A 65,000-nucleotide genomic window follows, 5' to 3' on the forward strand; every position below is an offset into this window, starting at 1 on the left:
ATTTCCATATCACAGGGTGGGTAGTCAAACATGGAATCACAGACAAAACATGAGATGGGAATTATTGAGGCGGGATGATCGAGGCAGTCGGCGTGGACTCGGCAGATAACCGACCTGTTGAGAGGTGGGTGCGGGATACACGTGGGCGAACACCACCAGCTACGGAACACCTGTCACATTCCCACCGCCACTAGCCGGCTAACTTTCCTCTCTCCCGCACGCGCTCTGTTCTACGTGGCACGGCGTCCACACACACCTGTTGTTGTAGGTGATACCACACTCGGCGCCTCGACTCTAGCCTTGGGGGGCGAATAGAGTTCCAAGCAGCGATTTCTCTCGTCGCATTCAGGCACCAGGAACAAGTGTATTTAATCCTTATATAGGAGGTTACTAGCTTTACCCAATGATATCACAATAACATGATGTATCTATCTAGCCGTCATGCTCCAAAAGCTGCGCTGCTTAGAATAAACAGCTTTACTATAAAACTGCTTTACTTTACGGTTTGCTGCTGAGTTTGTCTCTCATTTTTGCCAGATTTATCAGTTGTGCTGTATTAGGCTTTGTGAAAGTGACTACTGTGGAGCCTATTATGTTACTGATACTCTTGATAGGCGCAAGATAACGCGTCCTCACATGCCGGTGATATTTGCGATAACTTTTTTATTTCATTTGCGATAACTTTTCAATATTGATGTTACTACAGATTTTTGTTTCTGATAATAATTGTACATATAGTGCCTAGTTCAGGTGTTGTTTACTTTCACTAGAGAGTTGAGCCACCCCCACCGTACACCACCTCGATACTGCCCTCAGCAGCTCCCCTAGTTCAAGTACGTTTATGGAGACAATAAAATACATCTCAAAGATATAGAGTAACTTAGGCTATTTCTAACCCCTGTTTCAGGAGACAAGGAGTAGAATGTTGCTTTACTTCATTTATTATATACATTTATTATATACCCATGCTCCAATGGGAACTAGGATGCTAGTAGGCTAGTAGGCATCCTACTAGATAGGATGACCTATCTATCCTACTGGATAGATCTATCCTACTGGATAGATCTATCCTACTGGATAGATACTATCCTACTGGATAGTAACGGAACAAATAGCGCATAATGAGGGTGAGGAACTAAACCACAATTCATTGAAATAATTTTCTCTAATGACCCGTGATTTACCTAGTAAAAATGTCAAATATTTACTTCCTCTTTACAAACTAATTCCGCGTTGTTTTACTTCCCGTTGTTGGGGACAGGAAGCCGGCATACTTAGGCTTTTATCAATCCCCTCCCCCTCTCACCCTCCTAGGTCAATAAGTCAACTTCAAGAGGGTGCAACCCACAACAGTTGCCTTACTCCAGGGTACCTATTTACTACTAAGTGAACAGAGGCATCTGGTGAAGAGAAACGTGTCCAACCATTTCTGTCCTGAACTGAGATCGAACCCGGGATCCCTGATTGTGAGCTCAAAACGTATACTATTGAACTACAGGACCCTTTATTCCCTTCTCGTGCGCTGTTCACTCTATTCCCCCCCCCCACTCACACACACACACACACACACAACTTATTTAAACAATTCGACTTCACCTCTTTATTATGATCATCTTCCATGTGTCCAGTTTGACTGCACCATCTCACTATATTCCCTAACCTCATCCTTTACCAAGCTGTACGCCTCAAATTCTTCATCACATTTCACTCCATGCCCTACCTGTCCCTCTACCATCCACCTGGACTAGTCAGTACAGCAAAAGCCTCGCTTCTTTCACGGCCGGCGTTCGATCCCTGATGGTCCAAGTGGCTGGAACCCGTTCCTTCATTCCTTATCTTCCCCCTTCTACGTCATAATGACATATAGCTCTTTCACCTAATTGCCCAATCATTGTACGAATCCACTTCTCCAACTCTTAATTATTCACGTTCATGTCATATTTTAGTTTTATTTAATTATATTTTACCTTAAGAAATGTAATCATAATTCATAATTCTTGCTCCGATTAGTATCACATTGCTGCTCGTCAGTGCAATGATTTATTTCATCTACGATAAGACGCCATGAAGAAGTGAAAATACCTTACTACAGATTTCTTCAAGAGAGAGAGAGAGAGAGAGAGAGAGAGAGAGAGAGAGAGAGAGAGAGAGAGAGAGAGAGAGAGAGAGAGAGAGAGAGAGAGAGAGAGAGAGAGAGAGGGAGGGGGGGGGGAGTAGCAGAGAAAAGGAAGAACAAAACAGTACAGTAATTCATTCGGAAGAAAACGGGATTGCGAGACAAGAAGGAACACATCTTGACAAGTGAGAGGGAGGAGTCACCGGCCAGACCACCACCGCCTGCTTGCTCAACTTTCAATGGGAATTAAAGTCATCGGCTCAGTGGGATACCTCATACCTGCCACTTTCAACGGAACTCTTAACTCGCTTTCCAAGGCACTATCAGCTGGTTTATATATATATATATATATATATATATATATATATATATATATATATATATATATATATATATATATATATATTTATTTTGTTGTTATAGATTCAGCTACTCGGAACAAGTTCCAAGTAGCACGGGCTATGGCGAGCCCGTAACTTACCTGGCACAGGAGCGGGGCAAGTAGCACGGGCTATGGTGAGCCCGAAATGAACTTACCTGGCACAGGAGCGGTGCTGTTCTACTGTGCTTAGCACCTTGTTATATCCTCTTATGGTGAGGTAGTTAGGTGACATATGGATGAATGGCATTACATGGGGGATATTAGTAAGGTATCAAATGTATCAATATAGAGTGTGACATGTTGACAGTTTATGTTCTTTTGGCTGTTTCCGTTCCTGTTGCAGGGTCATTTGGTCAAGCTTCTGGGTTGGCCCGGGGTCTTGAAGTGGGTAGAGTGTAACTGTGTGTGTTAGCTGGTTATTGATGGCTGGTCTAGATTTCTTTGATATGCAGCGCTTCACTGATATCTAATCTTCTATTTCATTGTATCTATCAGTTATTTCGGTGTTGCTCGTCAAAATATCTCTGGTGATCGTTTCGTTTTGTGTAGCGATTATATGTTCCTAGATGGAACCCTGTTGTTTGTGCGTTGTTAATCGCCTAGGGTCGTTATTGTCTTACCTATATACTGAGTTCATTGGCGCTGACAATCCCCAAGTGGGCACGTGAAGGCGTAAACAACGTTGGTCTTTTTGCTTGAGGTCGATCTCGAATCCATTGTTGATGTGACGACTTATATTGAATTTTGTAACTAGCTCATCAAGATTGTAACTTGCTTAGCTAAATGAATTGTGGGGTTCAGTCCCTGAGCCCATTATGTGCCTCTGTAACCCTTTCCACCACCGCCCACAAGATGGGTATGGGGTGCATAATAAATGAACTAAACTAAACTAACAAGGCGTTTTTCTTGGTGTCGGGAGAATTTTTCATAAGCAGGTTGGCGGTTTTCTTACTCTTATAATATATTGTTAGTTTTATGTCTTGGTTGTCGTCAGTTGGGGTAACGTTCCTCTCAATCTCTTTTAGGGCTCTTTCCTCCTAAACTATAAACGATAAAACTACCATTATAAAAGTAAGAAAAGCTGACCGCAAGACTGGAGGCCGAGTGAGAGGATGAACGATGTGTTTAGTGGTATAAATAGAACAGACCAAGCTGCACCTGAAGCCACGAGGCTATTACACGTGTACTCAAGGGGGAGCGGGGATGTCCAGTTAAGTGTTTCCCAGGCAGGTACACTCGCTTTACTGTACTTAATTGCTTACCTCTTATGGTCTAGGCACACCTGCGGTAATGTATTTAATTAGCTTCTCAACGCTAGGTACACCTGTGATGTACCTTTTAGGCCGGCCCCACGGCAATTGACTTACTGCAGGCTTAGTGTACTCATCAATTTGTGCCTACAGGGTCGAGCTTTAGCTCTTGGACCACGTCTTTCTATCCGCCGGTTGTCTACTGTAATGACTTCTGACCTCTTTCCCTATCATACCTACTTTTAAAATTATGTATAGAGTTTGCTCCTACAACCTTCTCCTTGAGAAGGTTGTAGAAAAAGAAAAATGAAATGATGGGTTCGAGTCACTTCTGGGGTGTGAGTTTTCAGTTGCATGTATGCCTGGGGACCATTCAGGTTTGTTCGCATATTATATATATATTATCCTTAATCCTAATTTTTCCCCGGAATACGACACGCCAAATTGTTTAACAACCAGGTACCCATTCACTGCTGGGTGAACAGAGACTACAGTTAATGACTGTAAAGTCAAGTCAATCCTCCCCAGCCAGGATACGAACCTATCATCAACAGGGCAAATGGGAGAACCTTAGACTAGCCGCCGGCTTCCTGTTCTCATCGAGGCCACTAGAGTGTTAGTGGCCCCTCAGGTAAATTCAGGTAAACAGCCAGACGTCACTTTGTCGTAGGCAATGTTTTGATGGCACTGCTAGGTGAGGATCACTGCTGAAGAGTATGGAAGGAGGATATTAGCCAAGCAAACGAGAGTGAAGTCAGCATGATCACAAGGGTGGAAGATCTGGTGCCGTCAGCGCTGTGCTGATCAGTGCTGTGTGCTGAGCAACGCTGTGGTGAGCAATACTGTGTGCTGAGCCATTTTGTGTTGAGCAATACTGTGTGCTGAGCAACGCTGTGGTGAGCAATACTGTGTGCTGAGCCATTTTGTGTTGAGCAATACTGTGTGCCGAGTCATTTTGTGTTGAGCAATACTGTGTGCTGAGCCATTTTGTGTTGAGCAATACTGTGTGCTGAGCCATTTTGTGTTGAGCAATGTGTGCTGAGTCATTTTGTGTTGAGCACCATCTTGACTGTGCTGAGCACTAATGTGTGTGGATCCATGGTGCGTACAGAGCTTTGCTGAATCCATGATGTGTACTGAGTAATGCTATGTGATGAGCACTGATGCTTGTACCGATTTTAGTGAATGCTGTTGTTAAAAACTGTGCATAATAAAACTGTCTGACGATATCTGCTGAGCAGACGACCGACGCATTGAGCGAGGAACAGATCCACAGCACTGTGGAGAAATGCCCGACAGACCATGGGAACATCATCAAACACAGTGCACAGTTCCAACAAAAATAAGATTTCAACTAAGATTCAACCGAGCAGAAGAAACAAGTAACACTTAGTGGCCAGTCAGAGGCTACGGGCCCGCGTTGGAATATCCCTGAAAACAAAAAACAGATCGACGACAAAAAATTATTGTCCCATATGGTCGCTTTGATTTCAAAATATACTTCCACTTGAGCACTGGAGCCGACGCGGTCTGCAGGTACAGGGTGGTGAGAACATTCTGCGGGTTTTTGACATTAAGAATCCTGAAAGATGACGTAGCTTTCACATGCTTATCATGCTGGGGAGTGTGAGCGGCACGTCTAGACGACATCACTGCTGGGAGCCATGTTACATGATAATTCTCACTGTCTAGGGTAGGAAGCCTAGGTTAATTGAGATCCCTCTAAGACAACTACTGACCAGCCATAGGATGCAACCCATAACAGTTGTCTAACTCCTGGGTACTTATTTACTGCTAGGTGAAGAGAGGCATCAAATGAAAGGAAGCGTGCCTAACCGTTTCTGTCCCGCCTAGGTCCTTCGCTTGTGAGCTAAGTTATGTCTCATAACGTCTACTAAATACCTTGATCAAGTTCAAGTACGTTTATTGAGACAATAAAATACATCTCAAAGGAATGGAGTAGCTTAGGCTATTTCTACCCTCTCCTAAATACCTTGTGTGTATCAATGACACTATGTAAAAGACACATCGAACACTTTATGTAGCATACATAAATCTGTGTATCTATGTATTTACGTATGTAGCTTAGCCTAGCATTTTAAAAGCACTACAATCACCTTCTATGGTTGATTGTTCAATAAATCCCTGAACTATATGTTTGCAAATCTCTCACCCTGTCCATAGAGGACAGAAGAAAATGTATATTTGCTGATTAGCATTGTAAATGTGTGGCCACGTCTGTGGTAGAAAATAATAATAATAATAATAATAATAATAATAATAATAATAATAATAATAAAATACCTTGTGTTACCCCACGCAAGACCCAGCCATATTCACGCTTAACAAGCTACAATACACAACTAATAACAATTATACTCCTCCTAACAAGTAATACACTATGGCAACACTATACCATAGGACGTACTCATGGAAGCTAGGATTGGGAGACTGTTCAAAATATACCTGGGAAACTTTATCAGATAAAATGGCGGCTTCCTGTCGTAGTATCACCCACCAGAGGCTGACTGGTCAACAGGTGCCCGGCACTCAGGTACAGTAATGGTGCCATGTCTCTTTAACATTTTGAAGATTTGAGAATTTGAGAGTTGAAGATTTTCTATGAGATTTCAACAATGCTTATATTATCCCTATAAGCACGCGTGAAAACTTTTAAGTGAGGGGTAAGTCACGTGTTACCACAAGTATGGCAAAGTGCCACACAAGTATGACAAAGTGCCACACAAGTATGACAAAGTGCCACACAAGCATGACAAAGTGCCACACAAGTATGACAAAGTGCCACACAAGTATGACAAAGTGCCACACAAGTATGACAAAGTGCCACACAAGTATGACAGTGCCACACAAGCATGGCAAAGTGCCACACAAGCATGGCAAAGTGCCACACAAGTATGACAAAGTGCCACACAAGCATGGCAAAGTGCCACACAAGTATGACAAAGTGCCACACAAGTATGGCAAAGTGCCACACAAGTATATGTCACACTACACACGTTCCCACAAACACTACACAACACACACATACTATAAGAGTAATTCCATTCCAAACAAAATTGTCATCAAACGAAATGTTAAAAATAATTTGTGATGTTGAAAATAATGGGTGATTCTAAAAATAATTTGTTAAACATAATGGGTTATGTTATAGATGATATTAAAATAACGAATGATAGAAATAATGGGTGATGTTAAGATAGTGGATGATTTTAAAAATTATGAGTGATAAAATAATGACTTTGAAATAATGGACGTAAAAAATGTTGAAATAATGGGTGATATTAAAAATTATACATGTTAAAATAATGGATGATAAAATAATGGGTGATGTTAAAGATATGGGGTGATGTTAAAATAATGGATGTTAAAATAATGGCTGATATTAAAATAAGGGGTAATGTTAAAACTAATGGATAATGTTAAAAATTATAGATGTTTAAATAATGGATGTTAAAATAATGGGCGATGTTAAAATAATGGGTGATGTTAAAATAATGGGTGATGTTAAAATAATGGGTGATGTTAAAAAAAATGGGTGATGTTAAAATAATGGGTGATGTTAAATACAGGAGTGATATTAAAAAAAATGGGTGATGGTATTATGACTTTAAAGCATTTAATATTCGTTGCCAGAGTCTAGCGCAGGTGTGACTTACACCAGATGTGCACAGGTGTCCCGCACCCCTCTCCCCCTGGACCTACCTGCCCAGGTGTGTAGGGATGGGTGGCCGCCGTGCCCCTTGTACACAGGCTAGGCTAGGGAGGCCTCGGAGATACTAGGAAAACTTGCTAGATTCGTCCTAGATGACCTGCGAAGGGCAGCTGGACTTCCTTGTTAACTGTTTAAATAAAAATAATTTGTTAAAATGTGCCCCCCAAAAAATCTTGATTTAAAAAGGGTTTTGAAGTAGTATTGAAATAAGTGTATGATTTCTTTGAGCAAGCGAATGGGAAGGGGTTGCATGCATGGGGAGGGGGGTCGGTGGGGGTGGCGGGGAGGAGAGGAGGTTGATGGGGTTGCGGGGTCGGAGGGGAGGGGGGGCGATGGGGTGAAAGGGAGGGGCCACAAGCACTCCCGATGGTTGCTGTAACTTTTTAACCACAGGACTGGTTCTTGAAGCCTTGTTACACCCGGTCTCACAATCATCCACACGCCCACTCCTGTATCCACACACTCATCCACACACCCTCTCCTGTACCCACACACTCATCCACACACCCTCTCCTGTATCCACACACCCTCTCCTGTATCCACACACTCTCTCCTGTATCCACACACCCACTCCTGTACCCACTGTTGCGATACCACACTCCGTAACATTATTCATTCTACTTTCAGTCGTACAACCAATATGATGGACTCTCAGGGAATATATTTATATTAGTTTAAGATCATAAGAATAATGAAAACAGCAAAAGTTCTATACGAGGTAGCTCTGATATCCTCATACTCATTCGTAACAAACGTATCATTCATGTCTAACCTACGCTTGAAACAATCCTACCTCTATTGCGTTACCCAGTGAGTCGATGACTCCATGAACCAACAACCTCGTTACTCACCCCATACCCATCGTGTGAGTGGTAGTGGAAAAGATTACAGCAGCACATAATGGGTTCAGGAGGTGAAGCCCCAAAATTCATTTAGCTAAGCAAGTTACAGCACTAATGAGCTAATTACATATACGTAAATGCAAAGCATGTTCACTCACATTTAGTCAACTAAAACATCATCATGACTTGTGAGGATGTATCAATTTGTGCAATGAAATTGATAATATAGGTTGTGTCTGTAATTATGTGTATTAGTTCGGTCAAACATTGCTCTGTGGTCCTCTCAGTTTTCGCTTATTTGAGAATTTGTAAGCAAGACGGACCCAGGTTTTGAGCAAAAGCGTAGACATTTTGAGGCAGAAGTTACTTAAGGATCCCCCCTTACCATATATGCTGACTGCCGAAATGTTGTGAAAAAAACTGACGCACTGCATTATTACAGTTATGAAATCAGCAGTGATGCGAGACAGTCGTTCCCGGGAAAAGCCATACCCGTCCTGTGAGGCCCCAACACCCATGAGGACCTCATACCCATCTTCCGTTGCTCAATTGTTCCTTCTAACCCGAATCGTCAAGGTACGAGATGCTTGCTGTAGGCTGTATGGGGGATCTCGGGTCAATAACGAGGCTGCCAGCACGGTCACCCATAAAGATACTAGCTAGACCCAAAAGCCTCAACCTGACTGACCGAGTGACGCATAGATATATGCATGTACCACAATGTAGGATAAAACAAGTGATGATTTTTCCACCCATAAGGTTATACTACCCACCAAAGCCATAAATCTCAAGACAATTGAAAAAATCCTCAGGAACCAATTGGGGGACCTTTTGACAAGCCGCCGGATTTCTGTCCTAGTCGAGGCCACTATATTTATTGGCCGGGTAAATTCGGGTAAATGTGTGCTCGGTCTGCATTAGTCGGTCACCGTGTTTCAAACCCTATTACATACCTTCCCATGACCAAAGAGCTAGAGCTCAACCCCCGCAAGCACAACTAGGCGAGTACCCTGGTTGCTCTGGTCTCCTAGGTGGAGCGAGCAGCTGCCTGTCAATGTGTATCTCCAGTGACGTGACATTTAACACTAACAGAAGAGCAACAGCAAGTCACAAGTATGGGTTGTTAAGCTTCCCATCGCCACTCGTCATCAGTGGGCGGTGGCTAGCGTGCACAACCACCTCCCTTATGGCTTGCTAACTCATCGAAGCAAACCTTGGCTTTCTTCCTTCCTGAAGAAGCCTCGATCATGCATGTATGATGTATGTATGAATCGATCATCTTCATTATCATCATCGTATGTTTGAAACAGTGACCGACTAGTGGAGACCGCAGATGCATATTGCATCATCCACATATTGGTCTGTCGTCACGGTGTTTATTTACAAATAGTGACTAGACCCCTAATTTCGTCATGCTGACATTTTATTTACTTAGCGAAAATTTCCTAAGGCTGCCCATTGTATTTATGAGCACTGCCGCTGCATATATTTAAATACAGTATGTCAAAAACTCTTTCAGTAAATAATAAAACAGGTCAAATGTTTAATTTATCGAAAGAGTGCTATACCGGCCATATTTACTTGTAAATATAAATACGGCAATTAGAAAGTTGACACTTTTTTTAGTACGACAGAAAGAGGTTTCTTTTTTTTCATTTTGTAAGTAAATATCAAGAGGACACCAAGCCGGGATGGCTATATTCATTTTGTAAATTGTTTGGGGAAAACGCTCTTGATTTTTAAGTCTAAACCATTGCAAGTTTTAAACTGAGTATTATATTCCAATTGTTCATATATACAAGGTTTTACGATAGTCAATTTACAGCTGGTCAAATAACAAATTGCTTTTCAAGGTAGCATTGAGCACCATAAAAGGCCGCAGGTTCCCCACCGCCTTAACATAGATGTACACATAACACTGCTGTTAGGTCCTTAATGCTGTAGCTCTCTAGCTTAGCTGCGCCATTATGTTGTACCTCTGTAACCTCTTCCACTATCTACCATTCACACAATTAGTATGGGATGCACAATTGAACTCAACTAAACTGGTATAATTAATTAGCTATGATGATTAAAATGTACTTACTTCCGCAGTATACTTGTCTCAGGGCTCCATTATCCTGCTCTTGTTTAGCCGTCTTCTGTTTTGACAACAGTTTTTTTTCTGTTTGAAACAACACTCATACATCCTTCGGTATCTAAGACCACGCTTGGTTGCTCAGCCATCTCTTGTGTTACAGCAGCTGCTGGAACTGCTCTGCCTGGCTTCCGGTCACCTTCATAACAAATCCGTCCTTTCTGACATCTTGCACACGCGGGATACGAGACTATATCTGGCCTTACTCCATCTCATGTCGGCCTCCGAATGCATGATAGAACTGATGAGTTATCCAAAGAATCTGCCTTTAAGGGAGAAATTGAGTATAACTTTGGATTGTCAATAAGCAGTCAAAGAGCAATAGTACACGAAGAACTTAAAAAATTTTTTTGTAGATCTGAGGCAAGTGGAGCCATACATCTATGGATCATCCAGTAAAATCAGCAGGCTTGAAGATGTTACTACTGCTCGGTTTAGACTCTGTTATAAGTATCTCTGGGAATTATCATTATTTGCTGATGTAGATCTGACCAAATGTAAACTGTGTCAACAAAATTATTCGCACACCCTCCGTCACTATGTGATGGAGTGCGAAAAGATAACTGAATTCAGAGCAATTATATAACAAATGTTTCAAAGATGTGTAAATATTTCATTAAAATTATCTGCTACCAGAAATCTTAGCCAAATATCCCGATTTGCTAACTGTAGGTAGTAACTAAGTGATTGTAGCCTGTCCATCGCTGCCCACTGAATGGAGAGGGGGGGGGGCGGTGTGCAAGACAAGCATATCAATTATCAAAAATCAAAATCAAAATGTTTATTCAGGTTTGTAACTCATCTTCTAATACATAGGAAATGAGTTGCAAACATAATGATAGATTTATAGATATAGCTCTATTTATAAATCCATCAACTTTTTTGTATCTCACCTTGTATGTATGTACTTTTCCTGAATAAATATTTGTATTTGTATTTGTTGATCTCGAATCCATTGTTGATGTGACGATGTGTATTGAATTTTGTAACTAGCTCATCAACATTGTAACTTGCTTAGCTAAATGAATTGTGGGGTTGTCCCTGAGCCCATTATGTGCTGCTAACCCTTTCCACTACCGCCCACAAGATGGATATAGGGTGCATAATAAATTATATTATGAACTAAACTAACCTTCAGGATCCTTAACTAGGTTTAGTTATGGACACAGCCACTATCCACCACCGTCCGAAAGATACAACATAATACTGTACTGAAAGGTACTGTAATGTTAATATGGGAGTTAAGAAAAAGAAAGGGCACATATATACTATCTTACTCTCAACCCGAACATATAAGACTTTGGTATGGAAAGAAACAGGAGTGCTTAAGAGCAGTGTGCAAGCAGCTGGTGTACGTGGGATGGGTAGCTGGTGTACGTGGGATGGGTAGCTGGTGTACGTGGGATGGGTAGCTGGTGTACGTGGGATAGGTGTAGTAATAAGGAAGTGTAGGAGTGAAGTGGTGCGAGGGAATAATCCCGAACGGGCGACAGGACACGTATGTTAAATTAATAATACACTTGAGAATTGTTTAAGGAAATAGTACACAAAGGTTATCACATTATAAGGGCAGATGACCAATATCTTGGAAGATAACAGAACAGTATGCAATTGTGGGAAGGAGTATTTAGAGCTTGAAAAAATAAAGAGGGAAAGGTTCGGGTTACAAGAACCATCTGAAAAAAATTCTGCTTTTGCCACCTCTTCATGGAGGAGCTCCTGAGAGTGAGTACGAAACGGGACTGTAATCTGTTGACTTGTTGGCATTTTCTCCTGTATATTTTGCAATTGATTAGTATTTATCACCATGGACAGGCTTGTGCTAGCTCCTTCAATGAGATCACTGGCAGGGTATGGCAGGTTGCCTGTTGTAGTTTGATACCATCACTAGGTATCCCTTGGAACCTGAGATCTCTCTTCTTTTTTTCCTGAATGAAATTCAGAGAATGTTTGCTCTGATTGGCTCTGACACACTACACTTATTTTGAATGTGTTGCCACACGTCATTTCTAAAGTTTATTATTCTTACTAAATAGCCCCTAGTTATAATGACGGCAGGGTTCATCTTGTCTGTAGTGAGGTAGTCTGTGGCTGTATGCTGCGAGTATTGATCACGGATACTGCAGCACTTATGGTGAAGTGCATACTGTATATATTTTGCAGGCACAGCTCTCACTGTACTTGAATTTACTGGACTGTTCCCAAGCTAAATAAAATATAACTGATTGTATCTGGGCCAAGAGGTCGAGCAGAGAGGGATGCAGTGTATGGATAGTTAATATGTGCTAGTGATGCCAAAGTTATTATCCCATTCTCACGTACAACAACTAAACATTCAAATCTCAAGTGCCCTATTGGACTCATGTGCAAAACTTAATTTCTGAACCTAACTATTTTAGGTACAAATATGCCACTATCAAAACCCACAAGCAAGCAGTTATGAAAATGAAGCACTAAGCCAGAAAGGCTACATAGCACCATTTAGGAAGCAGATTATAAAAGACTTCCTAGCCAAGATGAGAGCAGAAAGACACAAGGTGATTGATGTCAAAGGCATCAGATTCGGTGACGAAATACACAAATCACCTAAAATTTGTAAATGTAAACAGGTAAATAAAAACTAGTATAACTTACTTTTTAATTAACTATACTAATATCATATACAGTGTATTTACAAATGCTGTACACTTGCATTAGCAATATTATTATTATAATTAAATATCAAAATAGATTAGTTATTTCCCACTCTGAAAGTATCAATATTCTGTCAAAATCATAGAGCGCACTGTTGCCAAGCATCAACAGTGATTCTTTCATAATCACAAATACATTTCAGTAATTTTCACATAAAACAATAATATTTTTTGTTCTTTAAATCAATACATGGAGCACCTAATGTTTATTATACATAAACAATAAACATAACTTACAACTTGGAAGTTCATTCATGAATAAATTAATGTATAAATAGTTCTGTACTGAATTGCTACAGTTTGAAAGATTGACCACGGGGAAAATGAATGTCTTTTTTTTTTACCAGACAATGATAAGGAAAGTGTAAGTTGTGTGGAATTCCAGTCATCATAGGGCTTGTGTGGCTACCAAAAGGAAGCAGATTCATCCTGGATGGTTATTTTTTATTTACAAGTGCTGCCAGAAGCATATTAAAATTAAAAATATAGTACTATAATTAACAAAATCTACTTGGGAATTAATACATAGACTTTACTGTCATTTGGTATTTAAACTAATACAGTATTACCATTCATAAAAAACTTCTACAAGCAATCTATTAAAGTTTTGGGAAGATAATGTGACTAAAGAAAGATTTTTGAAGAAACAACTGAAATACTGTGCTGAACAATACAGCATAAAATAAATTAATTCATTTGCATAAATGGTTAAAATTTCTAACTACAGTACTGTAATACTTGCAATTTACTTGCTTATGAACGTTCGAGATGAAACAATTGAAACGCTGCTTATTGAAAAGAAGGAACATGAAACATCCGGAAGCAATGTATCAAACTTTGTTTAGCATTTCTCAATGTAATGTGCTACTGTTTGGATAACCAAACAAATCTTTGACACAGTGAGCCACTGTGTCCTGGTTCACGGAGCCTTGATTCAAGATTTTATAAAACCGAGGCCACGGGTATAAATACTTGAACTTTTAACTAGTCAAAATGTATGAAAAGTGGGAATGATTATTAACTACCAAGTAGAATCCATATAATTCTGCCCGAAATGCTATGCGTGTTAGTGGCTTTGTATGAATGTAAAAATACCAATCTTATGTAATTTCACTAACCCATTGTACCTTCTTGCAAATAAATTATCATTATCATTATTATTATGTAATGACATGGACAATAAGGGTCTAAAAAACAAACAAAAACTGAACTTTCAGTGTGGATATACAGTAATATGCTGCACATTCTTTATTATATCAACCTCTCTTAATCATTCAAATTATTTATCCTTTCCTAACAACTATAGTATCTATTCCCTAAAAATTGTATTTTATTAACAAAGAGTACCAAATGCAAATTGTTTTGGGCTAAATTTCACTAGTCAAAACAGCAACATTTATGCTGGAACGTGTGAAGTTCACAATCTGCACGTTCTGCAGATTGTGAACTGCCCAAGCACAAGAGAGCATTGATAAACAGTTGTTGATAATCATGTCTCACAGGTGGCACAGAAAATCCAACAATACATGGATAAAATTTTTTGTTTATGCTGAATCTTGCTACTGGTTACTAATCTGAGGGCAGAACTGGTTCCTCCTGCCACCCTTAATAATGTCAGATTTAAATGGTTTTCATAAATACTGTACAGTAGTACATTTACACTAATTGACAGGGAAATGGAAAGAAAACATGAAATAAACATTTGAGAGGAGCTGAGGTAACTGGATGATTCTATCAAGAAAAACAGTTACACTTCATATAAAATATTTTTATAACAATAAAATAAAATGTATAACCAGGTAATACAGTATGTATTAATGAATACACATAGCTTTACTGTACTTGTATACAGACATCAGCAAAGCCCAATTTAGATCATTAAAAAATTACCCTGCACCATATACCTTAAAATAATTATAGTGTTCAGAGGCCAGGTCCAGCATTATCAAACCCGAGACATACATGACAAAATACTGTAATCTTTTTACTTTCACTTTCACTGGTGCCAGTCACAGTTTTTCTCATTCAATGACAAGATTACCCAAGGAATACTCTTTTTAAAAAACACAGCAACTCATTTACCTTTAAATCATTCCTACTGTCAGTATTGAAAGGCTGGGAATATCAAAGTTTAGAAACTTACGAGCTACATAATCCCACATACGGCTTCAGTAGTACAGTAGAAAAGGGGCAAGATCTATATTAACAGTAAGTTTAAGCAAATGTTTCATTTGGGGTGTTTCCACATCTGTGTTGAGAGCAGAAAATACTAATATAAATACAGTACTGCAATAAGATGCAGACTGTTGAGTAACAACATTAGTCTCATTAACCTTGGATGTACTGTATTTACTTTCCATCACTGAGAGAGAACAACAGTGTTTACATTTTAACCCACGTGTGGATCTTAACACACAAGCACAAATAAGATTTAGAATTCTGCATAAGATTTCTTAAGACATTTTGAAACTTTTGTTCACAATTTCTTTATACACATCTAACTAATCCCAATGTACTAATCTGCACACTACTGGAAGACTTGTCCTACATGTTCCTTTCTATAATATGAAGTCCATAGGATTCAGTTTTACCTTATATTTTACCTTATATTAGTGGCAATACCTCCTGCATCTCCTTAAAATAAAATAAGGAACTGCAAACTGCTGGTATTGAGGTTTTGATTAGATCATTATTATTAAATCTTGAGCCTGTGGCCCAGTACTGGAGTCAAAGGATAATCAGTACATTGAGCAAGCTATTTCAAAGCTTATTAAAATACCATTTGTCAAATTTAATTTGCTTGCTTCACTTACATTTACAGCTCAGGATTCTAATTGGTGACTATTACCTTTTGTGCTATTCATTTTGTTCAAGTTGTTAAAACCAAATTTTGTTCTACTTGCTTTAATCATATACAGTATTATCAGTAACCTAAAAAAAATACAGCTGTAATACCGAGTAGAACACATACAGTCTACATTTCTTTGATGTATGTTAGTCATGTTCTTACTTCTTTACAATCCTACTTATTCATGTGAAGTCAATCTTCGACTGCTGTAGTCACTGTTAAAGAATGTTACAGTATGCCTTAAAATTTCTTCCATTACCTGCATTTTAATTTTAAACTTATTATCTGTTTAACAGATAATCATTTGTTGACATTTCATTGTCAACAAGCAAGATGAGACAACTCAAAGGAGTGTAGTAAGACTGCCTAAATTTGCATTACAGTACTGTAAATCCAATTCATTAAAGCATTAAACGTTTCCTATCTTAAAGAATCTTATATTTGAATGCAATACTGTATATCCATATACTGTACAGTACTGTAAATACCATGCTACTAAGGCACTACTATGTATGCAGTATATGCAGTGAATGTATGTATATAAAAATATATACAGTACATACACATACACACTGGCCAACATTCGTGCAACCTTTTGGGCCCTATACACAACATATGCAAGACCCACTCCTGAACATGCCACCTCGACATGGAACCCCTCACTTGAAAAGAACAAGTCAAAACTAGAAAAGAACCAAAGGCTTGTTCCTGAGCTGAAGGGCTTGAAAATATAAAGAATGAGGGAGCTGGACCTCACTATACAGGAACTGGAGAAGAGGAAGAATGAGTGGACATAATAATTACATTTAACATACTAAGGGGAATTAACAAGAAGCATCATTAAAAGTTAAGAACACCAGAACAAGGGGGACTTAAATAGAAATTAGACACATAAGAGTCAGATATATCAAAGAACTACTACTGTGTCAGAGCCATCAATAACTAGGTGGGAGCATAAAGTACAAAACCTCACTCCTTTATAGTTTGATAGGTATGCAAGTAATTATCTAAATATTGATACAAGTCAGAATGCAGACGATGAGTCACAATAACGTGGCTGAAGATATGATGACCAAACCACACACTAGAGGACGAGGAGACAACGACGTTTTGGTCCGTTCTGAACCATTATCAATATAACTTTTGGTCTGTCCTGGACAATCGACTTGATAATGGTCCATAACGGACTGTAACGTCATCGTCTCCTCATCTTCTGGTGTGTGGTTTGGTCATCACAAGTCAGAATTGGTTATATGGGCCTTTGCAGTCACAAATGATTTGAAGGTTCCTAGATATTGCACAGGATGCCAGTTCCTATTTATATCCCCCAAACTCATTCGTAAATATGTCTAACTTATGCTCAAAACGATCCAACGATCTTACATCTATTACGTTACCCAGTAATTTGTTCTACAAATCTACAACCCTATTTCCAAACTTGTACTTACCTAGGTCTTTCCTGAATCTATAAACTTACCCAATTTATTCAATTGTTTATGGCAAAGGAGATTCCCTGAGGATTTTATCAAGAGACATTGGGTGAAAAGGGACAGTGTGGAAGCAAAGTTTCCAATCATGAGAACTGGGGCAGTCAACTAGATGTAGGACTAAGTGGAGTAATACAGTTCTGACAGTATGGGGTCAGGTTTCCATTCCATAAATGCATATATGTATTTACTATTTGTGTCTGCAGAATCGAGCTATTAGCTCTCGGACCTTGCCTTTCTAACCAACGTATTTTCCTCTATTATGTTTACTACAGTACATATATATTTCTAACGCATGCACACACATCACCAGAAAGCAGCTGTCTAACTCCCAGTTACCTATTTACTGCTAGGCGAGCAGGGACATCATGTTGAAAGAAACTGCCCATTTGTTTCTGCCTTGGCTGGGAACTGAACCCTGGTCCATTGGGACTACGACCCCAGGGTGATATTCACTGAGCTGCGAGGCCCCCATGTACGTGTATGTGTGTGTTGTTTGTTTTGCATGTGCACTTCACTTTGCTTGTTTGCTTCTCATCACCATTTATATTGTTATACTTCACTGAATTAATTGAAAGCTAATTTCATGTTTGATCACAGCAAATGTAGAGAACCAAAATTAGGCATGTCTTGTGTGCCAAATTCCCTTTTCAAATATATAGTGCCAAAACTCTCTCTTTGAAAATTCATAATTAAATAATAAATGATAGTGAATAAAATAGGCAGGATAACAACACCGTATTTAGCAAGATCTAGGAAACAAATAAAGACACTGCTGCATGACAAGCAAATGCAGGTAAGAATGGGTCATTTGTTGCTTATTTAGACTTGTGGTAATGGTGGTGTTTTACTTGTTAATTTCTTTTGTGTCCGTGGGTCTCTTTTTTATATTTTATCAATCAAATATTGCATGATTTATTATCCTACATATTTGATTAATTAAATACTTACTAAATTATTAATCTTCAAGATAGGACATTTGATTTTAGTGACCAAGTGGCCAACAATACATGAGAGGGTTGTGTTCTGGCAAAATCTATTTAAATCTAAAACCCAGTACAAATCTTATATAAAAGTATAGTACAGTATAGTATATGGGAAAAAGTTACATTCCAGAAATATCCAAAAGTTCAACATGTTTATTCTATTTGTCAATAAAACAGCTGCCTGAACACTTCTAATACTCTCTCCACTTTCCAGCCACAAATACAATACTTTATATAATGAAATGCAGAACTTGGAAGGCACAATGATGTAAGAATATTCGCAATCCAAAATGTTGGTAAAAGGTAAGAATTGTAGCGAGTGGGAGAGCACAACATGCTGACAAAAACTGGCACTCCTCTCACAACAACTAATTATCTGCAGTCCAACCATGAATAAAAAGCAAGAACTGTATACTGTAACACCAAAACTGTTATGTGATAATAAACATAGTCTCCAAGAACGTATTTCTGTGAAGCAACTAGTGTTGACTTCAGTTCTGAGTCCTACCAATTCCTTTAGAGTAAGCATAAAATATCGAAAGTCACTCACCTAGTACTGTACATAAATATGGTGGCTGTATCTAAACAGATGGAATGTGATCATATACCAGTATAATATACAAGTTGTAGTCTATCCTATTTGGGCAGTTAATAGATTAACCCTTAAATGGCTACAATTGCTACATGCGATTTCCTCCTGTGCTCGAATCGCTAAATGCAATTTTTTTTATATTTTAGTTCTGTGAACTATACTTTTGTCATGTTCACAACATAAAACTTTAATTACTCGAGGCATTTAAGGGTTAAGAAAGTGTTCAATGGAAGGTGAAATATTAGCCTTAACTAAGCAGCAGGCAAACTGCTCAAGATCTGATCAAGGTACTGAGAGAAAGTAGGTGACTCTTGGGTGTGCAAGGCCAGCCAGTAGTCCACTTTAGAATAAATTGCATTCAATAAATTCTTAAAACAAAACTACAAATAAGTACAGTACCACATACAGTACAATGATCATAATAAAAATAAGCAAGCACTTACCACATGGAAATTTTTTGTTTATCATAAATGTAAGTAATTATCAAAAAAAGTGCAAAAATCCCTCCATTTGGTAATTTACCATTACACAAGTTTAAGTAAGAAGATAAACATTCCATTCATACCTCGGCCAAATTGGTAGAGAATAAATAGTACATCATGTTGCTTGTTATTTGACATTATGTAAAATACTTAAGATATGCTTGGAAAACATTAATGGCCCCTAAGATACTCCAACCAACAATTCTGGAAAAATTGACAGAATTTATTGGTTTTCAAATGCAATTTCAAATGACTATTAAACCTTGCATAGTAAAATATACAAGTTGATTATGTCAATGTACAGAAGAAAATCATATGAACTTGAAAATCAAAAATGTTCTCTAAGCTGAGTTAATACAGGACACCAAGTGAAATTCGAGTTAAAATATGAAGAAACACAACTAGTGAATCTACTATTAGAAACATCAATACTTGTGTTAAGCAGCTCATACCATCTAATAAGTTGCACCTCTGTATGTTAGCCACACTGCCAGATACATGTCTGCAAGCCTCTAATACCCACAAAGTATCTGTACACATGAATACACAGTAAGTTTGCAGATACAGTATAATTTTACTACAATTCCATAATATAGCCTAGGCAATAAGACCATATGATTTTTATGTTACTTGATCAGGACAGCATATAGTATTTATTATAAACTCTGCTTTAAAGATGAAATACCCAGCTATTGAATGAACATTTTTTTTGTCCTTTTTAGTAGTTTTTCTCAGCTCTACATATTGTTCGCTATATATTTATGGGTATACTAATACACAATTTGTTTTCTCACTCCATTTATATATTCTATTCAATCCCTTTGCATCACAAAGACACAGAAGACCTCCAAAAGTAAATAAGGACAATATAGCTCGCTCATTCTCATACCAAGACATAGGATATATAAACAGTCAAGACAGCTCTAATAAATAGCCACCAGGATAAGAGTACAAGTAGGAGAGCATGAGTGAGTTTACATGAAAATTATACAAAATAAACAAACAAATGGGACAATTTTATTTTGTAAAAATATGTACTTTGAAAATGATAAATCACAAAGTGGTGCTATAGTGTATCAAAATTTTAGAAAATAAACATCAAAGGAGAGAAAGGGTTCTCAGATTAACTGAAACCAGTGTATCTCGTATAAAATCAGAAAGTTTTGGCAATTCTACTATTACAGAATAGCATTCAAGCCATACCACTCTAATTAATAAATCGAGCGGGTCCACACTTGCAATATTGAAGTGTTGCTCCCATTTGAAGTAACATCTACAGTGACCAGGACTTTCAAAAACATCTCTACCATCTCCAAATATTTCAATCATCATGAGCACCTCTTATGGGGTTTCATGGATAGGGTTGGCCATCATACAAATGCTGTGGTCGCCTCTCTCCTGAAGTGAGCAGCAAGAAAGTGGGGCAAAACTGAAGTTTACTTTAGCACGTAAAAGTAAAACAAAATAAAAAAAACCAGGTACAAATATAGGGAAATGATAGCCAAAGAGTTAGAAAGGTATTCATTGACAGATGGGAAAATAGAATTCAGTAACAGGTGCATTTTTACTTTATTCAAGGACACTTGGAGAGAATGTGGCAAGCTGCAAAGTGTCACTGTAGGGCGAGTCAAGATCAGCCGTTCTTAACTCAGGGTCAGTGGAACCCGAAGTTGAGAACCAAACCTAAATTTTTTAGTCTAAAAGGCTAGGTTACCTGGGTATGCATACCCCAGGTTGAAAAACCACTGGTCTATACAATAGAAATTGTTACTGCCAGAAGGAACATCCTTTTGACTTTTCCCACGAAGATTTCCAAAGACGATGGAGGTCAAGCAAAAATCTTAAATGCATGGTTAATATACATTATATGCACCTATATTTGCAAGTAGAAATGTGTGTATATATTACACACAAATATAGTAGGATCAGTTGAATTTTCAACGAACTACAATGGACAGGATTAGCCATACTCTTTATCTTCTAAATTTTCAATTAAAATTTTGTTGATTTTGCAAATGTGTGATCTCGATCCTAAGGTTGTATGGTAATTGGTCATAAATATAAGCACAGCCACAAACAACACGATAATAAATTAAAATTTACATCAACCCATAACAAATATAAACTAATTCATGTAGTATTGAAAAAAATTAAAAAATATAACTTGAAAAAGATATTGTACAATACAATTAGTTCGGTTCGTATTCACTTGAGGTAAGGTGACATAATGCATAATCATTCTAAAGTCCTGATCATGCACATCTTTGAAGACCTTCATCACAGACCCAACAACATTGTCTTTGGCAGGTAAAAGAACAAATAGGATCGGAAAACTTGTAAAACGTAAGATGTGCAAAGCAAAGTAAGTAATCAATTTAGACATCACGAAGAGCTACTGTAATGGAAGCATGGTTCTGACAGTTTGTTGGCTTGGTATATGATATATAAGCACACACATATGGCATCATGAAAGAATGAAGGGTTATTGTAGAGAAAAATGCATTTTTCTACACGAATATAAATAAAACTGATTATAATATAATAACTGTAAGTACTCTTTAAGAAAATATCAGTATACTGCAGGTGTAAACAATGTCTTTGGAATCTAGAGGCAACTTAATTTGCAATGAATGTTGCAAGGGTGAAACAAAAAGTTGCCACAATTAAATAATTCAGGGATACTTAAGCAGGAAGCACTTGTGTGAGCAACTGGTGACCAAAGTCGGACCATTACATTAGTATGACAAAAACCCCATTCTCAAGAGCAGCTTCGGTTGCCATCAACTTCACAAACATTAAAACAATCCTGACCTTATACAACAATCAATTGTCAATTACCAAATATTCTACTACGTACATCACAACCAAGGATGGCATGCTTTGAGAGAGGTTATAGACTAAACCAGCAGCGTGTCCATGTGCAACAGGAAATAGCAAGTACCCTGTACGTCTCTCTCTGCTCTTCATATTACAGTAAAAATATAAAGAATTGACTTGTTAATATCCCTCATATTGTAACAAAAATATAATTATTCATTTGTAATGAAGAAAGATGCTTCTTCCTTTTTCACTGAGAGGTCAGCTAAGGAAAAAACACTGCAGTAAACTCAGTTACCAGAACTCTTTATAACTTTTTCTAGTTAGTGATATACTGTACACCAAATTGATGCAACACATACCTTAAATATCTAATCAACTGTTTACCTAACGTGAAAATTTATATTTAGTATAAATTAGTTGTCGATACGTATAAAATTACATTATAATGACATAGGTAATCAGTAAAGGCTAAAAATAATTTAGGTACAGCAAATTCTTCACATATTTATATGAATTTTTCTCAAGACAGTATACTAGGCATTACAATACAGTAATAAAATAGAAGTTTCTTCAACTGATATTATATTTAATAGGTGAAAAATAAAATGGTCAATGTTTTGTATTCACTCCAAAATGTTCTCATAATCCTCAATTTAAAATCAGTTTGAAAAACACAGCTAATGAAACTAATACCTCATCACCAAACATATATCAAGTCTTAAGAAAACTTATTTATTACTTGTAATTTTTGTTTCCTAGTTTTAATTGGTACTGTCCCAAAAAATCCTCCTCATCACTGTAAAATGAACATTAAATTACTAGAAAAAGGAAGATTTTAAGTCTAAGAGTCTTGAATCTGCTCACATTGATAACAATTCATCTATGCTACTTTCTACAATATATACACAGTGGAGAAACAAGATGATAGTCTCAATTTCAAAGAAATTATATCTTAAAAGCCTAATTTGTGACATTCTGCATTACTCTTCCACGAACTGGATGGATACCAAGTAAACCACTTTAAATACCTCAGTTTACATAAAAAATTTAATTACTTAAAATAATCAAAATGATTTTTTCAGTCATAGGATTAAAACCTATAGAGAAACTCTTCAGGCATTAAAAAAAAAAAAAAAAAAAAAAAAAAAAAAAAAAATCTGGCATAAATAATGTATAATAATTTATAGTATTCAAGAAGTCTATTATAAAAGCAGAAATGCTTCCAAACTCGTATAACTTGACTATTTAAGAGTCACAGATAAGTGGAAAATAAAGAATGGCTTCATGAAGGGCTTCGCTCTAACTTAACTGAATATTTACAGAAAAGAAACAGCATTTTCTAAAAAATGGAATTAGAGACTGGACATATAAATTACATAACAGTGGACTATCACATCAACCAGCGCACGAAATGGCAACATCCAAATCGCAACAACCTCAAAAATTTTGACAAAGAGTACAAGTTCAAATTCCCATTAAGTGTTGTTTGAAAATAACACAGCGTGTAATTCTCGGTAGAGTGCAGCGCGCACTATGTCCTGTCATCTGTCATCTCCAGAAAGTGTGCGTACACTTCCCGGTTACACTCACCTTTGCTACTGAAGGTGAACTTGTAATAGCTTCCATCTGCACATATTGCTGTGGGGGAACAAAGAGCACATAATTTAAAAATTCACATATTAGAGTATTCACCCAATCTTTGTTGGTAAAATTAAACCAACTTTTATTAAAAAGATCTTGTAAGACATGCGCTAATCAGTGATATAGTTACTTAATATTTTACTAATCCAATTTAAATGATTAATTCAATCACTTGAATCTGTTTTTTATAAGTTTCTATATCATTTTCATAAAAATTAATTCATTTATTTCCAAAAATGACTTATTTTTGTATAGAGGCTTGACCAGGGCTGATTTATCGAAAACAATTGTACGTATGTGGCCAGAGATTTGCTGAATCAAGATTTGATACTTAACCTATGACAGTTGCTGGTAAGAGGAAAGACACATGCACACTGAGATAGTCATACATATCTTGGTACTAACCTATGACAGAGTTGCTGGTAGGGCCAAAGGCACATATACACTGAGATCCACCTGGTACTTCAAACTTACAGAAACTCCACTTGCTACTGAAGTATTTAGGCAGGAAAGATGCTGATGCAAGGCTGTTGAAAGAAAAAGATTTATTTTAACTTTCAAAGAAATGCAAAGTTAATTTCATGTCAAACCCTTCCAGAGAAACATGTTACACGTAAACTCCTTATGATAATTATAATTACAACTGCCTATTTCTTCAATATCCATGTGAATACAGTGGTGCCTCAAATAACGAATTTAATCCGTTCTGGCGCCATTGTCGTCAAGTGAAATGGACGTCATACAAAATGAATGTCCCCATTGACATTAATGGAAATCAAATTAATCTGTTCTACCACCGAAAAACATCAATATGATACTTGATGTTTTAAATAATGGAGAAGCCTACCATACATACACTTCACAAACCTTTGACATTTTTCTTTCTTTAAATTTGTTCAATATTTATTTTTCATTTGTCTTATAGCAAAAGGTTCGTTCGGTGGTCGGGAAGTAGGCTGCTCTATGTTTCTTACATAAAAAAAAAAACGAAAAATAAAAAAAAAGTTGAAACAATTTGAAAAATGGACACATGCCATAAAGATTCGTTCAATGTTTGACAGGTAGGCAGCTCCATTATAACAATCTCTCTTTGTTTCAAATGTGTTCCATATGTTTTGTATTTTTCATTTACATCTCAATAATGGAGCAGCCTACCTGCCGAACACCGAACAAACTTTTTTGACATTTGACATTCAGAAATTTCATTTTTTTTCTACAAAAACGTCAATGCTTTGCAACATCTCATCAGTCACCCCTTTATATCCCAGCATCATTAGCATCTTTAAACAAGAACAACACAATTTATTTGCATCGTCAGAGGTGTCCAAGAATGTGCAAGAAGCAGCGCGACCCCACCATGTGGTGTTGACGTTACTCAAACGGCCATATGGGACGATATGTCGCCGATCGGGCCGGTCGTTACCCAAAATGTTCGCCTTTTGGGGCGATCATTATGCAAGGTACCACTGTACTGTGATTTAAAACTAACTGAACTACAAGTAGTTCTACATACATATATATATTATCAGGTAATTAGGAAGGAGTTTAACGTATGTCTACAGGCACAGCAAAGATGCAATTAAGTTGAAGCCAAAATAATAAAAAATTAGTTTTTAACCAAAAGCCAAATAAAATGTAAAACTGTAGTGTCTTTTCTTTTATAATCACCAAAAAAGTTTTTTTTTGTTCAGACAACTGCCCTCAAATTTTATTTGAATCAAATCAAATTTTTCAGACAAATGCCCTTGTTTACACCACGTAAACATCTTGCTTGTGTAAGCAAAATATAAAGAAGTGACTGCTCAACAGACTAATATCTATACATCAGTCAATTAAGGAATAAGAGGCAGGAACGGTGGCCCATCTCCTGCAAGAAGAAACTAAGAGAGAACATAATTAAGACTGAAAGAGACAGACAGACAATCAAAACCAACCAACCTTGACTGTTTGTTCTTCTTGTCCTCGTCTTCAGTAGCAAATACGTGCACAGTTCCGTGGTCACTAGAAACACACAGTAGGGATGAATCTTGACTGAAGTTGATGCTGTTGATTGAGAGTACTGATTAATCTCTGAGAGTATCCTGTTGCTAGTGTAATTCACTCTATATAATATATATATTCACTATATATCTAACCCAAGTATTAAAACATGTACTACAGTATTTATTTTGCCTTGTCTTATAAAATATTTAGTTCTCAATTGTTGCCAGAGATTCACATTGTTAAAATAATCTGACTAACTCTCAAAATTCACCCTAGCTGGTAAGTCTCATGTCTCCATATTTTTTTGTTCTCTGGTGTCCTACTTATGACTTTTTAATTTTCTTGCTGTTCTTAACATTCTCAAGTAATCTCTTAGCCAAGTATACAAGGTCTTCCTCAGCTTCAAACTACTGCATAGTTCTTAGCCAACTCTTGTCAGCCACAATGCCGAGCTTTAACCGCTACTAAGGTGGATAATATCCTCAAGAATTATGTACCAGTAAGTAGACGATGAGTCACAATAACGTTGGCTGAAGATATGATGACCAAAACACACCAGAAGATGAAGAGACGACGACTGGACTGTCGTTGTCTTCAGTTCGTCCTGGTCAACGGACCACAATCGATTTGATAAGTGGTCCACGAAGGACCGAAACATTGTTGTCTCTTCATCTTCTGGTGTGTGGTTTGGTCATCAATTACCAGTAACACCAACAATAAATAATTTGATACTTTATGGAGACACAATGCACAGCATTATGAAAATCTTCAACATTGTCAAGATATTCATGAAGTAGAGCATACGTAATATTCTCAGTTGTTAAATGTTTGTGTAAATCACTGGTTCCCAACCAGTCGGTCGGGACCATCTTGCAATGTTAAAAATAACTGGCATCAATGTTCTACCTCTTAATGATGTGACAATTTTTAAATTCATTCTTTAAATATTTCTTTTTTCAATTATGAAAGTGTGCCAGGGCACTTTCATACTGAAAATTGTTTCAATTATAAAAGTCTTTTGAGATTTTCTAATTGACTTTCTAATACTCAAAAGACTTGCAAGTCTTTTGAGTCTTTTCTTGCCCGAAACGCTATGTGTACTAGTGGCTTTAGGTATTGTATGTACTATCTGTATCTTTAAATCCATCATTATGTAACTCAATGGATGTACCTTTACCTGAATAAAGAATCTGAATCTGAGTACTCTATTACAAAATAAGGTTTCGAGTCCAAAATTTACGTCCCACATAGTGTCATGTGGGAAGGCAAATTAATAAAATCAAGAAAATTTGAAAATTGTACGAGAACAGTGTACACCATGTGGTATGGAACATGGTCATGCTTATTGCTATGATTATCTTACTTTTCTTAAACCTTCATTAAATTCTTACATGACATCTTAAAACAATTACACACTTTCAGTGAACTAGGTAAACAAGTTTCATTTCCATTGATCATCTGATCTCTTTATCTCTAATTAAGTTAGCCTATGGAATTGTATTATTCTAGATGAACATACCAATATATAGTTGCTGCATTTGCACCTCTGCGGAGCTCATTCAACTGGGTTCCTGTAGCTGTGTCAAAAATTCTGATCAATGTACCTTTTTCCGAGGCTGTGGCTAGTCTTGTCCCTGGGAGATTGAGGGCTGAAAGTAATGACAAATGTAATAAGTCTATTCATTACCATTATATGTGTGAGCCTTTTGCCCACCAAGACTAAGACAAGCTGAGAAGAATCTTTTGTATATATTTTGACTCGACTAGAAACAATTCTTAAAAAATTTGTTGAAGAATTCCATGTTATAGATTGGCAATCACATGTGTCAAATAAGTGTGAGGTTAATTAATATGGATCCTATAGCACAGTGTATACATCTCTATCTAACATCTATATCCTCGAGGATCTCGAGTTCCATCTCAGGGTGGGAGAGAGTTGGGCATGTTTCCTGTCACCTAATGCCTCTATTCACCTGGCAGTAAATAGGTTGTTGTGAGATAGTCAGCTGTTGTGAGATGCATCCTGGGAGGGAGGGGAGGTCCTTGATAAACGTAACAGGCTTCCTGATTGATAATTATCCAGAGAGCAGTTTGGTGTTATTATATTAAGTTATGCCTGGAGAACTTTTTAAGTTCATATAATGTACTTTTTCCATCTCCATTCTGGGAAAGATAGAGTATTCTCTGGTGTTGCCTAGAAAATAAATCCCAGCAAAGACAATTTAAAAGTTACCTGCCGAGTTGGTACAAAACACCAACCTGCTCTGACTATCATGACTTCGTTTGATCATACAAACAAATTACTATTTTTGTTATGTTTATTTATAAATACTATTTGTCCCAAATCAAACTGAATACTGTACTGTACTTTGAATTTAAATTAAATATTAAAATAAATTCACTATAGTTCAAAAATCAATGTCCCCATGGCCTGGTTTCTAACCAGGTTCACTACAAAAGTAATAGTCTGCATGTAGACCCTCTAACCACTGTCCACTACAAGAGCAGTAGTCTGGGTGTAGGCCCTCTAACCACAGACTACTACAAGAGCAGTTGTCTGTGTGTAGGCCCTCTAACCACAGTCCACTACAAGAGCAGTAGTCTGGGTGTAGGCCCTCTAACCACAGTCCACTACAAGAGCAGTAGTCTGGGTGTAGGCCCTCTAACCACAGTCTACTACAAGAGCAGTAGTCTGGGTGTAGGCCCTCTAACCACAGACTACTACAAGAGCAGTTGTCTGGGTGTAGGCCCTCTAACCACAGTCTACTACAAGAGCAGTAGTCTGCGTATTGACCCTTCAGCCACAGCCCACTACAAGAGGAGCAGTCTACATGTAGACTAAACCCTCTAACCATAGCCCACTACATGAGCCACAATCTGCATATAGACCCTTTAACCACAGCCCACGACAAGATCAGGAGTCTGCATGTAGACCCTCTAACTACAAACTATGAGAAGAGCAGAAGTCTGCACCTGAGTGCTGCATCAAATCCTAATGAGAGGTTAAGAAGGATCTTCCCTTGCCATAGTAAAAACCGAGTATTCTGCTCAGAAAAGTATTGTTCATATGAGCCCATAGCTTGTTTTTTTTTTGGGTCAATAAAACTAAAATACAGTAAATACAAACATAAATAAAACCTTCAGCTAATCAAATGTCCATATTTCTTGAGTTAGAATTGTGAGGAATTATTTTATGGTGAGAGTTGTTAGGATGTGTTAGAACAGATATAAATGAAATAAAATAATCTTGAAAACCCAACTTCATTTTATAAATTGTGCCCGTGCCCTTCTGTTTGCTAGTGTCATTCCTCAGTCCCATTCCCCTTTCCATTCCAAGAATCTCTCATTCTATTTATATTCATGTAATGTATAATAACATACTATGACAAGTACAGTTATAAAACATTATGAAGTTTAATCAAATGAACACAGATGAGAGATAAATAGTATGAGATAAAGAATATACGTGAATTTGAGGAATGATAGTTACACAAGAGAATGACAAACAGCACGCATCTAATATTGAAATTTCAGAAAATCTCACCAATACAACTAAGAGTTGAGTCATGAGCAAGAATATCCTGTGGAGATTTTTCCGTGTTGGCAAGGTCAATGATGAGCACGTGGCCAGCGCGGGGACCAGGGAAGGCAAGCAGTGAATTGTTGCTATTGGGACACAGCACACACAACCCTGAAAAATAGTAAATACTACTTAAAAATCTGCATATTATAATACTACTACTACTACTACTATTAATAATAATAATAATCATAATAATAAAAAAATGTATTTTATTTAAAAATTATACAGAACATGATAATTGTTAATTAGCTATTAATTAAAATACTGTACCTGTTTATTAGATGTCCTATTAGAATATATTATGTATGACAAATTTACATATTGAAAAAGTATCACAATTATAAATTTATACCAAATGATTATTTGATTAGCACACTGTACTTTCAAACAGCTGTATAATTGCAATATTTATTGCCTACCATGTAAATGAATAAGATTAATATTGTACGTTATGAAAAAAAATTCTGATATTTCTGTGCAATATATTTTTTTGTTAAACCCAAAGAACATTCAACAGAGTTCATTTAATTATGTGACTCACGGTCACATACTCTCATAATAAGGAATGGCTTACTTTTTTTTGTACTGCTTCCTCTAGCAATAATGGGTGGGGGGGGGGGGTGAAATCCCAGAAAACTGAATGTTAAATGAACAAGAATTCCCAATTTTTGTGGCAAATGTGGTCTTCGGTAGTTCCTGGGCAGACAAAACCTTACAGTAGCAGAGGCCACACACGAGCAAACCCACATGAATGCTGCTTACAGTAGAGCCATAAAAATATGAATAGAGTATCCCTCACAAACAGAACAAGTTTACCTTTAGGGTTATTTGCAGTGTCAAATACATGAAGCTGCTGAGGGTTAGATGTAAATGTGTAAACTTTGATCATGGTGTCTAAGATGACTACAATACGATCGCGGCGCAATCGCACACCACGAACTTCAGAAGCAAACTCTAGTTCAATAACATGCTTCTTTTTCAGGTCATCCCAAACCATCACTGAAAAAAAATTGAGCATTAACCTCTGCAGTGCACACCTGTTTTTGGCAAAACTTCATAGTGCAATTGTTAAGGACATAATTTTTGTTGTTTTTATAAATGTTCAGGTAAAGTTAATGTCAAAATGTTTTCAAACTCAACCCTTTTCATTAAAAAAAACAGTGATGAAAACATTAAAAACATTAAAATAGTGTAATAAAAAAAAAAAGCAACTCTCAGAACAAGATTTCTAGGTTGGCACAGCACAGTGATCAAATACAAATAAAATTTCAAAGAAATTAAATCAAATCCTCATAGAAAAACTTCCTGCAATTTGAAGGACCAACAAGGTAAACCTGCAACAATAATCTACAGATTTCTTAGAAATGTGTAAACTTAAAAAGTGAATAGTCAAGTTTGCCTAATGAGTGATTACACAAGCTGTATGGGTGTGAAACTTAGTGAGGGATAGTAGAGCTAATTATCAGGAAACAGTGCTAAGCTCATATGACTATATAGCACGATGATAGTAGTGTACGTATATATTTTGTATTTTTTCAGTAGTCACTGATCTGTTACCAGCCACCGACTTCAGTAGCAGTTTAACCCAAGTAACCATTTACTTTATTAACTGGATATAGTTGGAATAAATGGGGAGGTAATAGACCAAGTAATGTTTTCTTTGTTCACATATTTAACTCAACCATGAGAGGTTAGTTTCTGCAGTTGTTCACCTAGAAATGTGGAATGGTCATCTTAATTTGTACCTGCGGTGTTGTACATGTAATTAACATTGTTTTTATGTGGTGCAGGCATGCCAACATGGTTTCTCCTCATATTACTGGATTAATTGCAGCAAATATGAAACATACCATCAATATGTTGACTAGCAATACTGTAATGAAAATGCTTTGGAAATGGCTTTGACAAGAAGCACAAATACAAGATATTTGTGATTATATATAGTACAGTAATTAGAAAAGTTAAACGAGATGCATCTAGGACATCCAACAGCAGTGTTGGCAAGGCTACTGTGGCCAATTGTTTGAAGAGTAAATCTAATCTTTAAAGTTTTTCTAATAATGAATTTAATATGACCATGAGCAAAAGCATGGCACTGAGCAAGTTTGAAATACTGTACAAGTAACCCATTTTATGTATAAGTGCTGGAACCTGCTGCCAGTCAGGAGTAGTGGCCAGGAGGGCAAATTAGTACTCACCTAATTTTTTGTTGTATTTTGAGAGTTAAGTTTTGGCTATTTGGTTTCACCTCTCAATTGTCAATCAACTGGTGTACAGGTTCCTGAGCCTCTTGGACTGTATCACATCTACATTTAAAACTGTATGGAGTCTGCCTCCACCACATCACTGCCTAAAGTATTGTATTTGTTACAATACACTGTAACTGATACTGACACTGAAAATATTCTTTCTAATGTCTTTGTGACTCATTTGGGTACTCAGTTTTCACCTGTATCCCCTTGTGAAAGTACCACCCATGTTAAATAATGTCTTTATCTACCCAGCCAATTCCCCTGAGCATTTTGTATATACTGTACCTGTGGTAATCACGTCTCCCCTAACTCTTCCGTCTTCCAGCGATATGAGGTGCAATTCATGCAGTGTTTCCTCATAACTCATAGTTCTGGAGTTAGTCTAGTGGCATACTTTTGAACCTTCTTCAAATTTGTCTTGTGATTGACAAGACAGACTCCATGCTGGAGTTGCATATTCCAGGTGGACTAACATATGAGGTATAACAAGGTTCTAAATGATTCCTCACGCAAATTTTTAGAGACAGTTCTGATGTTAGCCAACCTTGCATTTGCAATTGAGGTTATCCTTTTTATGTGGGCTTCAGGAGAAGATTTCAATGTGATAATATCAACTCCTAGGACTTACTTTCTGTCCATTTCTTGGAGCACTTTGTCTCCAATTTGGTACCTTTTGTCTGACCTGCTCCCTCTGCCTAGCTTCATTACTTTACATTTACTTGAGTTAAACTCTAGTAGCCATTTGTCAAACCATTCTTTCAGTTTTTCCAGGACATTAGTGATTAGCAAAGAGTGCCAACTGATAGCTCCTGAGATGCAAAGTACAATAGTGTTTGGAAGCACTGTAAATGTATATGAATGCACTATCCAGAGAGTATTCTGGTCAGAATCTACTCATCTTTAGTGTATCCTGTTCACAAGAATGGCCCAAGAGTGATATTTGAAAAGGTTCCTATTATGTCAGTATGGAATGTTGACCATGCCCGACTGAGCATGATCCTGTCTGTGGGACCAGCTGGATCATGCTCAATTCCACTCAGCATGATCCAGCTGTACCACTCAGGCCCTCCCAAGGACACAACTGAGTGGTACAGCTTAGAAAGTCAGCTTAAATTTTAAACATATACAATCAATAGAAAGACATGTTTTGTTTTTCCATTTTCTCAATTCCACTCATATATAATATTGGTAACAAGGATTAATAGTACAGTACTGGACAGTAATGTCTAATATTTGGAGATCAAGGCAGTACATACTTCAGTATAAACTTATAAGTAACAGGAATCTCAAATTTATCAATTTCTGTTAATACTCAGATGTTCAGCAAAATTGAAAAATAACATTAGCATATGTAAAAAGTCAGATACACTGAACATCAACATTTAAAAATAAGGTACATACAAAATTAAATACAAAGTTCAAACACATACTAATACCTGTACACATAAAAATGGACAAAATTACATAGATGATAAGATAATTATTTATAAAGATCACTAAAGACTCTTACCCTTATTTGTTGGATATTTGGGATGTGAACCACCACCAACAAGGGCCAGATAGTTACACCTAAACAGCATCTCAACATAGCCAATGCCTCCATCTGAGAAGTCTTGCCTTTCTTTCTCCTTCAGAGGATCACAATTGTAAACTCTAAATCCCGTGTCCATTCCACATGCAAAACATCCTGAAAGATGAGAAAAAATTGAAAATTTACACAATTCTAAAACTTTATTTCCTGTCCATCATTTATACTATTTTCATACAAATGGATCTAGAACAAATGTATGCTAGTAAATATACACTAAACAATACTTTATATGTAGATAACTTTTTTACTTAACAAGCATTTCCAAGTACTGTACTGTATTGTAATTGCCAACACCGGCTACTCTGATAACAACTAAATAGTATGAGTCCTTAACCAATACATTCAGCAACAGCTAAGCTTATAAAAGCCTGATGGCATCACTGGTATGCCAACTCCTGTGAAACTGTCCACTATCAGACCCATTATACATATGTTATTAAATACAATACAAACAAATTCTGACACTACATAAAATATTTCTGGATTACATGTGTATGGCTCTCAGCAACACCACCAATCACCACCACCAAGGGCCAAATAGTAGTAAAGTTTTATATGTATACTTTACTACCAGTTAGCTTTGTCTTCAAAGCTGTTAGCCAGTGTTGTATGTAGTGTTGGGCATTGTAAGGATTCTTAGGTATTATATATTTGGCCTTTGGTTGATTATTAAGATACACAAGACATTTTCCAGTGGCTAAGTCCATTCTTCATCATCAGAGGCAATACAATTTTTGGGGTGAGTGGGAAAATTTCCTTACACTATTCTTTGATTACAATATAAAGTACCCAGCCTTATCTAGCTATACTTAAAACTAAAATTTAAGTGATGCTTTAAACTCAATATTGACATGTAAAATAAGCTCTCCAAACAGGCTTCTGTAAAATACTTTTATATCATCTTAAGACTGTAACACTTGCAATAATCTACCAGTGAAGAAAAGCTATTTGGCAGAATAAGCATATTACACCAAGGATGGATAATGCTACATTTATTAAAGTGAATCTGCACTAACTTCCATTTGGTGTTTGGCATCGAGAATCATGCCAGCAAACAAAAATAATCTTCAAATATGTCTCCTGAAGTGGACTATAGAACACCACAGTAAGCATAATAGGAGAGCCACAAGGCCAATTTTCACAAGAAATTGGCAACTATCAGTCATAATTTAATATTGGAGATGACTTTGGTACCAGGTGAAGTATACTCTACTAGTTACAATAATTTAAATTATTGTAACTAGTAGATATACAGAAGCAACAAGAAAATGCTATTTATATATCTTCCATGCTGAGATGGGTGATACAGCCTCTATTGCTCATAATTCATGTACAGGTATTTGCATTTAAGGCAAATTGAAGGCAAACTTAAATTTCATTTAAGTATGGAAACTAGTGCTCAAATACCTATGCAGATGATGAGTCACAATAACACTGGCTGAAGATACTATGTCCAAACCACACATCAGAAAATGAATTCATCCCTAGTGTAAGCATTATAATTTACAGCTCATGATGGCTTGGAGATCATGAGGTTGTTAATGACAGCTAGTGGGTGGAGGGACTTTAGGTATTGACATAGTTAATGAGCATTTTGTGCACATATGTTGCAGGCAGTCTGTGCAAGAGGAAGGGATGGCTCTTTAATGTGGCTCTGATGAAGGGAGCCACATTACCACTGGCATGGCTTTTTTGTGGGTCATGAGGCTAATGAGCATTTTGTGGACATGAGCAGGAAGCTAGCAGTGTCAGTGGTAATGTCATTGATGAACACATTGTTGACATAAACTATAAGCAACAGTAGCCATAGGGAAGATCAATGATCACAAGCATGTCTAATGTGGGTCTCATGGAATTAAGATACAAGCAGTGATGGTCATGAAGAAAGTCACTGGCTACATGTATGGCTCATCTCACGAAGACAAGTTCCAAGTAGTAAAGTCCATGGAGGTCATTAGCTAATGGCTAATATACGGCTAATGTGGGTCTTGTGGAACCAAGAAAGAGTGACGGCCATGGAGAAAGTCACTTACTACAAGTATGGCTAATGATCATCTATATTATGGACACAAGCTATAAGCAGTGGGGGGGGGGCCACTGGGGATGTCACTGGTTACTAGCATTATTAATAAGCTTCACATTTTCACAAGCTACAAGCAATAAGGGCCACTGGGAGGTTACCTGCTACTAACATGCTTAATGAATGTGGACACAAGCAACAAGCTCATGGAAACAAGGTACAAGCAGTGAAGGCCATGCGGGATGTTGATGGCCATAGCATTGCTAATGAGCAATACTATGGCCATAGTACAAAAGCTACAAGCAGTGAGGGTCATGGTAGGTGTCGCTGGTACTAGCACTGCTTAGGAGCATCTCTTGGGCACAAGCAACAAGCAGTGACGGTCATGGGGAAGGCAGCTGGCTACTAGCATCGCTAATGAGCGTCTCACGAGCACAAGCAGTGAGGGTCATGCTGAGGTCGTTGGCTACTAGCATGGTTAACAAGCGTCTCATAGACATAAGCTACAAGCAGTGAGGGTCATGGTGAGGTCATTGACTACCAGCATGGCTAACGAGCGTCTCGTGGTCCCAAGTTACAGAACCTACAGGTCCTGGTGCCTCCCCCCCGCCCCTTAATTCGCTCACCTTGGTCCTGGTTGAACCCAGCGTATGCTAGGCCATTACCATATGAGTTTTTCGGTCCTAAATTCATTGCGATGATTTTTAGAATAGGGTAAATGTCTTTTAAAATGTACAACGGCGTCTGTATGACATTTCTCTCTTGTGACCTGCCGATTCTACGCCATATGTTCCAACAACCTGAGCTCCTGTGTGTGTATCACCCGCGGGTTGACATACACTGTCTATTAAATATATATTTTTTATCGTGTGAAACATGAGATTCATCTTACTCATAGGATTTGTTATATATAACATAAATTAGACGACTGGTATTATTAACAAGTATTTTCAAGGTTTAAGAGGACATAACTAAATGTAGGCATACCAAAACAAAGACCGTTAGCCAATCACGTGACGGAAGGCGGTGTCTCCCACCAATCACAGGCTGCTGCTCGTTGCCATGGTGAGAGTGTAAACAACATGGCATCCGTCTCACGTCAAAATGTGGCTTCTGGAGGGATTTATGATCTTCCTAGAGTGTCTTACAGTGAATCAACAAGGCTGTTGTTGAAAGGTGACCCTTATAATGTTCATGTTCTTAAATTACATAAACTGTATGCAAATCAGAATTAAATTTAGAGGGAGAGATCCACTTCTGTAAAAGTATAACCTCGACTTAATTGCATTTCACGAATGCTGTTCTCTTGTAACAAGGTTTCCAATTAACAGAAAGCCTGTTTAGGTTTATCGAGGCCGATGATGGATGTTTCCCAGGATGCGACCCGTTACAGTTGCTTAGTTTCCAGGTCCCTATCAAATAGTCCCCATTAATGGTCCCGGTATAGTACAGCCGGGTTCTTTCTCGACGCACAATCGAGAAATTCCGGATTCGAATCCTGGGCGGGACAGAAATGTTTGGTCTTATTTCCTTTCACCTAATGCTTGTGTTCACCTAGCAGTGAGTAGGTACTCAGGAGTTAGTCAGCTTGTTGTGGGGTTGCATTCTGGGCCGAGTAAGGGGTGGGAGGGCCTCGATAAAAGCCAAACGTGTATGAATACACTCTGGATTCATGTCCCCCGACACAGTTAATTATTAAATGCTAGGTGGACAGAAGCATCAGGAGTTTTTCTTGTACTTTCCCTAGAGTTTGCTAGTGCAAGCTAGTAGACTAAACTTGTATCCCCAGTGTTCTCCTGACTCCCTGCTGACTTTCGGGCTCGCCATAGCCCGTGCTACTTAGAACTTTATGTTCCAAGTAGCTGAATCTAAAACAACAACAACAACCCTGCTGACTAACCATCTTGTGAATTAGGGGTATTAGTTGAACTTAAAGCTAGATCTTGATCTATATAATTTCCCATATATATAATATTGTAGCAGGTCATTGCTGTGTTTACCTGTTTGTGTGAGTAACTTGACCTGTGGCTGTGAGTAAACAAAAAAATGTTCAATGCATGGGAGATATATTCTCTTCTCCATGGTTCAACAGAGCTGTTGCAGGAGGCGGCGGTCAACTTGCAACACCAGAGACGCATAGAGCGGTGGGTGAGTGGAGGCCGGTCCCTTCCCCATCATGAGGCTTTGGCTGGCCCCTCACAACCTACCCAAGGTCAGCGTCGACCCTCCTCTTCTTCCTCCAGCAGCTCCTTCAGGCAGACTCCAAGGCCATGTATCCAGACCAAGCGCTCCCATGAGGCTATAAAGAAAATGGGGCTCTATGAGCCCAACACACATTATGTTCCTCCACCACCCAGTAAGTGACATGGGGTGGCGAGTGGATAAGGGGATTAATGGGAGGTTGAGAGGAAGGGTTGAAAGTTGAGACGGAGGATTGGAAGTTGTGATGGAGGGTGGGGAGTTGAGAAGGAGGGTGGGAAGTTGAGATGGAGGGTTGGAAGTTAAAAGGAAAGGCGGGAGGTTGAGAGGGAGGGCGGGAGGTTGAGAGGGAGGGCGGGAGGTTGAGTGGGAGGGCTGGAGGTTGAGAGGGAGGGCGGGAAGTTGAGAGGGAGGGCGGGAAATTGACCGGGAGCGGTCCATAGAATTACCCAAATCGGCCCAAAACTACACAAATCGTCCTAGCATTACGTAAGTAATGAAGAAATATGGTATATTTACTTACTATAATGTTGGTGCTACACGTAGAACATGATCAAACCTATTTTTACTCTGAAATAATCTAATTTCATAACGAAATGAGACGTAAATATGTGAGAGGTGACGCCATAGGAAGTCGACGGTCCAAGCGACAATTGTGTGGAGCGACTTATCCAAGATATATGGTCGCCTGGAGAGTGTTTGCTGCCATAACAGCCTCCTGAACACAGTGATCCAGTCGTCGCATTTCATGGCTCAAATTGTCGCAAATTTAATTGGTGATATTAAGAAGTAGAATGTGTATTTATATAATATCTTTCATAAACAGCCATTAAATCTTTAATATTTATTAAACAAAACGTGTCTGGAAGTTAAATCAACTCCACAGGACAATAAATTTGTTATATAGATACTAGCGTTATTCGTTGGTATGCGTTCGCAATTTAAACTGCTCATGTCCTTTTCGTTCATTGAACACCGAACCCTACACAACCATGTACAACTCAAAGTCCAACAAGTCACACCCCCGGAGTAATGCAATCGGAACCTGACAAGTTGTGTAACCGGAGCCCCACCAGTTATTTAACCGGAGCCCGACCAGTTATTAACCGGAGCCCGACCAGTTGTGTAACCCTGAGCCCCACTAGTTGTGTAACCGGACCCCGACCAGTTGTGTAACCTTAAGCCTAGCAAGTATACATCTCATCCAACCCCCACAAAGCTAAACAGTCCCAGCTGAACACAACCAAACTCCATTCCTAGCTCGACCAAACAAAAATCTGCTTAGCCCTACCAAAAATCCTCCACTTGCCCTGGACACCAACTATTGACCCATAGCACACAATTGAACTATATACAAAAGAAAGAAACCCGGATTTCTAGCAAACATATAAACAAAGCCTTAGCAAACAAACCTGGAGCACTAGTGCACAAACAACCTCTGGATCACAACCATGCACGGACGGAAGCCCGACCATGCACAACCCATAGCCCAAGTGACACCCCCGGAGCCCGACCAGTTATTTAACCGGAGCCCGACCAGTTATTTAACCGGAGCCCGACCAGTTATTTAACCGGAGCCCGACCAGTTGTGTAACCGAAGCTTGACCAGTTGTGTAACCAGACCCCGACCAGTTGTGTAACCGTAAGCCTAGCAAGTATACATCTCATCCAACCCCCATAAAGCTAAACAGTCCCAGAGCACAACCAAACTCCATTCCTAGCTCGACCAAACAAAAATCTGCTTAGAGCTACCTAAAACCCTCCACTTGTCCTAGAAACACACTATGGAGCCATATCAAACAATTGAACTATACACAAAAAAAGAAACCCAAATTTCTAGCAAACAAACATAAAGCCCTTGCAAAGAAACAAAGCCCTAGCAAACAAACCTGGAGCACTAGTACACAAACAACCACTGGAGCACAACCATGTACGAACAGGAGCACAACCATGTACGAACCGGAGCACAACCATGCACAACTCAAAAGCCCAACTAGTCACACCCCCGGAGTAATGCAATCGGAACCCGACAAGTTGTGTAACCGGAGCCCAACCAGTTGTCTAACTGCAAGCCTAACATGAACGAATCATTGAGAAAGTCAGTCATTGGTCTTCAGGAACCTCAGCACACCTAGCGGGCTTCCTGTCTCTGTCAATGGGTAACCATATTGGTCAGCTCGCTCCTTCCACAATATTGTGTGTCTCCCTTCACCATATGGTCCTATTATGTGCACCCATATTGTTAAATGAGCCTGCTACCATGTCCGTAACACATCGGAGCATTGCGCTTAACTCGCTTCATATTTCATTCCCCCGCCTCTTTCATTCATTCTGCCTCATTGCTATACCCATTCCAGTCTTGATATTTGTGCATTTGCAGCCTCCGGGTGCAAATGCACAAGCTTTAGTCTGGAAATTCTGAATAAAGTGTGTTAGTGAGAAACAGTTCATCAGTTAACTCCTCAACCATTTTGAACCAATTTCCATCCACTCCTAATTAGTCTGTTTCCCTCTAAAATGAAAATAACAAGAATTTGTATTCATAAAAAATAGTATTACATTGTTTACTTTCATAGTACAGTAGTGAATTACTATGTAAATTAAATTATTTTAATTTCATATGATTACAAAGTACTGATTAGTGATAATGCATTTAAATTTATGTAGATGAACAAAATCTTAACTTTCAGGCACATACAAGGCAGTTTCAACTTCTTTTACGTGTTCATGCCATTTAAATTAGTGTTCATAGTAGAATTCTCTGCGGTCTAGACCAGATTTTGGCTAGAAATTTGAAAGTACTTTTCTTTCATGCCTTACTATATCTATTCTTTGCTCTCAACATGGACTTATTTTTGCCAGGTATAATTTAGGAGTGTTAGTTAGGTAAGTATAAACGCATCAATTTCCAAACACTGGGAAGACGGGACACCCCGAGAGTAGCTCTCATCCTGTAACTGTAATTTAGGTAATTACTTTTTTTTTGCATTACTTTTATTTCAATATAACTGCAATGATGAAAATATTTGTATATTAAAAAGACTTGTGGCACAGTGGGCTCACAACTGATTGATCCTGAGTTTGTTTGAAGGAGAGGGCAAGTTGCTTGTGAATGTTCATTTTGAAAACAATCAAAAGTATAGTACCTGCTATGTGTAGACACTTGAGGTTTGTGTACTAGGCAAAGGTCAGTTGTTGACTAAGGGGTAATTTAATATGCCTAACAGACTTCTTGTCCTTAGCAAATGGAAAATAGAAAACAAGTAGATATTTTATTCACTATCACTTCATATAACCAAGTAGCTAACATTAGAGTACAAATTACATATACTAGACCCACTCTTCAAAAATGTTACTGTGTATGTAGCTCTTATTAAACTACATTGCAAGATAACATTCTGTTTGTGTGATAGAATATGGCCCCGAGTCCAAGGAGAGGTGCCAGGAATTGATGGCATTTGGCAAAGAGGGTGTTACTACCCATCCAACTCCAGGGAGGAAGACCCAGGTTTATTCCCTCCCTAGTGAGACTGATCGCTTTACTGAACGTAAGTAGTCTTCAATACTGTATATATATAGTACTGTATATTGTAAATAATTTTGTTTTAAGAGCCTATTGAATAGGATACCCAACAATGCCTTTATCTCCTTCCAATATTCCTCTCTCAGAACATGCAATACAGTATTATATCCAACTGAAAAACTGACAAGAAACATCCTGAAAAACAAAACAATTTCAGACTTCAATAGGGGTCGATCCTTCTTAAGGAGGGGCACGGGGCTTGACACCAACCCCCTCTGACTCTCAAAACTATACCAATTACAATGCACAGTTGCATGAGGCTAGCCCCCAAGCGCCCGACTTCCAACCTCACACACACCGACAGGCATTCAATTTTATATAGAGACTACATAAGGTACTCAGCTGTGCCTGGGTCTCTTCGGTCCATCCCCATCTGGGCCAACCCCAAATGTCCCAAAACACTCGCAAAGTCCCAGTAGTACAGTTGGGTTTATTCTCGACTCGCAATCAAGAATTTCGGGTTCGAATCTTGGCCAGGACATAAATGATTGATTGCATGTCTTGTCAACTAATGCTCCTGTTCATCTAGCAGCAAGTAGGTACCCAGGAGTTAGCTTCTTGTGAGATTGCATCCTGGGGTGGGTCTGTAATTCGCTCTCAGGGGAGGGAAGACCTCGAAATAAGCCAAACGTGTGTAAGCACACTCGGGATGCCTGTCCCCCCATCACAATGAATTATTATTAGCTATACCACCCATGTGTGTCATCTTTTGAAAGTTGAGCAAGGCTACCCTCAAGCATCTGCCTCCAATCTGACAGACATTCTACTTTTTAGAGCCATTATATTATTTATTATTGTAATGAAGGTGTCTTATATAACTTCTTAGTGCTTATTCATTAGCAAATTGGTTTTGTACAATATATATGAAGTTTCTTTTTGGGGCAGCAGGAAGATTAAATTTATGCCACTAATGAGCACTAAGGAAAACTTTGCTGAATGCAGTCAAGTCATACAATATACTCTCTTTAAACAAAATACATCATTCCATTCCTTGTTCATTGGTTTACATTACAAAATGTTTGAGTTAAATAGGGCTGCCAATAATTTACTTACAAACCTAAAATATTTAAATTGCACTCGATCATTTAAACTACAGTACATATTTAAAGTAGAAATTAACTGCACAAATTTATCTTTGCCAGTGGTCAGCGAAATGGAGGAACGTGTGCACTGGCTCGAGGCCATGGAAGCCTTGGGAGAAGGAGAAAAGTTTCGGCATCTCATAGCTGCTCAACTGGCTCTCAAGCTCAGAGACTTGGAACTTATTGACCAAGAGCGTGCAAGGGATCTCAACAGGGCCATGAAACTAAAAATAGCTGCAGCTCCGAAACAAAAATTAACAAACAACTAAAATACCCTTCATGCTTTAGAACTAAAAATACACCAGGGCCATTACCAGAGCAATTACTGTACTGTATATATATTTACTATAGTACAGTATATCCATTACTACATTTTCAAACTTAGGAACTATAAATATTTTGACATTTAAAATCTAGCCTCAATTGTTTTTATCTGAAAATATATTTTAACTTTATAATTTTCCAACTGTAATGTAACTTCCAACTGTAATGCAACTGAAAATGTATCCTGAAAAGTCAATACAAATGTTTACCTTAAAAAATTGCCAGTAAAAATAAATGCTTTCGAATCTTCACTGATGTACAATATAAATTGTCCGAGTGGTTTGATACCAAGCCATAAGTGTTCTCAGCACAGTATCAAATTTGTTTTGTTAGCATATCATGGAATCCTATATAATGTTTAGTCAGACATTTCCCATTAATACCTCCTACACCAAGTTGTGCTCTTCATGTTTCTCGTTTTATCTATTAAAAAAATGCTATTTATATTGTCATTAATTACAGCACACAAAATACGAGTTTTGAACAATACAAATTATGTTTTAGATACTGTATTGTACTATGCATGAAGCAATCTTCCTTTTCCCTTGCTGCCGTACAAGTTCCAGGTCCAAACTCTTGTTCCGAAGGACATGTCTGAAAGACTCACTATTTAGGAACTTGGTCATTGTGTAAAATTCACTCGTTACCTTGCCGACTGCTGGATAGAATGGACTTACGTCTGAAGATGGGTCGACCTGGATTTACGTCTATAATGCCCTCTGATAGCCCAAGCTCTAGAATGTCATTACCTCTGGTGGGCTGTCATATGCTGTATGAGAAAAATCTTACTAGGCCCAGAAATTTTCCTCTTCCAATTGTTATAATGGTCACCATTTTCATACATAAAGCTCCACATTATAAAAGCTAGAGCTTCAGCATTTATCACTATGCAGATCTAAGTCCCTGATGTTGATCTGTGCTTTGTAGCACACACCCACTGTCAGCTGTTTGAGATACAGTAGTACAGTACTCTACTTGTTGCCACACCAAATCCAAGGATCCCATTGTTTATAATTCCTCATTACTGGTAAAGTCTTTTATATAGTATCACACCACCTACTCTGTCTTCCCAAGGGTGGATGGTATCCTGGCATATGAAATTTCCCTTCATCTTCCCATCCCCACATTTAGCTAATCCCAATGATCTCTGCATTCTCAACCTCTGTATATGCACACAATACACCAAATTTATTTACTAGGCTTCTGGCACTTTAGTAGAAAGTATAAACTCACTGTTCCTAGCAGGCTGAGTAACTGCATTTTGCACACCTATTCCATACACAGAAGAAATTAAGTGCTCAGACATGACTACCTTTTCTACACATGTCTTCCTCTTTCAAACTGAAATTAATCACACTAAAAACAGTTATGCCATTTTAAAAGTTGACAGGTTTATGAAAAGTACAATACTTTTGCCATGTTTATTTCAGAGTATATTGTATAAAGTGGAATGGAACAATTGAGAAAGGCACTTTGCATTAACAGAATAAGTAGTTAAAATATCAGCAGGAATTTTACAAAACTTGAAAATACAGTAGGCCCAGCATCAACGTTTTTAACAAACCATTATAATCCTATGGCTTCTACTAAGCAATTTTTAGAACTAAAAAGTGTTAACAAGCAGTAAGGTTACTCATTACTGCACAATTCCTTTTTAAACTAAGAAAATAAAGTTTGCAATTAAATCTGGATATATTGTACCGTCTGGCTGCATACAGGTAGCCAAGGTGAGAACGTAGCTCATTTTACTCTGGTTGTGGCGTTGTGCGAATATACTCTTTTCCAGAAGGAACGTTGTGGACAGTGTGCTCTGGGAAAAGGGATTTTGCCTCTTCTGCAGAAACTGAGGGTAGCACCATGCAAGCACTACCTGGCTTCCAATCAACAGGTGTTGCTACCTTCTTTGCAGCCGTCAGTTGAATGGAGTCTATGGCTCTAAGAATCTCGCTGAAATGTTTAATGCAGATTATAAATACCCTGTATCTAATGTTGAAAAATTTGAACAGAACTAAGCAAAACATGGGTATTTATCCATGTGCATATACCTTCCTCCATATATAACCGAAGCCAACAAAATTGTCTAATAAGCACATTTAAAATAGTTTACTGTATCTGCAATTTTATTTAGACCAAAAACAAGAAATGCACAGTAGTCTAGTACTTTTAATTAAATATTTTATCCAATTCAAAAAGCATATTGCAATCTTAAGTAGCGCCCTAAATAAAGGGTATGGCACCCTCAAATTGTGCACAATTTGAGCAGCAAAGTTATTAAGTTAGGATGGAAAACCAAGTACAGTGCACCTGGGAGCTTTGCAAAAGTAATTTTCAGCCAAGCATGTCAAACTCTACACTTGCTGGAAAATACAATGCATCAGCTCAAGATCCCATTGCTCCCATAAAAAGGACAACTAGCTGGTAGATCAGAATTCATAAAATTAAAAAACATTTATAATTTATTGCAACAAGTGCTGAAAGGTTGAAGGACATGCTGGATGTCATTTCTCAGCAGGTGTGTACATTAACAATACAGTACAGTACTGTCCATGAAATGAGTGCACTTTTTTGCAAAAATCACTTTAAATACTTTTGGGAGCTTCAGTTTATGAAGCCATATATCTGTTGAAATACTGTACTGTAGAATAGTTACTTATTTAGTACTGTTGACTAGGCGGTAAACAAGATAAATTTTAGTACTGTAATTTTGTGAGGCAATTGAAAACGTGTAGTTATTTATTAAATTTGTCAAATTGGCTCAAGGTGTTGGATTTATTTCAACATTCTTTTATGTAATTTAATAATCTCTAATTTGTGAATGTTCCAAGAATGATTTTTTTCCATGACCACTAATTCCCATTAAAAATAAAAATTTCCTTCAACCTTTAGCCGTAACCTTTGACTTGCAACGTTAATCTACCATCACAATTTCTTTGTGCTATACAGGCAACCCACAGTCTGTACTGCGCCTCTAATGTGCTTTTGAAGCCATGTGGTTACAAGTTTCCTGTCCAACAATGAGTTAACTACCTTTTAAAAAGATCAGCACTACTTACATTGAGTACTATACTACACAAATCTACTTTTACTGAATTTTTACCATGACAAATCTTTAAAACGGGTAATCATATGGTTTGTCTGGTGGCATTGAAAGATTATAGTAGAGTACAATACATTTTTCAGACCTTACAGCCAGTTTCCACTAAAAGTTTCACCGACACGCTATACAATATACGTACAGTACTGTATTTTATCAATATCCAAGATTTGTATTGTAAAGCTGTGAAAATTAATGTCTTAGCATCCTAGTTCCCCCCCCCCCCCCAATGAACAACCATAAGTCATGTGCCACCTATGTGGAATGTAGATGAACAAATTAAGCAGTATTCGAAATTGGAAACACAAATGCATGTACAGTATAAAAGTATTCAAAACGCCAAAGGATTTTACAGTACAACACTTACTTAAAATTGCGTCCAGTAGTAGCAGGATACAGAAGGGAGAGCTTGAGCCTCTTGTCTGGTCCAATGAGAAAAACAGCACGGCATGAAAGGGGTAAACCTTCAGCATTCTTCTCATCTGGGTCTATCATACCAAGGGTTACTGCAAGATCCCTATCCTTGTCACCAATAATTGGGTAAGGAAATTCACCACTTAGCTCACTGTAGGCTTGAATATCCTGCAAAACAAAAGGCAAATTGTATATGATTGGATAAAGCTCATGTTACTCACTGATAGTTAAATAATGCAAAGTAAATTTTTGTAGAGTTTAAATGCTAGGTCACATCAGCCAATTACATAAAAGATTTGACAAGTTCTAAAAAAACCGCAACCATCTGTCTAAAGTTTACCCAATTTAGTGCTCCTCCTTCAGGTTAATACTATTTGTACACATGACAAATGCCAAAACCCCCCCCCCCCCACCTCCCAGAACTACTAATGTGTGGCACATGCACGTTAACATTATGGATCATAAACACTAATGTATTCCAGAGATTTTTTGGCTTTCATATTAAGATGGCATATTAATAATTATAGGCAACTAATCATGCAGTGTCCGTGATGTAGCGTTAAGACACTCGCTGCCGTTTCACAAGCGCTTTGTCCTGGGTTCATATCCTGGCCAGGGAGGATTTACTGGGCGTCAATCCTTAACTGTAGTCTGTTTACCCAACAGTAAAATGGGTACCTGGTTGTTAAACCATTTAGCGGGGTCGTATTCCGGGGAACCTAGGAATGCTAGTGTACAAGACTAAGAACTTGTGTATTATGTATAAAAACCAAAAGTATATTATAGAATATAATTTACAGGAATTGCAAAATAGTTACTTTATCTTAGAACTAATATAATCCAATAGGATCACTTAAAAACTGTAAACAATATTATTTACTAATGGAGAGCAAAAGTTGTATGCTTAATAGACATGATTAAATGCTATTGTACTGTAATAACTAGTTCACTGAAAGTTTTTTGACTAAAAGCTTAATCTACAGAACATGATACAGTGGTTGCTTATTGGTTACACAGGTACACATTTAATACAGCCACTAATATGCAAAGCATTTTGGGCAAAACTTCAGTTAATAGTTAAATTATTGATAGGTTTAATAGGGATAAGTAAATGCTTAATACTAACTCGGTAAGCTAACTTGTTCAAGTAATTTAAACATACAATATTGTGACTATGAAAGGCATAGGCACACATTTTACGTATATAACAATCCCTATAACTTTCCCCTCAACCTTCTTCCTTTAGCTTTTGTCAAGACCACCCGACCCTGACATTCTCACATCTCTACTTACCCACTCCCTTCTCTATATAACCCATACCACTACACTCCAAGTATTACCCCAACAATGTAGTATTAAAGCCCCTCACAATCTTAAACTTTCTGAAATACTGTACAGCGCAATTAGTGGCATATAAAATATTTACCACATGTGGTAATAGTCTATGGATTTTTTTTTGGTACAAACTGCCACTAAATATGCAATATATAACTGTCCAGCAATAATATAACTCATGGCAGTTTAACACTTTAGCCTAGATTCAAGTTATTAATTATAATTATAACAATTATCAAAATGCTATCTTCTGTGGATGAATGGCAAAAAAACAAAAAAATACAAGTTCTCTAACCCTATCCATGGAAGGAAAATGTACACAGTACTGAACATTATATAACAAAGCAATTTGATAAAAATGGTAATCTTACCTTTATCCAGCCAACATGGTCCTCAACAGAGTCACATGATATTGCCAGCAATTTCACATTTCTCTTCGTGAACTCTGGTACCAACTTTGCCACACATCCCAACTCAGTGGTACATACTGGGGTGAAGTCAGCAGGGTGAGCAAATACTATGCCCCATCTGTTGAAGTTACCAGAGAGATCCATTTATACCAGTACAAACTTTTCTTTAGACATTTCACTGCTCTAATCTAGGCTAGGGAATCAATTCTGCATCTACTGTTGTGTATTGTCAGACTTGTCATTGCCAATAAAACTAACATCAAGCTCAGGGTTTTGTTAAACTATGTCTATTGGCAAGGGAGACTACTATTTCATTTTGTTTTAATCAAACTTAATATTTTAATAGATGTACAGTACTGTAATGGTGAATAAACTTTTACTGCCATCTCTTTAACAACCTTCCTCTGTGCTTTACTATTCACCCATAATACTTACTGAACCTGCCACCAATGGAATCTTGTCACTGATTTTGAAGACAAGTCCTACCAACAGTAACATTGATTAATCACTGTGCCCACTGTGTCAATGTTACTGATCACATTAACATTGATCATTGTGCCTACTGCAAATTACATTTCAGGTTGAAACTTGCATAAAATAAACTTTAAGACTGGTCTATACTCTGGTAGCCCACTACAGTAACAAATCTTTACAGATTCCTGCATTAAGAATTAAGACAAGAAATAGAATGTCAAAATCCAGAGCCTATACGAGGTTAGAGATTCTGTTGGAATCTCAAAGTGATTGGGGGGGGGGGCCAATTAAAATTTGCCTAATATAAGACCTCAATTATGCTTTTGTGGAAGCATCTCGTCAGCTAAAATAACAGCAGAAGAGCTAAATTTAAACCCAATACATTTTTCCTTTACAATGATGTTTCACCTAGTTACTATGCATTCATTGTATTGCACATGATCCCAACAATGTAGGCTTATTTCAGTTAATAATCTAACTTCCAGTGAAGTTAAAAGCACCATGTAATAACCTTTAAAAGGAAAATGGTAACAAAGAGGAATAGGCAAGGACAGCTTTTTTCCCCTTCACCTTTATGGCAGGTGCAGTTTGTGTCAATATTCTCCTGATGACTGCTCTACAGCCTTTCATTGAAAGGACGACGAAAGGTAACAATAGTAACTTGGAAACAAGTTAAAATACAAGTAAATACTCGTACCCTGAACTGGTGAGCAACAGGAAGAATGCAGAAAAGTGGAAGCCACCTCACTTTTCCCTAGTCACTGATAGCCAAGTGCCAAAAAATTCATGCACCAACCACACCTCCAGCATTTATAAACTAATAATTCCATTTGACAGGGACAGAAAGCCAGTGTATATACATGTATTTGGGAGGACCCTTCACAAGCCGCCAGCTTCCTATCCTCGTCAAGGCTACTAGTGCACTAACAACCCTTGGGTAAATTTTAATTAAGTACCTGTAATTATTTAAGTTTCCCAAAAATTTGGAACTGCTGACCCTTCCCAGAATGTAATACCAAAAGCTAACTCCTGGTACTCTACTTACAACTAGGTGAACAGATGCATTAGGTGATAGGAAATGCACCCAACCACTTCTACACTGATAGGCAATTACCAATTGCGTACTTTGTGATCAAGATTTAGTACCAAGACTAAATTGGAGAAGGTTTAAAGTTATACCACCAGACAGGTACCCAAGCCGAGTAGTATGAGCTTCGAGGAGTGCTAGAACTGAACCTCATATCACTGGAAGATAAATATTTTTTTTTTATTTATTGATTTATACACAAGAAGGTACATTGGGTTTGAGAGAATACATAGCATAGTATTTACAATCTTATAAGGCCACTAGTACGTGCAGCATTTCGGGCAGGTCCTTAATCTAACAGATAATCTAATGATAATGATGTAATAGTCTAATAATAAATGATAAAAGTTACATAGCAAGAAAAAAATAAAAGATGAAAGAAAATTGTAGGTATATTAAAGCACATAGGTAGCTCAGAATGATTGCAATGACAGCTTGAATGGTAATTTAGCAAAAATAAAAGGCACAAAACAGCATATGGCTAGCACATAAAAGACAGCAATGAACACAATGATAAAGTTGTTTGGATTAAGTACATAACTACTTAACAAAAAGTTTTGAGACATGCTCACCACACACGATTCTCAAGAGGAATTAATATAGCAGATAAAGAGTAACAGGTGGTACACATACTGGAGACAGGTGGAAACCGTATTCAAATGAACCACAGACATATTAGAAGCAACTCTTTTTCAGTGTCAGTTAAACTGAATACATTATGAAGTGATGTGGTGGATGTAGACTCCATACACAGCTTCGTATGTGGATATAAGAGCCCAATAGGCTCAGGAATCAGTACACCAATTGTCGACAGTTCAGAACCGGAACCAAAGAGCCGAAGCTCAACCCCCAGGCAAGCACAACTAGGTGAGTACTTCTATTCCGGCCGGGAGTCGCACCCGGAATTCCAGACAAGAGTCGAGAACAGACCCGAGACTACAAGAAAGTCTTTCTACAAGTGCAGAAAGTTGTGGCGTGCGAGGGGCGGTACACCCGAGGTAGTCAAGACGTGTCCTGCAACACCTCACACAACACTACGTAATTAGGTGACATTGTGAAGGGCGGCCGCCGCCAGGAGGAAGCAGGTACCGCTCCACGTCAATGACACTTCCTGCAGGTTAGCGCCGCGCGTCGACCAGTATTATAAGACTTACGAGTCGCCCAGGTAGGTGTGCAGCTTGATGGTGCCCACCGACGACTCCGCCGTGAAGTTGGGGAACACATCGCCTAAGTTAACCATGTTTAACTTGGCGTAGTAGCTGAGGAAGGTGTGGAGGAGCGGGAGCAGGTGTGACAGGAGGGGACGAGCGGCCACACAGGAATGAGAAGCCAGCGGCCTGGACCGGCACGGGTTGGCGCCGTCACCCTCCACATGCCGCCCTCTTCACAACTTTCGCCGTTTTATCCATTATTTCCCTCGCACTGTGCGTAGCTGCAGACATCACTGCTTGTTTTATGTTCATTCAGCATAAGCTAAGTATATATGCGATATAATTCTACCCTTAATATAGACCAAAATAACGGAAATATGGGATGTCTCGTGAAAAGTTGCCAATTGCGGTATTCACCGCCGGACGTACGTGGAAAGCGCTGGTAAACCCCACTTCTTTTTTTCCTCTCGGAATAATGAAAAAGTGTAAAGTCATGAAGAAACACAGAACTGTATAAATTGCTGAGTGTGTATGTTTCTGAACCAGCTAAACCTGCGGTAAAGCACTTCGCAGAGCTTTAAGACGAACCATGCTCTCACAAGTCAAGCCTTTTCCCGGGCTAGGCTTGGAGAATTAAAAAATAAAAAATATCAGGGGAAAGCGCCAAGCTATTAAGACTATATAGCATTGGGAAGGGGTCAGGATAAGGATTTGGGATGGGACGGGGGGAAGGAATGGTGCCCAACCATTTGGACGGTCGGGGATTGAACGCCGACCTGCATTAAGCGAGCCTTCTACTCCATCCAGGTAGATAATAATAATAAATACATTCTCAACTTCGGTCGATTATTAAAATATACTGTAGTATACTCTGTCACAATAAACCACCGCTCACAGGATGAGTATGGGATGCACAATAAACTATCGCTCGCAGGATGAGTATGGGATGCACAATAAACTATCGCTCACAGGATGAGTATGGGATGCACAATAAATTATCGCTCACAGGATGAGTATGGGATGTACAATAAACTATCGCTCACAGGATGAGTATGGGATGCACAAAAAACTATCGCTCACAGTATGAGTATGGGATGCACAGTAAACTATCGCTCACAGGATGAGTATGGGATGCACAAAAATCTATCACTCACAGGATGAGTATGGGATGCACAGTAAACTATCGCTCACAGGATGAGTATATGGGGGTACAGTGGCACACAATCAAGTATTGCTCACAGGATGTGTTAATAAGCTTCATATATAACCATCCGGTGGGTACAAGGGCTACAGATCACAGGGAGTTTTTAAACTCGACCACAAAGTTCTTCAAGCTCAGCAAATCAGATTTGTGTTAATTAAATACATTTTTAAATCAATAAATATTGTCGGTTATATCATCTCAAGTAGGGATGGTGGTTACCAAACCAACTATCCGTTTTCAGAGCTGAATTATATGCCTTCTATCAAGCTCTACAAATAATCACAACAGTACCAGTTAGGATATATACGTTCTGTAGTGACTCCAAGAGTGCGATTCGAGCAATTGCGTACTCTTCCACAACGTGCAAAGAGTTTGTCTACCTTCAATTTCTCCTGAACGTCAATTGAAAGGTTATGACATGTCTTTCCAATGGGTCCCAACGCATTGTGGTAGACTTCATAATGAACCAGTAGACCTACAGGTTCATGCACAACACGCCTTACATTACCCGTCATCCAATTCCTCATGTTGCACGTAAGGGAGCCTTTAAAATTACCATCACCCAAGATTTTGTAACGAGATGGAAAATGTCAGGCTCGTCTTTATACTATAGGTAAATAAAAAATAAATAATTTCTCATAAAAAATGGGAAACTTGGAAACATGTCAGGTATAACACCAGAGAAATCGACAATGCCCAGCACACAGCTGTAAATACAGAACAGACATAAGCGAACTCTACATTCACTCTTTTCGACCTCAACGTGCCAGAGTAAATTTCAAACAAGTACTTATCGCCTTTAAAAATACCGTTTAACATCGAGCATATATTTGGAGGAGGTGACTTCTCATTACATATAAAATCTGAAATAGTCAAAACACTGGCTAAATATCTGCAGTCGACCACACGCCTGCCACAACCTCTCGTGTACACACACATTAAATTGGGCGCATCCGATCCCGCGATCGTCGTCGCCCCTAAATCAACACAACACACATTAAATATATGAATATATATATATATATATATATATATATATATATATATATATATATATATATATATATATATATATATATATATATATATATATATATATATATACACACACACACATTATATAATATATATAATAAAAATAAAATGCCTCGCCACAGCACCAACGAGCAACTGACGCCATAAACAACACAGCATTCCGGGCTGCAGTGCACGGAGTCTCGGTGGAGCGGCTCCTGTATCGACAGCAAAAGACAACAAAGCCCTCCCAGCCTTGTCATTCTCAACACAGCCGCCCCTCGGTGACGCGACTCCCATCATTAGCACTCGTGCAGTCATCCAGAGGATAAACCCTTCATGCAAACTGCACGTAGGACCCATCAAGAAGATATATTGAGTGGGCGGCGGTGGAAAGGATCAGCATGTTAGAAGGGTATATATATATATATATATATATATATATATATATATATATATATATATTTAGTAGCCTAATTATACTACTGTAGTTAGTTATATTGTTTATGAAAGACAGTACTATTATGTTTATGAAGGTCCTCCCACCTCTGTTTACCTAACTTATTTATTGTTGGGTTAACATAGGATTTGTTGTTGTTGTTTTAGATTCAGCTGCTGGAGCAAAATTTCTATGTAGCACGGGCTATGGTTAACAGAGGCATTAGGTGAAAGGAAACATGCACAATTATTTCTGTTCCGCCTGAGTTTCACGCTTGTGAGTCGGGAAAGTTAACCAATTGTGTACCGATGTTAAACGATTAAATAAAAGTGAGATAAAGGATAGGGTATTGTAAAGGATGAAGAAATAGCGAAGTGATGAAAAACAATAAAGTAGAATAAAAACAAAAATCTTTGACAAGTGGTTGAAAGCTTTCTCTTCCTCCTCTGTCCCTGCTACATATCTTCCCTTTCCTTTAATCTCTTCCCTTACACTTTTATTTTCTCTCCTATTCCCCAGTCTATCCTCTCTCCACCTTTTCCTGTCTCCCTTTTAGCTGGCTTCATGAGCCAGTGACTGTGCTGACACCTGGCAATAATACTGAATCATTCATTCATTATCATCCCTCCCTTCCTATCTCCCCCTTACATCTCTCCCCACCCCAGTCATCCTTCCCTCTCCCATGCCCTCCCTCCGAGGATGAGTTAGTGCGTGCATTCCTTCACCATTGTTCGTTGTGGATCTCACTCTGGCTGCCTTTGTTGACGTTATCTAGACGGGGGCAGAGTGAGCTGGGGGGGGGGTGTTTTATAATAAGATACACGAAAGAGATTCACTGATGCAGCCATGCATTTGTACGGGTTACACATAGCGAAATATATATATACAAAATATGCTAATTTGCACGCATAGGCTAAGGGTTGCATTGCAGAGTTGATAAGTAGTGTGCATATATATGATAATACTGAAGTGTATGTTTGCAAAACTTCTAGATGTGAATGGGCATAATAATAGTTGTAGTTTTTTCCTAACAGCTAAATATACTTTACTAAGATTTCGGGTAATATGTAGTTTTGGATGAAGTATTAGTAAATTTCTACGTTAGACTACAGTCGAGTAGAGAAGGCATACAATGTATAATGAAAGATCATTGCCCAAGACGCTGCATGAGAGCTGCACACCGCTGAGAAGCATCTCAACAAGTGCGTAGAGAAAGCCCCCACATTATTTCAAGCAGGAAGACACTTTCTTAAATATAAACACCTGCTTCAGAAGGCTCCCCTACTGACACACCGGTAAGATAGCCTAGCCTTGTGGGGTCGTGGGTGTTAGAATACCATTGTTCACCCACTTGCTTGAGACAGTCATGTGAACCCCAGCTGCGTCTGACGACAAGCAACAGATATGATAGTGGAGTTGTTTCCAGTTGCTGGTATTGTACTTGATGTGTGCAACATAAAACAAATCTGCAACTTTATGATAAGTACTGTTAATATTCTTTGACAAATCTTATAGTTTCTCTCTCATACTGTTTATTATAAATTATTATTATTATTATTATTATTATTATTATTATTATTATTATTATTATTATTATTATTATGTTGCCATGCCGGTGTGTTGCTTCACAAGATGATTGACATCAATATATTCGACATCACGGACAAAATCAAATTAAATTGCGTAATGTCCCTCTCCCTGTTTTCTGTATATTTGAGCATGTATACAAAGCTGGAATTCTCAGTAGTGTTGTTATACGTGAATTGATGGCTTCTATGTCCAATTAGAATTAATCACAAACCCCTACAAGCCTCATAATACATTTCTTAAATTATTTGAATTCAAATTATTAACATTATTATTGACGTTATGTTAACATTTATTTGTTATTGTTAATTTTAACTGAACCGAACCTGGGTTAGGCTTTCCACTGTGAGTATGTAGGTTAACTTTTTATGTATTTAGCTGGTGAGAGTGCACGTTGTGTAGCGTGCACTCTGGCTCCCAGAGTGATGGTTTTGTTGTTGGTAAAGATTCGTTACCTGAAACAAAGTTCCAAGTAGCACGGGCTATGGTGAGCCCGTATACACTTTCTAGTGATGGTGATGGGTGAGTCAGCACTCAGCGAGAGCGTGGTGGAAACTGGTACTGTAGTTAGGAGGAAACGTGGTTGTTCGCTGTTCTGTGGCCGTGTCGGCGTGGTTATGTAGGTCACTCCATGGTCGTGTCGGCGTGGTTATGTAGGTCACTCCATGGTCGTGTCGGTGTTCACGGTTCGGAAGGGAGCCTGTGGCTGAGCGGACGCATGATTCTGTGGTCCCGGGTTCGATCCCGGGCACCGGCGAGAAACGATGGTCAGAGTTTCAACCTGATGCCCCTGTTACCTAGCAGTAAATAGGTACCTGGGAGTTAGTCAGCTGGCACAGGCTGCTTCCTGGGGTGTGGGGAAAAAATAGTAGTAGAAACAGTTGAGAGGCGGGTCGAAAGAGTAGAGCTCAACCGCCGCAAGCACAACTAGGTGAATACACACACACACACACACACACACACACACACACACACACACACACACACACACACACACACACACACACACACATCTATCCACCTCTATCCGGTGGATAGAGGAATACCTAAGCAACAGGAGACAACGAGTCTGTGTGAGGGGTGAAGTCTCAGATTGGCGAGACGTCACAAGTGGAGTCCCGCAGGGGTCAGTCCTCGGACCTATACTGTTTCTGGTATATGTAAATGATCTCCCAGAGGGTATAGATTCGTTCCTCTCAATGTTTGCCGACGATGCAAAAATTATGAGGAGGATTGAAACAGAGGATGATAGTAGGAGGCTACAAGATGACCTGGATAGACTGAGTGAATGGTCCAACAAATGGCTGTTGAAGTTCAACCCGAGTAAATGCAAAGTAATGAAACTAGGCAGTGGAAACAGGAGGCCAGGCACAGGATACAGAATAGGAGATGAAGTACTTAATGAAACAGACAGAGAGAAAGATCTAGGAGTTGATATCACACCAAACCTGTCTCCTGAAGCCCACATAAAGAGAATAACGTCTGCGGCATATGCGAGGCTGGCTAACATCAGAACGGCGTTCAGGAACCTGTGTAAGGAATCATTCAGAATCTTGTACACCACATATGTAAGACCAATCCTGGAGTATGCGGCCCCAGCATGGAGCCCGTACCTTGTCAAGCACAAGACGAAGCTGGAAAAAGTCCAAAGGTATGCTACTAGACTAGTCCCAGAACTAAGAGGCATGAGTTATGAGGAAAGGCTGCGGGAAATGCACCTCACGACACTGGAAGACAGAAGAGTAAGGGGGGACATGATCACAACCTACAAAATCCTCAGGGGAATCGACCGGGTAAACAAGGACGAACTTTTCAACACTGGTGGGACGCGAACAAGGGGACACAGGTGGAAGCTGAGTACCCAAATGAGCCACAGAGACGTTAGAAAGAACTTTTTCAGTGTCAGAGTAGTTAGCAAATGGAATGCATTAGGAAGTGATGTGGTGGAGGCTGACTCCATTCACAGTTTCAAATGTAGATATGATAGAGCCCAATAGGCTCAGGAATCTGTACACCAGTTGATTGACGGTTGAGAGGCGGGACCAAAGAGCCAGAGCTCAACCCCCGCAAGCACAATTAGGTGAGTACAATTAGGTGAGTACACACACACACACACACACACACACACACACGCAGAAAGCAGCCCGTAACAGCTGTCTAACTCCCAAGTATTTATTTACTACTAGGTAACAGGGGCATCAGGGTGAAATAAACTCTTCCAATTTGTCTCTGCCTACTCCGAGAATCGAACTCAGGGCCACAGGATTACGTATCCAGTGTGCTGTCCACTCACCCACCAGCGCTAGAATGTGATTGTAATGATTACTTAATTATTTCATTTCCAATACTAATTATTTACTAATTACAGTTGTAATATGCAAAAATTAGTAGGTACAGCGTTTGAGTTTTAAGAGGACCACTAATTACGTGCAGCGGGTCGGTCACGCGAGCTTAGGTGGTCTTGTAAGACGTGCAATGAAGATATATATATTTAAAATAAAATATGTTTAAATGGTTTAGGAAGTTTGGCAGCGGATACCGAGCTTTCAAGAACGTGACGATTGCGACTGATGACTGGTGTATAGCACTGTTTTGAAATAAACCAATCAGAGACGAGCTATAAAACAGGCTGGCCAATCAGAGCGAGCCATGTGACGCGAAACAGCAAATCAAATTCGTGGGAAAGGAACACTCAGGGGAAAGCACCAAGTCATTTCGACTATATAGCACTGGGAAGGGGTCAGGATAAGGATTTGGGATGGGACGGTGGGAAGGAATTCGTGGGAGTGTTGAAGTCAACGTCCTGACGTGCGGTTGTAGTTCATGGTAGTCTCTCAGAGTACACCAGCCTGCTGCTAGCGGGCTCTCAAGAGTACACCAGCCTGCTGCTAGCGGGCTCTCAGAGTACACCAGCCTGCTACTAGCGGGCTCTCAGAGTACACCAGCCTGCTACTAGCGGGCTCTCAAGAGTACACCAGCCTGCTGCTAGCGGGCTCTCAGAGTACACCAGCCTGCTACTAGCGGGCTCTCAAGAGTACACCAGCCTGCTGCTAGCGGGCTCTCAGAGTACACCAGCCTGCTACTAGCGGGCTCTCAAGAGTACACCAGCCTGCTGCTAGCGGGCTCTCAGAGTACACCAGCCTGCTGCTAGCGGGCTCTCAGAGTACACCAGCCTGCTACTAGCGGGCTCTCAAGAGTACACCAGCCTGCTGCTAGCGGGCTCTCAGAGTACACCAGCCTGCTGCTAGCGGGCTCTCAGAGTGCACCAGCCTGCTGCTAGCGGGCTCTCAGAGTACACCAGCCTGCTACTAGCGGGCTCTCAGAGTGCACCAGCCTGCTGCTAGCGGGCTCTCAGAGTACACCAGCCTGCTACTAGCGGGCTCTCAGAGTGCACCAGCCTGCTACTAGCGGGCTCTCAGAGTGCACCAGCCTGCTGCTAGCGGGCTCTCAGAGTACACCAACCTAGACTAGACTCATCCCACGTTTTCTATCCCTCTACGTATGACTATCACCATCCTATGAGCAGCCAGTCTTCCTAAGGTTCCCAACGTCAAGAAACTGTGGTACTAAAGTGCTCCGTATCCTAACTTACCAGAGGACCCACAACAGAAAACGGGACAGTACGTCAATTTCGCCAGCCGCTACCATTTTTTAGTACCACAATATTTGGCCTTGAAATTGAAATTGAAATAAGTTTATTGAGGTAAAATACACACAACGGGATGAGGTAGCTATTCTCACCCCGTTCAGTACATCGTGTTAATACATACATATAAACACATCACAAACAATAAACATATTACCAAACATTCTGAGAGATAAACATCTACATTTCCTCCTTTACACAAGTAATATTTGGCCTTGGGTAAAGTATACGTCAAAATGCGACGCTGTATTAGGAGGACGGGTTGTATGTGACGGGTATATTAGATGAACTTACAGTTATCTCTTGATCTATACTTTGTACTCCCTCACATAAGACAGGTTAGGTATATTCAAGGTCCTCTTCCTCTACCAAGGTTAAACTGCTGGCCATCCCCAGGATGCAACTCTACAACGACTAACTCCTTGGTACTTATTTTATGCTAGGTGAACAGAAGCATTAGGTGATAGGAAGCGTGCTCAACTATTTCAGTCCTGATTGGGATTCGAACCCAGAATTCCCCTTGTGACTTGATAACTCGGCTGTACTGCCGGAACCCTTTATGTATTTCAGTGTATTTAATGCATGTAAATATTGGGATTTCACTTTACGGTATTCTTCTCTTTTGTAGCTAAATCCCAAACGTAATTTATTCAGATATAAATCCAAAGTTTCGGACACATGACTTGATACACATGAACAAATCCATAAGGGCCGTGACGAGGATTCGAACCTGCGTCCGGGAGCATCCCAGACACTGCCTTAACCGACTGAGCTACGACAGGATAGCTCAGCTACGACTGTGTAAAGAACTACGACTGTGTAAAAGCCTGGTTTGTGCCTCGGAGAGGCTACGGGATCCAGTAAGTTCAGTAGAACTTCGCTTTCAACCCTTTTACCCTGTCGTAGCTCAGTCGATTAAGGCAGTGTCTGGGATGCTCCCGGACGCAGGTTCGAATCCTCGTCACGACCCTTGTGGATTTGTTCATTTGATGCATCACGTTAGTGTGATCTCTGTGTGTGGTGATACACATGCTTTTAATCTAACACAGATATGGCACTGTAGATTAGGGGCGGCTCTCCCGGTTAATCAAGATAAGGACTGTAGGGTCTGATCAGTTATTGGATGAATGACTGCACTGATAAGGCCTCGTCCTTGGCTACGTGGGACCTCCATAAGCAACGTAACACATTTCTGTCCCCGCCAGAGTGAACCTATTTCCATTTACTGCAGTTGCAGGCAGGTTATATGCTTGATTTTCAATAGTTACCCCTCTAAAAATTAGTTTTCTATATTTTCTGCATTAAAGAAAACAATATTGAACATTTATGGGGTATTTCAAATAAATAATTTCAAACAAATGATTATAGAATGCTAGCAAAATCAGCTTTTTATCATTTTGTAATGTTATTCGGTGAATTTCAAGAGCATTAATTTGATTTTCTAGCCAGCTGCTTGGAATAGTGTTACTCGGAATAGCATTCTTCATGGTCCCTGTAGGCTACCTAATTGTTAAACACCTTATATTAAATGGAGACTTTTACAACTAACCCGCCGGCTTCTTGTCCCTGTCGAGGGCCACTGAAGATTGTGACCCCTCGGGTAAATTTTGGTAAAATATATTTTCTTAGAAACGTGTTTATTTCACACGTAAGAAAATGAATTGCAGAAAGTCGGTAATATAATATTAAGCTTTTTTATTCTCATTTCTGAAACGGCGAGATGTTTTGCGTAATAGTGGCTTCATTAGTATGTGTAACTTCTGTCGCTACACTTGTATTAACCTGATCTGACCTAACCTAACCTGACCCGACCTGGCCTGACCCCACCCGACCTGGCCTGACCTAACCTGACATAATCTAACTTAACCTGACCCGACCTGGCCTGACCTAATCTAACCTAACCTGACCTAATCTAACTTAACCTGACCCGACCTGGTCTGACCTAATCTAACCTAACCTGACCTAATCTAACTTAACCTGACCCGACCTGGCCTGACCTAATCTAACCTAACCTGACCTAATCTAACTTAACCTGATCCGACCTGGTCTGACCTAATCTAACCTAACCTGACCTAATCCAACTTAACCTGACCCCAACCTGGCCTGACCTATCCTGACTTAATATAACCTAACCTGCTCTAATCTAACCTGATATATAACCTAACCTGCCCTAACCCAATCTAACCTGTCTTGACCTAACCTAACCTCTCATACGAGCTCTCATAGGAGCTGCCTCGTATAGATCAATAGGCCTTCTGCAGTTACCTTTATTCTTATGTTCTTAACCAAACCGACCGACCCACGCATTGAAAACGTGAATGTCTGTGAGTCGCTGTGATTTATAGCACATTATATTTTGTCCGTTGGAGGAGTTTGCCGTCAGAATGCGATACATTTTATATAATGCGAACAAGCTTGAATGGTACATATTATTATATATAATATGTACTCACCTACTCACCTAGATGTGCTTGCAGGCTCAAGTTAGGGTCCTATGTAGCCTCTTCCCCCTTTCCCTAATTGCAATATTAGAATAATGCAATAGCTTATTTATCACGCTTTCATCATTTACATGCTCGTATTTACATTTTTTTTGTATTTACAAGTGTGTTGTAATTTAATTGTTGCACGCATGTGTTGCAGGGACGCACGTGTGCATGTATTGCATGGACGCACGTGTGCATGTGTTGCATGGACGCACATGTGCATGTGTTGCATGGACGCACGTGTGCAGGTGTTGCATGGACGCACGTGTGCAGGTGTTGCATGGACGCACGTGTGCAGGTGTTGCATGGACGCACGTGTGCATGTGTTGCATGGACGCACGTGTGCAGGTGTTGTATGGACGCACATGTGCAGGTGTTGCATGGACGCACGTGTGCATGTGTTGCATGGACGCACATGTGCATGTGTTGCATGGACGCACATGTGCATGTGTTGCATGGACGCACATGTGCATGTGTTGCATGGACGCACGTGTGCATGTGTTGCCTGGACGCACGTGTGCATGTGTTGCCTGGACGCACGTGTGCATGTGTTGCATGGACGCACGTGTGCATGTGTTGCATGGACGCACGTGTGCAGGTGTTGCATGGACGCACGTGTGCAGGTGTTGCATGGACGCACGTGTGCAGGTGTTGTATGGACGCACATGTGCGGGTGTTGCATGGACGCACGTGTGCATGTGTTACATGGACGCACGTGTGTAGGTGTTGCATGGACGCACATGTGCATGTGTTGCATGGACGCACATGTGCATGTGTTGCATGGACGCACGTGTGCATGTGTTGCATGGACGCACGTGTGCATGTGTTGCCTGGACGCACATGTGCATGTGTTGCATGGACGCACGTGTGCATGTGTTGCCTGGACGCACGTGTGCATGTGTTGCCTGGACGCACATGTGCATGTGTTGCATGGACGCACGTGTGCAGGTGTTGCATGAATTCCTGTGAATCAATGCGGGGCGGCGCTCGCCTGCCTACACTGAGGTCTCCACACACTTGTACATAATGTACACTGACGTGCAGCGTCCAGTGTCGTAAAGGAGAGTAATACACTGCGTCATTATACATGATACTATGTATTAAGACGTGGGGGCCATGCCTCCTTTATGTATAGTTGTAGAATACATACACCGCAACTTATACATGCAGTTAATATTTTTTGCTATTGCAAATTATTCGCGTTTTTTAGAAAACTTATACATTTATTTATTTTAATTATGTTTGTTATATACAAGAAGGTACAATAGTGGTGAAAGTAGAGATAGAGATGGTACAGTGAGACAAAGGCACTAACAAGCCTAGCGTTTTGGGAAATGCTTAACGCTAACTCAGAATTTGCAGTGAATTTTAAATTAAAATGGTAAAAGGTCAATTTATAACACAAAATATATGTAATGACATATATAATAACAGAATTTGGATTGACATATTTACTATATCAATATAAGTGGGTGATGACGAGAGAAAATATATTGATGTATTTCTCGATAGCAAAGCACTATTAGGTGAGTTAGTAGCACATGGTGGATAAAAAATGTTCTACTTTTGAACAAAATGTTTACATAATTTGGGAGTTCTATATATATTGCATCCCTTTATCTCTGTGACGTGTTTGCATAAATTGTGTCTGACTCTGGGAACATCAAAGATATTCATTTCTGGTGTCATGTTGATGGGCTTTATTACAGTATATCCATTTAGGAAGAGTTTCAACGCAGGATTAGAATTGACGAATAAGTGTAAGTAGCTTTTATAAGTGTAAGTAGCACATGAGAATGTGTGGAGTGAGTGTCTGTTCAGCGCGTTTAAGATTTTGAGAAGAGGCTGTGTGTTGTCTGAAGACAGATCTCACATTCGCTTTCGTTAGTATATTTATATTTACAAATGTACGCAGGCTGGCAAACGATCTTACATTGTTTATCTGGATTTACCCGAAGGGGCCCACTATTTCCTCTGTTGGCCTCGATGGGGATAGGATGCCGGCCTCTTGTCAAAGTTATGGAGGTATGCCATAGTCAAACAGGCAGTGCGGTTGCCGGCAGTGCCCGGGTCTCTGTCTGTATTTCTCTCTCTCCATCCGTCTCTTCCCTTTCTCATTTTCTATCTTCCTCCTATTCCCCCTTCCTCCAGTTCTACCTCCATCTCATTCTCCCTCCTTCCCTCCCTCACATTCTCCTTCTCGTACTCCCATCCACCAGTCAATATCAGAATTTACTATTTTTAAACTTTACGAACTCTGGGGGAAGAACATCTCACTTCCACAGACTTCGTGAAGGAGGGCACTGGGGTCGTGCCCCCCTTCAGATGGGCACTATAACGACTCCAACCCGCTATGGCACTCCCGATAAAAATGATCATTAATCCTGCAAATTTAATGAGGCTTGTCCCGGGCGTTTTGGCCTCCGTCCTCGGACAAATATTCTCTTCTTTCTAGGTAGATATTTAAATAATACGTATGATATAGTAGGCCAGAGATAAATTGCACTGACCGAGTTTTTCTGGTATGGATAACAGAACTAGGGGACAGGAGTGGACGTTGGAAGCAAAGATGAGGCTTTGCTTCCATGTCAGAAAATACTGGTGGGCTTGGAGAGTGGTGAAGACTGATCTTGGAACAAACGTCGTGGAAGCATCAACATTCACATCTTCACGATGTGAATATGACAGCACTGGATCGTCGGGAAGTGCACATGAATCTGCGACATTAGCTACGAGGCGAGGCTCAAGAGCTGGATCTCGTTCCCCCGTAGATAACATTAGGTAAGCACACACACACATATCCATCTTATATATTCACGGGGTAATATCTTACAAAGGAGCCTATTCCCGGTGCTCGTAAGATGGGACTCTCGCTCCTACCTCCAGAAAACACAAGAGCTAATATATCAGAGCACGGATCCTTGGTGCTGTGTCGCCAGCTTCTCCAGTAGGAAAGTGGGACACAAGGAGGAATTCATCTTCTAGACCTTAATGATTTATTGTCAAGTCTCGTACGCATCGATTTTTGTATTACAGGACGGCGTGACACTGCTGATTTATGTGAGGATTACAGGACGGAGGACACACACACACACACACACACACACACACACACACACACACACACACACACACACACACACACACACACACACACACACACACACACACAGGGAGCCGGCCGGCCGAGCGGACAGCACACTGGATACGTGATCCTGTGGACCCGGCGAGAAACAATGGGCAGAGTTTCTTTCACCCTATGTCCCTGTTACCTAGCAGTAAATAGGTACCTGGGAGTTAGTCAGCTGTCATGGGGGGGCTTCCTGGGGTGTGTGTGTGATGTGGGGAAAAAATAGTAGTAGTAGTTAGAAACAGTTGATTGACAGTTGAGAGGCGGGCCGAAAGAGCAGAGCTCAACCCCCCCTCCCCCCAAGCACAACTAGGTGAATACAACTAGGTGATTACAACTAGGTGAATACACATACACACACACATATACAAACACAAACTAGGATGGTGTTGTAAGATAGAAAACAGTGATAATTAGAGGAATCTTTTGTCTTCATTTTCTAATTCCCGTTTCAGTTAGGACAAAAACAATTGATATTTGCTCTTTTTAGGCTATTAAATTATATTAGAACTGAGCGTCGTCTGTGACACCTACTTTTTACTGTAATCCTGATCCCATACAACTTATCATTTCTTATCCTGCTACCCACTGTATTATTAATCTCTTCAACTTATTTATTGTCATTCTTGTTCACGATTGGTTCTTCCTGTTCTTTATTGTTCATTATTCATTTTCATATTTCTCCCCCGCTTTGTTCTCACGTTATATATATATATATATATATATATATATATATATATATATATATATATATATATATATATATATATATATATATATATATATTAATAATAATGTGTATAGACCCGGAAGTATCAGGTTGAATGCGTTTAGAGTTGTTGAAGTGGGTGTTGGGGTCCTTGAAACTGATGAAGGATTCCCTCAGGCGTGCCTGACGCCTCC

The 65,000-nt window shown here is 39.1% G+C and overlaps 3 protein-coding genes across 4 annotated transcripts; 1 reads left to right on the forward strand and 2 right to left on the reverse strand.

The window, feature by feature from the left end:
* Positions 1-13,084: 13,084 nt before the first annotated feature.
* Positions 13,085-36,251, reverse strand: LOC123770647 (WD repeat domain phosphoinositide-interacting protein 3). The gene is made up of 8 exons (XM_045762688.2): positions 36,065-36,251; positions 33,338-33,514; positions 30,392-30,574; positions 29,537-29,683; positions 27,512-27,641; positions 25,948-26,052; positions 24,415-24,536; positions 13,085-24,006 (listed from the first exon to the last, which is right to left on the reverse strand). The coding sequence occupies exons 1-8, from the start codon at positions 36,129-36,131 to the stop codon at positions 23,900-23,902; spliced, it is 1,038 nt and encodes a 345-aa protein (XP_045618644.1). The 5' UTR covers positions 36,132-36,251; the 3' UTR covers positions 13,085-23,899.
* Positions 36,252-36,473: 222 nt separating this feature from the next.
* Positions 36,474-43,070, forward strand: LOC123770648 (UPF0193 protein EVG1 homolog). Of its 2 annotated transcripts, XM_045762690.2 has the most exons (4): positions 36,475-36,614; positions 37,531-37,794; positions 41,051-41,185; positions 42,363-43,070. In XM_045762690.2, the coding sequence occupies exons 1-4, from the start codon at positions 36,521-36,523 to the stop codon at positions 42,569-42,571; spliced, it is 702 nt and encodes a 233-aa protein (XP_045618646.2). In that variant the 5' UTR covers positions 36,475-36,520; the 3' UTR covers positions 42,572-43,070. The 2 variants fall into 2 exon arrangements, with proteins under 2 accessions (XP_045618647.2, XP_045618646.2); XM_045762691.2 differs by lacking the exon at positions 41,051-41,185 and having other exon boundaries at positions 36,474-36,614.
* A 963-nt stretch (positions 43,071-44,033) lies between these two features.
* On the reverse strand, positions 44,034-50,778 carry LOC123770650 (peroxiredoxin-6). The gene is made up of 4 exons (XM_045762698.2): positions 50,595-50,778; positions 47,841-47,997; positions 46,088-46,302; positions 44,034-44,573 (listed from the first exon to the last, which is right to left on the reverse strand). Exons 1-4 carry the CDS (start codon positions 50,678-50,680, stop codon positions 44,372-44,374), a joined length of 660 nt encoding a protein of 219 aa, XP_045618654.1. The 5' UTR covers positions 50,681-50,778; the 3' UTR covers positions 44,034-44,371.
* Positions 50,779-65,000: the final 14,222 nt, after the last annotated feature.

The sequence above is a fragment of the Procambarus clarkii genome, chromosome 56, assembly GCF_040958095.1.
Source record: "Procambarus clarkii isolate CNS0578487 chromosome 56, FALCON_Pclarkii_2.0, whole genome shotgun sequence".
NCBI classification, from domain to species: Eukaryota; Metazoa; Arthropoda; class Malacostraca; order Decapoda; family Cambaridae; genus Procambarus; species Procambarus clarkii.

Bases quoted from the DNA above. Each gene is read 5' to 3' on its own strand.
- LOC123770647 (XM_045762688.2), bottom strand. From the start codon at position 36,131: ATGAATTTAGGACCGAAAAACTCATATGGTAATGGCCTAGCATACGCT. The intron at 30,575-33,337 runs GTAAGAGTCTTT...ATTTTTTTTCAG, and splicing joins CAAATATCCAACAAATAAGG to TGATGGTTTGGGATGACCTG. The intron at 29,684-30,391 runs GTAAACTTGTTC...ACTATTTTTCAG, and splicing joins CACTGCAAATAACCCTAAAG to GGTTGTGTGTGCTGTGTCCC.
- LOC123770648 (XM_045762690.2), top strand. From the start codon at position 36,521: ATGGCATCCGTCTCACGTCAAAATGTGGCTTCTGGAGGGATTTATGAT. The intron at 36,615-37,530 runs GTGACCCTTATA...ATGGTTCAACAG, and splicing joins AACAAGGCTGTTGTTGAAAG to AGCTGTTGCAGGAGGCGGCG. The intron at 37,795-41,050 runs GTAAGTGACATG...TTTGTGTGATAG, and splicing joins TTATGTTCCTCCACCACCCA to AATATGGCCCCGAGTCCAAG.
- LOC123770650 (XM_045762698.2), bottom strand. From the start codon at position 50,680: ATGGTTAACTTAGGCGATGTGTTCCCCAACTTCACGGCGGAGTCGTCG. The intron at 47,998-50,594 runs GTAAGTCTTATA...TAACTTCAACAG, and splicing joins CACACCTACCTGGGCGACTC to ATGGGGCATAGTATTTGCTC. The intron at 44,574-46,087 runs GTAAGTGTTGTA...TAAACATTTCAG, and splicing joins ACTACTGGACGCAATTTTAA to CGAGATTCTTAGAGCCATAG.